This window comes from Oncorhynchus nerka, linkage group LG16 (genome assembly GCF_034236695.1).
Source record: "Oncorhynchus nerka isolate Pitt River linkage group LG16, Oner_Uvic_2.0, whole genome shotgun sequence".
Lineage (NCBI taxonomy): Eukaryota > Metazoa > Chordata > Actinopteri > Salmoniformes > Salmonidae > Oncorhynchus > Oncorhynchus nerka.
In genome coordinates this window covers 30,514,229-30,586,317 of record NC_088411.1, presented here as the reverse complement: position 1 = coordinate 30,586,317, position 72,089 = coordinate 30,514,229, and positions in this window count along the sequence as shown.

Genomic DNA, 72,089 nt, shown 5'->3' with positions numbered 1-72,089 from the left:
GGTCCTGCCGTACATACCTACACGTACGCTACGGTCACAATACGCAGGCCTCCTAATTGTCCCTAGAATTTCTAAGCAAACAGCTGGAGGCAGGGCTTTTTCCTATAGAGCTCCATTTTTATGGAATGGTCTGCCTACCCATGTGAGAGACGCAGACTCGGTCTCAACCCTTAAGTCTTTATTGAAGACTCATCTCTTCAGTAGGTCCTATGATTGATTGTAGTCTGGCCCAGGAGTGTGAAGATGAATGGAAAGGCACTGGAGCAACAAACCACCCTTGCTGTCTCTGCCTGGCCGGTTCTCTCTCTCCACTGGGATTCTCTGCCTCTAACCCTATTACAGGGGCGGAGTCACTGGCCTACTAGTGCTCTTCCATGCCGTCCCTAGGAGGGGTGCGTCACTTGAGTGGGTTGAGTCACTGACGTGGTCTTCTTGTCTGGTTTGGCGCCACCCTTGGCTTGTGCCATGGCGGAGATCTTTGTGGGCTATATTCGGCCTTGTCTCAGGATGGTAAGTTGGTGGTTGAAGATATCCCTCTAGTGGTGTGGGCTGTGCTTTGGAAAAGTGGGTGGGGTTATATCCTGCCTGTTTGGCCCTGTCTGGGGGTATCATCGGATGGGGCCACAGTGTCTCCTGACCCCTCCTGTCTCAGCCTCCAGTATTTATGCTGCAGTAGTTTGTGTCGGGGGGCTAGGGTTAGTTATACCTGGAGTATTTCTCCTGTCTTATCTGGTGTCCTGTGTGAATTTAAGTATGCTCTCTCTTATTCTCTCTTTCTCTCTTTCTCTCTCTCGGAGGACCTGAGCCCTAGGACCATGCCTCAGGACTACCTGGCATGATGACTCCTTGCTTTCCCCAGTCCACCTGGCCGTGCTGACCTGTTGCACCCTCGACAACCACTGTGATTACTATTATTTGTCCATACTGGTCATTTATGAACATTTGAACATCTTAGCCATGTTCTGTTAGAATCTCCACCCGGCACAACCAGAAGAGGACTGGCCACCCCTCATAGCCTGGTTCCTCTCTAGGTTTCTTCCTGGGTTTTCTAGGTTTCTTCCTAGGGAGTTTTGCATTGCTTGCTGTTAGAGGTGTTAGGCTGGGTTTCTGTACAGCACTTAGAGATATCAGCTGATGTAAGAAGGGCTATATAAATACATTACATTTGATATACAAATAGATGGAATGTGGTGTTGGGGGAAAATTATGAAATTCATGTACACAAACAATAATAGGGAGTTAAAATTGGCTAAACACACATTTCTTTCCACAAGGCCATGGGGTGAGACAGGGATGCAGCTTAAGCCCCACCCTTTTCAACATATATATCAAAGAATTGGCAAGGGTACTTGAACAGTCTGCAGCACGCGGCCTCACCCTACTAGAATCTGAAGTAATTGTCTACTGTTTGGTGATGATCTGGTTCTTCTGTCCCCAATCAAGGAGGGCCTACAGCAGCACCTAGATCTTCTGCACAGATTCTGTCAGACCTAGGCCCTGACAGTAAAGCTCAGTAAGACCAAAATAATGGTGTTCCAAAAAATACAAATTCCATCTAGACTCCTTTGTCCTAGAGCACACAAACTATACATACCTCAGTCTAAACATCAGCTCTACAGGTAACTTCCACAAAGCTGTGAATGATCTGAGAGACATCAAATTCGACATACCAATTAGGATCTGCCAAAAAATACTTGAACCAGTTATAGAACCCATTGCCCTTCATGGTTGTGAGGTCTGTGGTCCGCTCAGCAACCAAGAATTCACAAAATGGGACAAACACCAAATTTCTCTCCTGAGATCATGCCACAGCAGCTCAATCAGGTTTAGGTCTGTACTCTGACTGGGCCACTCCAGAAGGCATATTTTCTTCTGTTGAAGCCATTCTGTTGTTGATTTACTTCTTTGTTTTGTTGTCTTGTGGCATCACAAAACTTCTGTTGAGCTTCAATTGGTGGACATAGAACCTAACTTTCTCCTGTAAAATGTCTTGATAAACTCTGGAATTCATTTTTACTAGGAAGCTGTGGAACATCCATGTGCACTTTTGCAAACTTCAGACGTTAATATTTTTTTTGTACAGCAGTGGCTTCTTCCGTGGTGTCCTCCATGAACACCATTATTTTTTAGTGTTTTACGTATCGTAAACTCGTCAACAGAGATGTTAGCATGTTCCTGAGATTTCTGTAAGTCTTTAGCTGACACTTTAGGATTCTTCTTAACCTCATTCAGCATTCTGCGCTGTGCTCTTGCAGTCGTCTTTGCAGGACGGCCAATCCTAGGGAGAGTAGCAACAGTGCTGAAATTTCTCCATTTATAGACAATTTGTCTTACCGTGGACTGATGAACATCAAGGCTTTTAGAGATACTTTTGTAGCCCTTTCCAGCTTCATGCATGTCAGCTATTTTTAATCTTAGGTCTTCTGAGATGTCTTTTGTTCGAGGCATGGTTCACATCAGGCAATGCTTCTTGTGAATAGCAAACTCAAATTTTGTGAGTTTTGTATAGGGCAAGGCAGCTCTAACCAACATCTCCAATCTCATCTCATTGATTGGACTCCAGATTAGCTAACTCCTGACTCCCCTTCGGGGGGGGGGGCACTGATCCTGTAGAGGGTTATGAATGGTTATTTATTCATTTATAAACACATTAGGTATCATTAAATATGTGTTTGAGCGGAATCAATTGGAAACCAGATTCCTGATGTGTTCTCTCATTTCAAGATCAAATAACTTTTAAACCAATATGGTTAGAATCACCATGGAGAGGAGGGCTTAAGTGGAGGACAACAAGTCTAGAGTAAATCATGATCGTACACTTCAAGTTGTTTGAAGTGCTGCATGCTTCTACATTAGTCTGAACATTATGCAAACATAATGTACCTGTAGGCTGCATTACATTAACAGGATTATCCTTCTTCCCCCAAGAAAATTTGTTGTTGTGACATAAATAACCACATTTACAATTGACTCAAACGTGTTTCTTCAGAGGTGGTAAACTGTGTGAAGAATCTGTTGATGCTCTGCATTTTCATTTGTTTGGAACATCATGGAAATATAAATACAATGTTCTCCATTTCCCCCAAGAACATAGTGTCAGATGTTACATATAGTAAACACCCATGTTTTCAGTGGACTTCAATGTCTTGCTGCATTTGTGGTATGACACATATCATTCAATAATTTATATCTATTGCATCTAAAACATAGACCCTTGGACCCCAAGTGAGGCATCCTTCCACACACTAATCAATAGAATGTATTTTTAAACACGTTACACACACTCACACACGCGTGCACACACATTAATTAATACACGTAACACAAGAGGAGCAACGTAGGAACCCTGAGGCAGCCATGTCACTGTTACCACTGTGTTGTCTTATGTTCAAAGCCAGCCACTGTGAGACCTGGGTTCAAATCATTTTAAAAAACGTAAGCTGTGCTTCATTAATCTTGTCTGGCACAATAATACCAAAATAAACAGAAGTGCAAACCCATCTGGCACTCCAGGCTGGCTAGTACAAAGCAAAAAGTACTTTCACTGTTTCACTGCCTTTCACTGTTCTGCATGTCTAACACTGGGATGTATCATTCAATAACCTCTTGTCATGTCAATTACAGTGGCTGTAGAAAGTATTCACACCCCTTGACTTTTAACACATTTTGTTGTGTTACAGCCTTAATTTAAAACCCCTCGACAACATTCAGCTGAAAAGGCAGCATGCGAAATTCAAATATATTTTTTAGAAATATGTAACTTTCACACATTAACAAGTCCAAAACAGCAAATGAAAGATAAACATCTTGTTAATCTACCCATCGTGTCCGATTTCAAAAATGCTTTACAGCTAATGCACAACATATGATTATGTTAGGTCAGAGCCAAGTAACAAAAACACACAGCCATTTTTCCAGCCAAAGATAGGAGTCACAAACCGCAGAAATATACATCAAATTAATCACTAAACTTTGATGATCTTCATCAGATGACACTCATAGGACATCATGTTACACAATACATGTATGTTTTGTTCAATAATGTGCATATTTATATCCAACAATCTCAGTTTACATTGGCGCCTTACGTGCAGTAATGTTTTGATTCTAAAACATCCAGTGATTTTGCAGAAATACTCAGAATAAACATTGATAAAAGATACAAGTGTTATTCACAGAATTAAAGATAGACTTCTCCTTCAACCGCTGTGTCAGATTTTTTTTAACGGAAAAAGCATAATCTGAGTACGGCGCTCAGAACCCAAAACAGCCAGATGAATATCCGCCATTTTGGAATCAACAAAGTTAGAAACAACACCATAAATATTCACTTACCTTTGATGATCTTCATCAGAAGGCACTCCCAGGAATCCCAGTTTGTCACGACTTCCGCCGAGGTTGGCTCTCCTGCCCGTTCGGGCGGTGCTCGGCTGTCGTCGTCACCATCCTACTAGCCACTACCGATCCCTTTTCTTGTATCTGTTGGTTTTGTCTGATTGGTTGCACCTGTGTGTTGTTTAGTTAATTAGTGTCTGTATATAATGTAGGTTGTCCCACCCTTGTTTTGTGCGGGATTGTTTATGTTGTCATTCATTTCGTCTATCGGTGTTTTTGTGTTTCTTATTCTCCGGTTAGTCTGTTATCCTGTGTTGGATAATTTCACCCTGTGTGTGTTTGGGTTGACCGTGTTTGTTTTGTTCACCGGAGAATAAAACTTTATATCGCTATCTGCTCTCTGCGCCTGATTCCACCCACCTTGATTAGACATGACACAGTTTGACAATAAATTACTGATTTGTTCCATAAAGTTACATCATTTATGTCCAAATAGCCACTTGTTGTTATCATGTTCAGCCCAGTAATCCATCTTCATGAGGCACAGGCACTTCGTCCAGACAAAAACTCGAAAAGTTTTGTTACAGTCCTTTAGAAACATGTCAAACGATGTTTGGAATCAATCTTTAGGATGTTTTTAACATAAAACATCAATAATGTTCCAACCGGAGAATTCCTTTGTCTTCAGAAAAGCACTGGAACGAGAGGTAAACTCTGTCGGGAGCACGCGTCATGAGACCAAGGCACTCTGCCAGACCACTGACTCAAAGAGGTCTCAATAGCCCCTCCTTTATAGTAGAATCCTCAAACCAATTTCTAAAGACGGTTGACATCTAGTGGAAGTCCTAGGCAGTGCAACCTCATCCATATACCAATGTGTATTGAAAAACTACAAACCTCAGATGTCCCACTTCCTGGTTGAATTTTTCTCAGGTATTCGCCTGCCATATGTGTTCTATTATATATACTCACAGACATCATTCAAACAGTTAGAAACTTCAGAGTGTTTTCTATCCAATAATAATAATAATATGCATATATTAGCATCTGGGACAGAGTAGGAGGCAGTTCACTCTGGGCACGCTATTCATCCAAAAGTGCTGCCCCCTATCCCAAAAAGGTTAAATTTATGATTTGTTTCACTGGTTTACCCACAATACCCCATAATGTCAAAGTAGAATTTTAGTACCAGTTAAAAGTTTGGAAACACCAAGGGTTTTTCTTTATTTGTACTATTTTCTACATTGTAGAATAATAGTGAACACATCTCTGCTGCAGAGAATAAGTTCATTAGAGTTACCAGCCTCAGAAATTGCAAATAAATGCTTCACAGAGTTCAAATAACAGACACATCTCAACATCAACTGTTCAGAGGAGACTGCATGAATCAGGCCTTCATGGTCGAATTGCTGCAAAGAAACAGCTACTAAAGGACACCAATAAGAAGAATAGACTTGCTTGGTCCAAGAAACACAAGCAATCGTATTTGGTTCCAACGGCTGTGTCTTTGTGAGAAGCGGAGTAGGGGAATGGACAATGTCCGGGGGTTCCCGCCGTGAAGCATGGTTGAGGAGGTGGGATGGTGTGGGGGGTACTTTGCTGGTGACACTGTCTGTGATTTATTTCAGGATAAAAAAAGAAGAGCTAGTTACAGTTTTGACTTAAATCTACTTGAAAATCTATGGCAAGACCTGAAAATGGTTGTCTATGAAAGATTGACAAATGTTGCACAATCCAGGTATGGAAAGCTCTTAGAAATTTACCCAGAAAGACTGACAGCTGTAATTGCTGACAAAGGTGCATTTACAAAGTATTGACTCAGGTGTGTGAATACTTACGTAAATTTGACATTTCTGTATTTCATTTTCAATACATTTACAAAAAAAATTAGACAAACATGTTTTCACTTTGTCATTATGTAGTATTGTGTGTAGACGGGTGAAATAAAACATCTATTCAATTCATTTTTAATTCAGGATGTAACACAACAAAATGTGGAATTAGTCAACAGGTATGAATACTTTCTGAAGGCACTGTAAATGACAGACAGATGAGTTCATAGTAAAAACAACCTTTGATGTCATTGATGTGAATAAACTTAGCTTTTATCTAAGAAAAAATAATCCAGGAAATTATTGAATCACTTGAAAGACCTTGTAACTCAAGACTCCACCATTGAAATGAGTTTGTCTTCATATGTCAGGGTTCTATTATGGACGTTTGACAGATAAGTTGTTGTTATGGTTACAAAGTGATAATTTCAGACTTCAAAATGGTTAATAAGCAACACATGAATACCTTATAAAGGTCCATCCATCACATACCCTATGCATCAAATTACAGTAAAAATGAACTGTATTGTCAAAATATTTACAAGTTCACTCATGGATTGGATTGATGAACGTGACAATGACCCTGTCTGCACTTTTGGGACAACAAGGCATTGTGTTCCTGCCATGGCCAAGTGTAATACAGCTTTTACTGTTCAACTGTTACATCAGACATTTGCACACAACAGACAGATGAATGAGTCATTCAATTCAATGGTACATCAGATTCAAGCATTGTGAGTACATTGCGGGTGCACAGAACATCCCGTCCTAAAAAATAAGCCCCACAATCAAGCCCGTAGTGCCAGATGCTTATTCGTGATCAGTAGGCAACCAACGTCCCACCACGGGCGAGTGAAGGGCATCCCCCTTTGGATGTGCCACCTGTCAGTTAGCTAGTGGCACCTTTGTGTAGCAATTTGGATATTATTTTCTGACCTGTGGGCAATGAGACCTGAGCTGCACCAGCACCATCCTGTTTCAGATATCTTTGATCAGACCAGCTTCCCTTTGCAGGTCAGACAGGCAGGCAACGCAGCGAGGCAGAACGTCCCTTTGAACATCTCACTCATCTGTTACTGATAAGGTTATTATGTTGTCGCTTTTTCCCTTTTATGCGGTAATGAAACGCAACAGGGCACATCTCCAGTGATGCCCTTAAAGGGAGGCAGAGAGGTGGATTCTGGAACATAGGGATTTGACAGTACAGGGTTGAAGATAGGGTGCAAATTCAAATGTTTGTCTAATTCTTAGAAGATAATGAAAATAATTTGATTGCATCAGCTGATTTGATGCTATTTGCCTATATATTTATATATGAATCATATAAATAGGTCATAAATAGGTCATATGCATCTTTATTTGTAATCCCCTTGTCCTTATGAATGAAAAAGAAAGTTGCATATTCATCTCCGCTAACTGTATTATTATTATTTAGAAAGACCTTTACTCAGGGTGTGAACCCCTTTGTCCTATCAGCCATCAGTGCACAACCTGGATTTCTAATGGAGTTCCACTAGAATCTCATATTGGATCCAGACACTTTGTGGTCGCCTCTGGCAATTAATACATTAGTTGTGACCACAAAAAAGGGAGCCAGCCACCAAGGAAGTAGGTAGTGAAAAGATTTTGAAATACTGAAAAAGACATGACACATGGCTGTCACAATTATCCATAGTTTGCAATATTTAGTTCAAGGCCATCCGGATATTCCGCTCTGTTTTGCTGCTCTACTTCAGGATATGGGGACCAGCTATGCACTTTTACACAAGGACCAAAGGCTTTCTGATTCTGGTCGATATCTCACTTTACCTGGTTTGACTTTGTAATTTGAAAGGTCTATGTTTAAAACATGTGACATTACCAGCTCATGGCTCCATGTGGGATAGTTTTGGCAGGGAGGAGAAGGAGACGCCTTTGAAAACCAAACACATGAAAGACAGCCTTTGAGGCACAGAGCATTTGAGCTTCGAGGCACAGTCATCACACAGACCCTAAATACCTGAGATTGACACAGACACTCACCCCCCTCGAGCTGCCAGGTCTCATCAAACGAAATTCAAAAAGACAGATTCAACAATGGAACATACTAGACTAGAGGATGATGGAATGCGTAGCAATGTTCATAACATCAAAGATCCTCCACCATATTTACAGTAGGTATGGGGTTATTTTCTGCATACTGTATGCACCGTTCTTTCAACGCCAAACCCATCACTTGTGTGGTTGGCCAAAGAGCTATATTTTCATGCCATCTGACAATAGCATTGGTTCTAATCCAAGTGTCAATGCCATTTAGCAAACTCCATGTGTTTACATTTGTTGGATGACACGAAAATAGAGCTCTTTGGCCACGCACACCAGTGGTGGGTTTGGCGATGAAAGGACAATGCATGTACAGAAAATAACCCCATACCTACTGTAAAATATGGTGGTGGATCGTTGATGTATGGGGCTATTTTGTTTCCAATGGTTCTGGGGCCTTGATAAGGTCAACGGCATCATGAACTTTACCCATTAAAAGGATATTTTAGCAAAAATTCTGTCAGCCTCAGCCAGGAGACTGAAACTTGTCCAGTAGTGGATCTTCCAGCAAGACAATAACCCCAAGCACACATCAAATCCACAAAAAAAAGGTTAATTGACCACAAAATCAACATTTTGCAATGGGTGTCCCACTTTTTGGACTTGAAACCCACTGATGACCTGTGGTTTGAATTGAAGAGGGCAATCCGTAAGCGCAGACAAGAATATCAGGGATGGTCTAAGATCCCACCCAATGTGTTCTCCAATCTCATAAACCATGTTAGAAAAAGGCTGTGTTGTTATCCTCGCAAAGGAAGGGTGCGGGAGTTTTGAAAACAGGTGTGCCAATCATTTTGAGCTATATCTTTGAGATTTTTAAAAATAAAATATTTTTCTTTAACCAGTACTATTAGTGTAAAAGGATATAATTGTCCCATTTATTTTAGCATACAATATAGCTAAGCATTTTGTATTATTTACTTTATACAATATGTTTTGCTCATCTTTATCAAAGGTGACAATAATTTAGGTTGTGATTGTATATAAAGATTCTGTTAAATATAGATAATGATAGTCCTTCATGTTTACTTTATGATTGATACTCCCTGTTTCCCTGATCTGTCTCCCACTCCCTCAGCCTTGTAATTTTGACTGACAGTATAGTTGCATCCCAAATTGCACCCTATTCCCAATAGGGTGTAATTTGGTATGCAACATATGATACCACAACTAGTCTACAACACTTGTTATTTCCGAAGTGAATATCAAGCACAGATCTAGCAGGACAACACCAGCACAAACATGAAACAGAATTAGAGAGATCTAACACAGGCCTACCGTTCTGACTATAAGCCCATATCCCACTACAGTAAGAGAAGAATGAAGCCAAGTCAAGACAGGAAATGCCCATTTCATTATAATCATCTAAAGGTTGACAATACCTGACAATTGTTTACATTTTGTTCTTCTTTTTCTTCCTTTTCTTTGCCCCCCCCTTCATCCTCCTCCGCTAAACTAAAACTTAAACAATTTAGCTGACTCTGCAAGGCAAGATGTCTCAAATTTGAAAAAGGAAAGGAATATCAAACATGGGAATTACAAAACCATGTGTCACAAATGTCTGCCTGCACCCTATAATGTAGTAGATAACTTCTGACCAGAGCCCAATAGGCACTGGTCAAACGTTGTGCACTATAAAGGGAATAGAGTGCCATGTGGGACTCAGCCCTAATCTTCTCCATCATGCCCCCACAATCTAATGGATTAGGCCTTGATCCCCCTGGTACTCACTCCAACGGGAGGCTGCTAGCGTAAAATTGCTGTAATCACCTTTTGTTTTATTAAACCTTTCATGTCTGCGTTCTCTAGTCATTTTTCACCCCTCTCTGTCATGATTTACTGAGACACAGTCAGAGACACAGGCAGTATATTGTTAATATTGTTAAAAGGAATTGGTTTTAGTTCAGGAGATTTGAGAGTTTACATTTTATGAGAAGGAGGTTGTAATGCTTGGTTTTGAGAAACATGTCAGAAAGAGGAAATGCAAAGTATAGGCCAGCTGGTAACCCTTCATTTTACAGCCGGGTAACTACTAGGTAATAGCTAGGTAAATACCTAGTAACAAAAATACATGGTACTATTTAGTCTCAAACATATTTACTAGGAACAGAGCAAGTAAGTACTACATACTATCTTAGCAATTACAAAGTAACAAAATGTAATTATATAGTATATTTTTTGTCCCAAAGTTAGTATTGAGAACCTTATAAATACAAGGTACTTACAATGTAAATCCCTAATCAAAATGTATATGTGATATGATTTATTTATTACCATGTAGTAACCATGGCTTTATTATTCTCTCACATTGTTCCTACAGTATGTACTTTGCATTTAGTTACCATGTACAGTATGTTTGTAATAAAAGGGCTGTAAATTAAGTGGTGTCTGTTTCCAGGTAGATACAACGTAGTTACTTGTGAAATACCACTATATTGGATAACTGTCCCATAAAGACGACAGCAAATCTGGCTGTGATCTGTGAGAGCAAAATTACAAGATTATGTTAAAATACTTTTATTGCATCAAATGGTTGTTTTATGCAACATAATAGAGTGTTCTTTTAACTCTATTGTGTCTGTGTGAACTGAAAGTGGGCCTCTAGGAGATTTAACACTGACAAGAGATTTACGATGTCTTTTGGGTGATACAACCTAAAGAGACCCATTCCAGAGCATGAGGTAATGTTTCTGTTTTATATGGTACCAGGGAGAGATGACCCCAAGACCAGACCATGGTTTCTACACAATGAGAACAGTTTTTACAGCAGATACCGTCTGCTGTGAATTATAAGTATATTTCATACAAATCTTAACTTTGTGACTCATTCCATACATCTATTGTTTGTCATGTAGCCTGAAGGGGTTGTATCTTGGTTATAAAATACCTTTGTATCTTTGTCTCGGGGCTCTCAACGAATCATCTGAGGGTGATTTGTCAACCAGCCATCATTATTGTATAGCACTCAATCGATTCACTTTATATGTGTGTGTTGTATTGACCTGCTTGTCACGCCTTGGTCTTAGTATTTTGTGTTTTCTTTAATTATTTGTTCAGGCCAGGGTGTGACAGGGGTTTATTGTATTGTCGTATTGGGGTTTTTGTAGGCATTGGGATTGTGAATGATTAGGGGTGTGTCTAGTTAGGCTTGGCTGCCTGAGGCTGCCTGAGTCAGGTGATTCTCGTTGTCTCTGATTGGGAACCGTATTTAGGTAGCCTGGGTTTCACTTTGTATTTCGTGGGTGATTGTTCCTGTCTCTGTGTAGTTTCACCAGATAGGCTGTAATTAGGTTTCACGTTCCGTTTGTTGTTTTGTACTTTGTATAGTTATTTCATGTATCGCTTTTTTCTATATTAAAGACATGAGTAACCACCACGCTGCATTTCGGTCCTCTCTTTCGACAAACGAAGAATGTCGTTACACTGCTCCCTTATTAATGAGTGAAAAAAATATGTAGTTTAAGTATAACTCTGACTTATGTGATACATTTAACTCTCCTCATTTGATACTAAAGAAATGAACCACCACAGATCTTACCCCCTTCACAATTACAGGGTAGGTACAAGGTAAGAGGGCTGTAAAATGAAGCCGTTGTTAATACCATATACAGTTGAAGTCGGAAGTTTATATACACTTAGGAGTCATTAAATCTCCTTTTTCAACCATTCCACAAATGTATTGTTAACAAACTATAGTTTTGTCAAGTCGGTTAGGACATCTACTTTGTGCATGACACAAGTAATGTTTCCAATTGTAATATGACTTTTCGTCTGAACTTTCGCGCGTCGTGAGTTTGGATTGTGTACTAAACGCGCAAACAAAAAGTAGGTTTTTGGACATAAATTATGGACTTTATCAAACAAAACAAACATTTATTGTGGAACTGGGATTCCTTGGAGCGCATTCTGATGAAGATCATCAAAAGGTAAGTGAATATTTATAACGCTATTTCTGACTTCTGTGAACTCCACAACATGGCGGATATCTGTATGGCTTGTTTTGTTGTCTGAGCTCTTTACTCAGATTATTGCATGGTGTGCTTTTTCGGTAAAGTTTAAAAAAAATCTGACACAGCGGTTGCATTGAGAAGAGGTGGATCTAAAATTCCATGCATTACAGTTGTATCTTTTATCAATGTTTATTATGAGTATTTCTGTAAATTGATGTGGCTCTCTGCCAATGTAAACTGAGATTTTTGGATATAAATATGAACTTTATCGAACAAAACATGTATTGTGTAACATGATGTCCTATGAGTGTCATCTGATGAAGATCATGATTAGTGATTAATTTGATCTATATTTCTGCTTTATGTGACTCCTCTCTTTGGCTGGAAAAAAGGCTGTGTTTTTCTGTGACTAGGTACTGACCTAACATAATCGTTTGGTGTGTTTTCGTCGTAAGGCCTTTTTGAAATCGGACACTGTGGCTGGATTTACAACAAGTTTATCTTTATAATGGTGTAAAATACTTGAATGTTTGAGGAATTTTAATTATGGGATTTCTGTTGTTTTGAATTTGGCGCCCTGCAATTTCACTGGCTGTTGACATATCCCAGATAGGTTAATGAACATCCACAGCACCCAAGGAACAGTGGGTGCTGCCTTGCTCAGGGGCCTGAACAACTGATGTTTACCTTATCAGCTCTGGGATTTGATCAAGCAACCTTCCAGTTACTGGCCCAACACTCTAACCAATAGGCTACCTCCATAGTGATGGAGAATAAAGTGAAGCATAGTGGTACAAATAAAGGAGGGATTAAGAAAAAGAAAAAAAGCAGGAGAGGAAGGAAGCAAGGGTTTGAAGGGGAGCAAGAGGTCTATAGAGAGGATAGAGGAGGCAGAAAAGGAAGGTTGAGGACAGCAACAGTTTCGAACACTATCCGGCAGTTCGGAGGTACAAAGTGAAGAGGAAGGGCAAGATAAGAGGGGGGGGGGCAAGTGTTAACAACATACTTTCGTTAGTAGAATTAGTGATTTATGTCAGAATTACATTTTGACATGTATGAATTACATTTTGTGTAACGGTCGTGGTATGAAGGAGAGGACCAAAGCGCAGCGTGGTAAGTGTTCATCTTGATTTTTAATACGAATAGTGAACACTGAAACAAAAACAATAAAACGACAAACAAACAGTCCTGAACGGTGAAATAAAACACAGAACATAAACACCCACGAAACAAGTGGGAAAAGGCTACCTAAGTATGATTCTCAATCAATCTGATTGAGAACCATACCAGGCCAAACGCAAACACAGCATAGAAAACGTAACATAGACAACCCACCCAACTCACACCCTGACCATACTAAAACAAAGACATAATAAAATAACTAAGGTCAGAACGTGACAGTACCCACCCCAAAGGTGCGGACTCCGGCCACAAATCCTTAACCTATAGGGGAGGGTCTGGGTGGGTGTCTGTCTGCGGTGGCGGATCTGACACGGGACGTGGACCCCACTCCACCATAGTCCTTCTCCGCCTCTTTACCCGCCTCCGTGGCCTCTTTAACGCGGTGACCCTCGCCACCGACCTCGGACTGGGGACCCAAGCCACGGTCCCGAATGGATGGGAGATTCTGGCAGCACCGGACAGGCGGGAGACTCCGGCAGCTCCGGAGTGAAGGGCGATTCTGGCAGCTCCTGGCTGTCGGACGGCTCTGGCAGCTCCTGGCTGACTGACGGCTTTGGCAGCTCAGGACAGAAGGGAGACTATGGCAGCTCAGGACAGACGGGAGACTCTGGCAGCGCTGGGCAGGAAGAAGACTCTGGCAGCGCTGAGCAAGCGGGAGCACCTGTAGGAAGGAGACGGAGAGACAGCCTGGTGCGGGGGGCTGCCACCGGAGGGCTGGTGCGTGGACGTGGCACCGGATAGACCGGACCGTGAAGGCGCACTGGAGCTCTTGAGCACCGAGCCTGCCCAACCTTACCTGGTTGAATGCTCCCCGTAGCTAGGCCAGTGCGGCGAGGTGGAATAGCCCGCACTGGGCTGTGCTGGCAAACCGGGGACACCATGCGTAAGGCTGGTGCCATGTACCCCAGCCCGAGGAGACTGTCGTGGAAATTTCCTCTATTTACCAAATCATGGGAGCAAACCACACACACACGTCAGAGTTAGTTATAAAAGTCCATCTTTAATTATACAAGCTCTATCACAATCCTGTGACTCTCAGATAAATTCAGTGTCTCCCAGTGAATTCTCTGAGAGTCCCCTTACAATGGAACTGAGTTCCTTTAATAGCAAAGACACACATAGTCAGACAGCATAGACATAATTCATCGTTCAGCTTTGTCTCCTTTCCCAAACCCCAGAACCAAACCAAATCCTCCATATCAACAGGCATATATCAAATTGTCATTTAGATACAACCCACTCTAAATACAAACTCCTGGACAAACTCACGGAGAGGAGGATGAGGCTATAGGTTAAGATAGAAACAACATTAGAGGGAGCATAGAATTATTCCAGACACTGCAACCCTCCTTTTCCCAAAATGGGAAAGGTAGGGAGTAAAAGATATGTTTACACATGATGATACTTTGACCTCTCCCCTCTCTGTGGCCCATGCAACTTAGTCCTGACATAGAACAGATAACTGCCAATGGCCACCACTATAGTACAACAAAATACATTCTTATGAGAAATAACTTACACACATTTGATGAATATTAAACATCTTACAAATGTTACCAACAAATTCTGATCCTTCCACGACAAGACGCACTGGAGACCAGATGTACTGAGCCAGCTTCATGGCACCTGGCTCGATGCCCACTCTAGCCCGGCCGATACGAGGCTTTGCTATGTATCGCACCAGGCTATAACACGGTTCCTGCCCGGTCCCTCTCTCTCCACGGTAAGCACGGGGAGTTGGCTCAGGTCTCCTACCTGACTTAGCCACACTCCCCGTGTGACCCCCCAATAAATTTTTGGGGCTGCCTCTCGGGCTTCCAGCCGCGCTGCCCTGCTGCCTCCTCATAGAGCTGCCTCTCGGCTTTCGCTGCCTCCAGCTCTGTCATGGGGCGACAATATTCTGCCCGGCTGTACCCAGGGTCCCTTGACATCCAAGATCTCCTCCTAAGTCCAGGAGTCTTGAACCCGCTGCTCCTGGGTACCACGCTGCTTGGTCCGGTTGTGGTGGGTGTTTCTGTAACAGTCGTCGTATGAAGGAGAGGACCAAAGCGCAGCGTGGTAAGTGTTCATCTTGATTTTTAATACGAATAGTGAACGGTGACACAAAAACAATAAAACGACAAACGAACAGTCCTGAACGGTGAAATAAAACACAGAACAGAAAATAAACACCCACAAAACACAAGAGGGAAAAGGCTACCTATGTATGATTCTCAATTAGAGACAACTAACGACACCTGCCTCTGATTGAGAACCATACCAGGCCAAACGCAAACACAACATAGAAAACGTAACATAGACAACCCACCCAACTCACGCCCTGACCATACTAAAACAAAGACATAATAAAATAACTAAGGTCAGAACGTAACATTTTGACATGTATGCTTGTGGAATTTTTGTTGTTCTCAAGTGACAAGGCTAGCAATCTTCTATGCTAGCTTATGATTGGAATGTAGGCCTATGCTAGTCTTCTTTGTATGCTTCATATTCATGTACAAGAACACATTTTGTGAAAAACCTTTCACACAGAAATGTATGCAATTGACACTACACTAAGCCCCACCGCCAATGGTTACTGTTGCAACCTCTGACACAATTTTCCCGGGAAGCACAATTCCCCACTGGTGAAATCCCCTCACAATGATCTCAAATTGTGTTTTTAATACACAGTGAAATTAAACACAGACTACCCTGTTGCTTCACGTGAACTTGGTAAAAGGAAGGTTGTTGTTATGCTAGTCTAATAATACAATATACTTCTATTTACCTCAGGTTTATATATATATATATTTTTATAATTCACTGAGTTGTGTACTTGTCTTAATTGTGATTTGTTTCCACTTCGCCAAAGTGGATCACTTTGTTATATTACTGCAGTAAACTTGAAAGTATTTGGTGTTTACATGGTACTAGCAATGGCTTAATTTTACAGCTCTCCTACCCCATACCTACCCTATAAATGTGAAGTTGGTATCATGAAACAACAGGGTAAGATCAAGGACAGATTTGCTGTCCTCTTCGTGGAATCTAATTCTTTAAAACAAAGTGTTATGTAACACTACAACTATTGGGAGCTGAGCTGCCACCACCTTAAAGGAGACGAAACCATATATTTGCTGGAGTATTGAAACACATGGTTGTGAGTGTAAGATCTAGAACAGATTTCTGTCCTCTTCATGGGATCTAACTGGAATCTACCTGGAAATATAATAATAAAATATAATAATGGAAATAGAAACTACTTCATTTTACAGCCTTGTTACAACATACATGCCTAGCTAACTACAGAAAAATGAGTTGGTACATTATGTCGACACAATAATTAGACAAATTCATAAAGAGCGTCAGTTGATCTGCAAGTATCTCATATTTACATGGTATTAGCAATGGATTCATTTTACAGCCCTTTTACCTTGTACCTACCCTGTAGTATGAAGGTGGTACCGTGAAACAACAACGTAAGATTACAGCCAAATTTGCTGTGGTCTTTATAGGACAGAGTCATCCAATGTGGTGGTATTTCGCAACCGACTAAGTTCTCAAATCAAATTTCATTGGTCAAATATACATGGTTAGCAGACAGGTTAACCTGTTATGGCTGCAATCCCGATATTGGGATCGATATGACAACTACCAGTGAAAATAGAGGGCGCCAAATTCAAACCACAGAAATCTCATAATTACAATTCCTAAAATATACATGTGTCTTATATCATTTTAAAGCTATTCTTGTTGTTAATCCCACCAAAGTGTCCGATTTCAAATAGGCTTTTCAGCGAAAGCACTACAAATGATTATGTTAGGTCTCCACCAAACCACAATAAGCACAGCCATTTTCCAGCAAAATATAGCATTCACAAAAACAGAAATAAAGATAAAATTAATCACTAACCTTGAATTATCTTCATCAGATGACAGTCATAGGACTTAATTTTAGACAATACATGCATGTTTTGTTTGATAAAGTTCATATTTATATAAAAGAATCTGTGTTTACACTGGCTCGTTAGATTCACTAGTTCCAAAAACATCAAGTGATTTTGCATAGCCACATCGTTTCAACAGAAATACTCATCATAAATGTAGATGATAATACAAGTTATACACATGGAATTATAGATATACCTATCCTTAATGCAACCACTGTGTCAGATTTCATTTTTTTGTTACGGAAAAAGCAACCCATGCAATAATCTGAGATGGAGCTCAGAACATTAGCCAAATTAGCCACCATGTTGGAGTCAACAGAAACCAGAAAACACATGATAAATGTTTCCTTACCTTTGATGAACTTCATCAGAAAGCACTCCTAGAAATCCCAGGTCCACAATAAATGCTTGATTTGTTCGAAAATGTCCGTTATTTATGTCCAATTAGCTACTTTGGTTAGCGCGTTTGGTAAACAATTCCAAAGTCACAAAGCTCGTCCACTATAACGTGACGAAATGTCCAAAAGTTCCGTAACAGTCAGTAGAAACATGTCGAATGATGTACTGAATCAATCTTTAGAATGTTGTTTACATATATCTTGAATAACGTTCCAACCGGAGAATTAGAATGACTTCAGATGAGCGATGGAACGCAGGTCCTTCATCTGTGAACGCGCCTGGTGAAAGCATGGTCCACTCATGGCTGTGGTGACTATTTCCTGTGTCAATCGACCCCCCTTCACATTAGTGTCATCAGACAAAGTTCTATTGACTGCTGACATCTAGTGGAAGGCGTATGAAGTGAAAACTCATCCATATCTCGCTGTAATTTCAATGAGACCTTGGTTGAAAACCTGCCACCTCCAGAAAAAAAAACAGGAAGTGGAATTTCTCAGGTTTTGCCTGCTATATGAGTTCTGTTATACTCACATACATAATTCAAACAGTTTTAGAAACGTCAGAGTGTTTTCTATCCAATACTCATAATAATATGCTAATATTAGCAACTATGACTGAGGAGCAGGCCGTTTGATATGGACACCTTTCATCCAAGCTACTCAATACTGTCCCTGCAGCCATAAAAGTTAATGCGAGTGTAGCGAAATGTTTGTGCTTCTAGTTCCTGACAATTCCCCAACAACTACGTAATACACACAAATATAAAGGGGGGGAAATGTATGCATGAGCAATGGCTGAGCAGCATAGGCAAGGTGCAATAGATGGTATAAAATACAGTATATACATATGATATGAGTAATGTAAGATATGTAAACATGATTAAAGTGGCATTATTTAAAGTTGCATTGTTTAAAGTGACTAGAGATCCATTTATTAAAGTGGCTAATGATTGGGTCCCAATATAGGCAGCAGCCTCTCTGAGTTCATGTTAATGTTTAGCAGTCTGATGGCCTTGAGATAGAAGCTGTTTTTCAGTCTCTTGGTCCCAGCTGATTGACTTGAATTTATTTATATGGTTACTACGTGGTAGTAAATAAATTAAAATATATTGTGACTAACACAGGAGGTTGGTGGCACCTTAATTGAGGACGACAGGCTTATGGTAATGTGTTTAATGCCATTCCATTTACTCCGTTCCGGACATTATTATGAGCCGTCGTCCCCTCAGAAGCCTCCACTGGTGACTAGGGAGTTACATAGTAAGTACCTTGTACTTACATGGTTCTCAATACTACCCTTTAAGCATAAAAATATAATACACTGCTCAAAAAAATAAAGGGAACACTAAAATAACACATCCTAGATCTGAATGAATGAAATATTCTTATTAAATACTTTTTTCTTTATATAGTTGAATGTGCTGACAACAAAATCACATAAAAATTAGTCATGGAAATCAAATTTATCAACCCATGGAGGTCTGGATTTGGAGTCACACTCAAAATTAAAGTGGAAAACCACACTACAGGCTGATCCAACATTGATGTAATGTCCTTAAAATAAGTCAAAATGAGGCTCAGTAGTGTGTGTGGCCTCCATGTGCCAGTATGACCTCCCTACAATGCCTGGGCATGCTCCTGATGAGGTGGCGGATGGTCTCCTGAGGGATCTCCTCCCAGACCTGGACTAAAGCATCTGCCAACTCCTGGACAGTCTGTGGTGCAACAGACTGTTGGTGGATGGAGCGAGACGTGATGTCGCAGATGTTCTCAATTGGATTCATGTCTGGGGAACGGGCGGGCCCCCCCTCCTGCACGGTGTTGGGCTGTAAGCACAACCCCCACCTGTGGACGTCGGGCCTTCATACCACCCTCATGGAGTCTGTTTCTGACCGTTTGAGCAGACACATGCACATTTGTGGCCTGCTGGAGGTCATTTTGCAGGGCTCTGGCAGTGCTCCTCCTGCTCCTCCTTGCACAAAGGCAGAGGTAGCGGTCCTGCTGCTGGGTTGTTGCCCTCCTACGGCCTCCTCCACGTCTCCTGATGTACTGGCCTGTCTCCTGGTAGCGCCTCCATGCTCTGGACACTACGCTGACAGACACAGCAAACCTTCTTGCCACAGCTCACATTGATGTGCCATCCTGGATGAGCTGCACTACCTGAGCCACTTGTGTGGGTTGTAGACTCCGTCTCATGCTACCACTAGAGTGAAAGCACCGCCAGCATTCAAAAGTGACCAAAACATCAGCCAGGAAGCATAGGGACTGAGAAGTGGTCTGTGGTCACCACCTGCAGAACCACTCCTTTATTGGGGGTGTCTTGCTAATTGCCTATAATTTCCACCTGTTGTCTATTCCATTTGCACAACAGCATGTGACATTTATTGTCAATCAGTGTTGCTTCCTAAGTGGACAGTTTGATTTCACAGAAGTGTGATTGACTTGGAGTTACATTGTGTTGTTTAAGTATTCTCTTTTCTTTAAGCAGTGTATATCATTATACTGAACAAAAATGTGTTTCATGAGCTGAAATACACAAAAAAAATATTTCTCAAAAAAGGTGGTGCACAAATGCCTTTACATCCTTGTTGGTGATAATTTCTGTTTACCAAAATAGTCCCTCCATCTGACAGGTGTGGCATATCAAGAAGCTGATTAAACAGCATGATCATTAGACAGGTGCACCTTGTGCTGGGGACAATTAAAGGAGTACTGTAAAATGTGTAGTTTTGTCAACACAATGCCACAGATGTCTCATGTTTTGCGTGAAATTGGCATGTCCACCACAGCTGTTGCCAGATAATTCAATGTTAATTCATTTGTCTTCCATAAGCTTCCTCCAACGTAATTTTAGAGAATTTGGCAGTACGTCGACTGGCCTCACAACCACATACCACGTGTAACCATGCCAGCCCAGGACCTCCACATTTAGTTTATTCACCAGCGGAATCGTCTGAGACCAGCCACCTGGATAGATGATGAAACTGTGGGTTTGCACAACCGATTTCTGCACAAAACTTCAGAAACGGTCTTAGGGAAGCTCGTCTAGGTGCACGTTGTCCTCACTTGGGTCTTGTCCTGACTACAGTTCGACGTCGTAACCGAATTCAGTGGGTAAATGCTCACCTTCAATGGCCACTGGCATGCTGAAGAAATGTGCTCTTCACGGATTCCAGTTTCAACTGTACCGAGTAGATGGCGTTGTGTGGGCGAGCAGTTCGATGTAAATGTTGTGAACAGAGTACCCCATGATGGAGTTGGGGTTATGGTATGGGCAGGAATAAGTGACAGACAATGAAATCAATTGCATTTTATCCATGGTGTCATGACTGTCCATGAGAATCCAAATAGGTCAGATCAGGTTTGCAATGAATAACTTCAATCAGACCCCCTCTGACCCGCAGAGGGGGGGAGGAAATAACTAGTGGTGATTAACAACTCACGTTTTGTTGTAAATCAAGGGGAGAAGATTCAGGTCTCCTTCTCCCAGATTCACCAGAGGAATGTACTTTGTTTCAATATACCTTTGTTCAATACTGGAACAATATTTCTAACATAGGATGTGGGGAATGGTCAGAGACGATCTATATAACACTAATGTAATTTTGTTTATTATTTTGTGATGTCATTTAAAAATGTTATAAAGGAAATACTGTAACTTGGAAAGTATACACCCTACATATACAAAGTGTCCATACTATGTGTTGGAAGCACCCCTTTCGAACAAACTGTATAAATTATGGATAAAGAAATTAACATAGCAGACCAGAAACGCATGAAGCAGCAGCTGCACGTTTAAAGTAGTTTGAACTTTGAATCTCAACACGAGGTAGAGACGATAAAGTCCCCTCCCGGACAACCACTAGTATGGCTGATTAGTTGTCCTAAGTAAAGTATCTTCAAAAGCAAATTTAAGTAGGACCATTCTGCTACTCTGCTCAAACCATCATATTACGCTACTCTCCACCCCACAGAGGAACCATCGACTTGGCTGGCTAGCCTATCTCCAAAATAAACATACTTAAGAATGAATGGAAGGAATGTCAAATCTGTTGTTCTGTTCAGGACTACACGAAAAGTCCCCGGATACCAGACAGCTACAGAGAAGGACAACAGTAGAAGACTTGTCGGAACCATTCCGGACAATCAGAACCTTACAAGCATACAGTGAAAAGGCCGAACTCCCTTTCCAAGGCTGCCCTGTTCACCGAGAGACCCCTGCTAACCCAGGCATTTCACGTAACTACATTCATGATTTCTTACTCAAAGCAGGCGGCGGTTCATATGCAAAGTCTATGGTTACTGAAGGTGAGAGTAGTTTCTGAAAGTACAGATGTTAAGCGTCTCTGTCCCTCTCTCTCTCTCTCTACCGCTCTTTTGTAACAAGCAGCCATGTTGATGTCATTCTAATAGGGACCTGTTTTAATGTATTCATTCTCCAGTCAATAACTTGTGCAAAGTGTGTATGGTAATCCTGTGTTCCCATTTAATTAGCTACTGAACCATAAGTAAGGCTTGTATTTTTGCAGATGCAAGGAGGTTACGACTGTTCAGAATGATCATACAGTATGATACGAGCTTATGATTAATTTGACTGTTTATAGATGTGATAGGTAAAGTCCTTATAGAGTTTGGTATGGTAACGCTTTAAAGAACTGCTCATGGTACCCCAGATCCTAATGAGTTAATTTTCTCTGGAGAGATCTGAAAATAGCTGTGAAGCGATGCTCCCCATCCAACCTGACAGAGCTTGAGAGGATCTGCAGAGAACACCCCATAATGACAAAGCGAAAACAGGTTTACATTTTTTCATTGAAATGTATTACAAATAAGAAACAGATATACTTTATGGAAATACGTATTCAGACCCTTTCCTATGAGACTCAAAATTAGCTCAGGTGCATCCTGTTTCCATTGATCATCCTTGAGATGTTTCTACAACTTGATTGGAGTCCACCTTTGGTAAATTCAATTGATTGGACATGATTTGCACACGCCTGTCTAAGGTCCCACAGTTGACAGTGCATGTCAGAGCAAAAACCAAGCCATGAGGACGAAGGAATCATCCGTAGAGCTCCAAGACAGGATTGTGTCGAGGCACAGATCTGGGGAGGGTAGCAAAAAATGTCTGCAACATTGAAGGACCCCAAGAACACAGTGGCCTTCATCATTCTTAAATGGAAGAAGTTTGGAACCACAAAGACTCTTCCTAGAGCCTGCAGCCAGACCAAATTGAGAATTCGGGGATACGGGCCTTGGTCAGGGAGGTGACCAATAACCAGATGGTCACTCTGACAGAGCTCTAGAGTTCCTTTGTGGATATTGGAGAACCTTCCTGAAGGACAACCATTTCTGCAGCAATCCACCAATTATGCCTTTTTGGTAAGGTGGCTAGACAGAAGCCAGTCCTCAGTAAAGGCACATGACAGCCTGCTTGGAGTTTGCCAAAAGGCACCCAAAGAATCTCAAACCATGAGAAACAAGATTCTCTGGTCTGATGAAACCAAGGTTGAACTCTTTGGCCTGAATGACAAGTGTCACGTCTGGAGAAATCGTAGCACCATCCCTACGGTGAAGCATGGTGGTGGCAGCATCATGCTGTGGGGATGGTTTTCAGCAGCAGGGACTGGGAGACTAGTCAGGATTGAGGCAAAGATGAATGGAGCGATGTAGAGAGAGATCCTTGATGCAAACCTGCTCAGCACCTCAGACTGAAGAGAAGGTTCATCTTCCATCAGGCCAACGACTCCAAGCACACTGTGCTTGAGTGGCCCATCCAGAGCCCGGATTTGAACCTGATCGTACATCTCTGGAGAGACCTGAAAAAAGCTGTGCAGCAACGCTCCCCATCCAACCTGACAAAGCATGAGAGGAAATGCAGAGACGAATGGGAGAAACTCCTCAAATACAGGTGTGCCAAGCTTGTAGCATCATACCCAATAAGATTCGAGGCTGTAATCGCTGCCAAACATGCTTCAACAAAGTACTGAGTAGAGGGTCTGAATACTTTTGTAAATGTGACATTTCAGTTTATAAATTAGCAACAAAATGTACCTGCTTTTGCTTTGTCATTATGAGGTATAGTGTGAAGATTGATGAAGGAAAAAAAACAATTTAGAACAAGGCTGTACCATAAAAAAATGTGTAAAGTCTTTACACATACTTTCCGAATGCACTGTACATAGACAAAAAACATGAACAACTTTTACATACATATAGTACGAGTCAAAGGTTTGGACACACCTACTCATTTAAGGGTTTTTCTTATTTTTTAAAACTATTTTCTACATCGTAGAATAATAGTGAAGACATCAAAACTATGAAGTAACACTTGTGGAATCATGTAGGAACCAGAAAAGTGTTAACAAATCAAAATATATTTAATATTTAAAATTCTTCTAAGTAGTCATGCTTTTGTTTGATGACAGCACACTCTTGACATTCTCTCAACTAGCTTCACCTGGAATGTTTTTCCAACAGTCGTGATGGAGTTCCCACATATGCTAAGCACAAACCAGATGGGATGGCGTATTGCTGTAGAATGCTGTGGTAGCCATGCTGGGTATGTGTGCCTTGAATTCTAAATAAATCACCAACAGTGTCACCAGCAAAGCACCATCAAACGTCCTCCATGCTTCACGGTGGGAACCACACATGCGGAGATCATCCGTTCTCCTTCTCTGTGTTTCACAAAAACATGGCGGTTGGAACCAAAAATTTGGACTCATCAGACCAAAGGACAGATTTCCACCGGTCTAATGTCCATTGCTCGTGTTTCTTGGTGCAAGTAATTCTCTTCTTATTGGTGTCCTTTAGTTGTGGTTTCTTTGCAGCAATTCAACCATGAAGGACAGATTCACGCAGTCTCCTCTGAACAGTTGACATTCAGATGCGTCTGTTACTTGAACTCTGGGGCATTTATTTGGGCAACAATGTCTGAGGCTGGTAACTCAAATGAACTTATGCAGCAGAGGTTACTCTGGGTCTTCCTTTCCTGTGCTTGATGGTTTTCGCGACTGCACTTGAAGACTCTCTCAAAGTTCTTGACATTTTCCGCATTGACTGTGTCTTAAAGTAATGCTGAATTGTCGTTTATCTTTGCTTGTTTGAGCTGTTCTTGACAATATGGACTTGGTCTTTTACCAAATAGGGCTATCTTCTGTACACCACCCCGACCTTGTCACAACACAACTGATTGGCTCAAACGCATTAAGAAGAAAATAAATTCCACAAACTAACTTTGAAGAAGGCACACCTGTTAATTAAAATGCATTTCAGGTGATTTCCTCATAAAGCTGGTTGAGAGAATGCCAAGTGTGCAAAGCTGTCATCAAGTCAAAGGGTGGCTACTTTGAAGAATCTCAAACTTTTTACTGGTATTGTAAATACATTTCCACAAACATGAATGACATTACACTTTCTCAGACCCACATGTTCCCTCTGTATTTACATCCAATGGTGTTTCTCATACCCCATATGATTTTAAATTGTGTCTGTCTGTCAGATTTTTATTCAAATTAAAAAAGTTATATAAAAGCATTTGATTCTTCCATTCTCTTAACACCGGAGAATCAATTTACCACTAGTATTTAATTAACGTCTTCTTCAATATAAGTGACAAAAATGATTTTGTCCAACCCATTGGGTATCTCACTGGACCCCCATATGCCATGTGTTGAAATATATCGATACTGCAGATGTATTAAAAGTAAACTTACATTGTAAAACTTCTGACAGCCAGCTTTCTAAATCTGCCCATACCTTTTGGACTTTATAGCACTCCCAGAAGGCATTAATTATTCAGTCATTGTTCGTTTTACGCTTAAGACATGGCATTGCCGTTGTGCTGCAGAATTGGTGATTGTTGTCTCGTGTATAATACATTCTATCCTATTAGTTTATACTGGATTAAGCATACATTTTCTTTAACTGTAATTGTGTTAGCTTTGTTCCAATACTCCTTCCATTTTGTGGCAATATCAGTTATTTTCAAGTCTTGGTTACAATAGTTTATAAGAGATTGTCAGGTGGATAGGCTTTCTGCAAGGTGTAATATACATGTGTATATGTATATATATATATATATATATAGCCGCAAGAGCGGTAGGGGTTGCCAGGTGGAAAGTATTGCCAGCCTTAGAAAAATGCTTGAAAATTCTCACTGTAAAGTCCACAGTGTTTCCTAAAATGCAGTGGGCAGCTGGGAGGAGGTGCTGTTATTTTCAATGGACTTTACAGTGTCCCAGAACTTCTTGCCCATTGCAATTTCTGTTTGAAAATGCTGAGGCTGCCTGTGTGTATTGGTTCCTAAAGAGTTGCATATCACTGTCACCAAGAAATTTAGAACCAGGAACAGATAAATTCTCCCCAGACCTGACTGCCCTCGAACACAAAAACATCCTTTTAAGCATCGAACAGCCCCCGTGATATGCAGCTGTTCAGGAAGCTAGAAACCATTATACACAGGCAGTTAGAAAAGCCAAGGCTAGCTTTTTCAAGCAGAAATTTGCTTCCTGCAACACTAACTCCAAAAGTTATTGTAAAGTTCATGGAGAATAAGAACACCGCTGCCCACTGCACGGAGGATAGGAAACACTGTCACCACTGATAAATCCACCATAATTGAGAATTTTAATAAGCATTTTTCTGGCAACCACCTGGCTACTCCTACACTGGTCAACAGCACTGCACCCCCACAGCAACTTTCCAAGCCCCATTTCTCCTTCTCCCAAATCCAGATCAGCTGATGTTCTGAAAGAGCTGCAAAATCTGGACCCCTACAAATCAGCCGGGCTAGACAATCTGGTACCTTTCTTTCTAAAATGATCTGCCGAAATTGTTGCCACCCCTATTACTAGCCTGTTCAACCTCTTTTTCGTGTCGTCTGAGATTCCCAAAGATTGGAAAGCAGCTGCAGTCATCCCCCTCTTCAAAGGGGGGGACACTCTTGACCCAAACTGCTACAGACCTATATCTATCCTACCATGCCTTTCTAAGGTCTTCGAAAGCCAAGTCAACAAACAGATTACCGACCATTTCGAATCTCACCATACCTTCTCTGCTATGCAATCTGGTTTCAGAGCTGGTCATGGGTGCACCTCAGCCACGCTCAAGGTCCTAAACGATATCTTAACCACCATCGATAAGAAACATTACTGTGCAGCCGTATTCATTGATCTGGCCAAGGCTTTCGACTCTGTCAAGCACCACATCCTCATCGGCAGACTCAACAGCCTTGGTTTCTCAAATGATTGCCTCGCCTGGTTCACCAACTTCTTCTGTGATAGAGTTCAGTGTGTCAAATCGGAGGGTCTGCTGTCCGGACCTCTGGCAGTCTCTATGGGGGTGCCACAGGGTTCAATTCTTGGACCGACTCTCTTCTCTGTATACATCAATGAGGTCGCTCTTGCTGCTGGTGAGTCTCTGATCCACCTCTACGCAGACGACACCATTCTGTATACTTCTGGCCCTTCTTTGGACACTGTGTTAACAACCCTCCAGGCAAGCTTCAATGCCATACAACTCTCCTTCCGTGGCCTCCAATTGCTCTTAAATACAAGTAAAACTAAATGCATGCTCTTCAACCGATCACTACCTGCACCTGCCCGCCTGTCCAACATCACTACTCTGGACGGCTCTGACTTAGAATACGTGGACAACTACAAATACTTAGGTGTCTGGTTAGACTGTAAGCTCTCCTTCCAGACCCATATCAAACATCTCCAATCCAAAGTTAAATCTAGAATTGGCTTCCTATTTCGCAACAAAGCATCCTTCACTCATGCTGCCAAACATACCCTTGTAAAACTGACCATCCTACCAATCCTCGACTTTGGCGATGTCATTTACAAAATAGCCTCCAATACCCTACTCAACAAATTGGATGCAGTCTATCACAGTGCAATCCGTTTTGTCACCAAAGCCCCATATACTACCCACCATTGCGACCTGTACGCTCTCGTTGGCTGGCCCTCGCTTCATACTCGTCGCCAAACCCACTGGCTCCATGTCATCTACAAGACCTTGCTAGGTAAAGTCCCCCTTATCTTAGCTCGCTGGTCACCATAGCATCTCCCACCTGTAGCACACGCTCAGCAGGTATATCTCTCTAGTCACCCCCAAAACCAATTCTTTCTTTGGCCGCCTCTCCTTCCAGTTCTCTGCTGCCAATGACTGGAACGAACTACAAAAATCTCTGAAACTGGAAACACTTATCTCCCGCACCGACTGTCAGAGCAGCTCACAGATTACTGCACCTGTACATAGCCCACCTATAATTTAGCCCAAACAACTACCTTTTTCCCTACTGTATTTAATTAATTTATTTATTTTGCTCCTTTGCACCCCATTATTTCTACTTTGCACATTCTTCCATTGCAAATCTACCATTCCAGTGTTTTACTTGCTATATTGTATTTACTTTGCCACTATGGCCTTTTTTTGCCTTTACCTCCCTTATCTCACCTCATTTGCTCACATCGTATATAGACTTGTTTATACTGTATTATTGACTGTATGTTTGTTTTACTCCATGTGTAACTCTGTGTCGTTGTATGTGTCGAACTGCTTTGCTTTATCTTGACCAGGTCGCAATTGTAAATGAGAACTTGTTCTCAACTTGCCTACCTGGTTAAATAAAGGTGAAATAAAATATATATATATATATTTAAGATGGTGAGGAAAGCACTTCTAAAGAATAACCAGGGATCCTCTACTGACGGAATGAGGTCAATATCTTTCCAGGATACCCGGGCCAGGTCCATTAGAAAGGCCTTAGAAAGGCATGCTTGCTGAAGTGTTTTAGGGAGCGTTTGACTGTGATGAGGGGTGGTCGTTTGACTGCGGACCCATTACAGACACAGGCAATGAGGCAGTGATCGCTGAGATCCTGGTTGAAGAAAGCATAGGTGTATTTAGCGGAAAGGTTGGCCAGGATGATATCTATGAGGGTGCCTATCTTTTTCTGACTCAAATTGACTTATTTACTGAGAATAAATTAGGGCAATTGGGAGCTGTGTAGACCTTGTTGACTACATTACAGACACATCACATGTATTTCTTATTTTTTTATTTAACCTTTATTTAACTAGGCAAGTGAGAACGCATTCTTATTTATCTCACAACACTTGGATAGGTGTTTAACATATCAGCTAACTGCATCATATAGCAATCTGATGCCTGACTGTGCAAGAAGTGGCACACAACCATTGGTTAATGCAAGCTGCAATGTTGTCGGCCTGGAAGGAGACCATTATACTGTATTTAATGCAAATCCAGGGGAGGGGTAGAAACATTTCAGGCACATTCATTTTGATGAACACACACACAGGCATGCACACACACACCCTCAATCACTCACACCATTATGTAACCCTTGATTTAAAACACAAGACACCACAACAATACAAATGTGTCAGCCTGTTCCATTATTAGCGTGACAGGAAGAAATATCACTGAAGGTCAATGCTTCTTGAAATAGGAAGAAGAGAGAAGTCAGAGAAAAAGCAGAGAGCAGCTGTTTTTGTGTGCCAGCTGCTAGCAGACCTTGGTTCAGTTAGTATTTTAAATTGTTCAGATACCTTGCGTTTTCTCTAGCCTGCCTGCCCTGGAGTGCCAGATAGGCAGTATGTCATATTTGCTACTATTCCATTGGTTACATTGAGTCGGGCAAACTCAATCAGGCACAGATACAGTATTTAAAATGATTTTATTATTTGAATTCAGGCCTGCTAGCTGCTAGCTGACAGAAAGAGAGAGCGAGAGAGATCACAAAAACGAGAACCAGACAGAGAGATGTTGTGCTGGCTGCTGTGCGGTAGCTGGCTTGCCATTTAAAAGCCAATGAGCTGGGCTGCTCTAATCCCTGTAAAAGCTTTGGATCTGATCCTTCGGCTGCAGCCTCTATTGATTCCCTGTTTTATTGTTCTTTGATTTCCATTTTGGTTATTTAACGAGCGGATGATGGATTGGTGACCTTCAGCTAGAGGCTCTGCCAGCTCTGGCATTTATTTCCCTTGGCCCGTCCCAAATGACACCCTATACTGTATATAGTGCACTACTTTTGACAAGGGCTCATAGAGCTCTGGTCAAAAGTAGTGCACTATATAGGGAAATAGGGTGTCATTTGGGACACATACCACAGAGTTCTTTGTGCTCTGTTTGGCCTGGCCTCTCTGACTGGTCTAGTCTAGTAGGGATGCAGTTTGCTGCTGCACATACAACCAAAACTATTTAAAATCCTTAATACTTTAGCTGTGCTTGACAGAGCTTGCCTGGCTTTATGGAACCAATAGAATAGTCCCAACACTTAACTCCATCTTTCATTCTAGGCAGGCTAGAGCAAATGCTGAAAGTATTTGAAAGATGTAAAATAGTATTTGAACCCAGATTTATCATTTACAACCCAAGAAAGAGTGGTAGTTGGTGGTGTGCCAGGCTAGTTTATCTTTCAAATCAACAAAAAACTTATTCAGCATGCAATTAATAATGCATGTTACATTAAAATATCTTTATGTTTCATCACTTCTTTCCCAGGGAAAACTATGCAATTAATAGATGTGATATTTCATAGACAATATTTACAGTTCAACTTAACCTGTAAAGAACATTCATTTACATAATTTACTTTAGACTTCTTTTCCACACACATACCATTGCTATGAATAATGTTAAATCATATAACATTCGCATGGTTAAATTAATCACCTAAATTGATATTTAAAAGGTATTAAAAGCACCACAACAGAAAATAAATTGACAATTTTCCTCAACGTAGAAAGCTTGTTCTTTGTGATATTAACCACCCACAACTGTAACATTCTTAATTCTACGTGATTTCCCTACACTCTAGAGCATGTATTCCCAAACTGGGGTAAACCCATGGGGTAAGATCAATGCCGTCGGGTGTACGCCAAATAAAACAGTGATTGATATAAAAAAAAAAATATATATATATATATTATTCGTATATATTATTTATTTAATTAAAAAAATTCTTCACATTTTAAAACTGTCCATTTATATTGTCCAATTTTGGACAAATAAATCAAGATGAATACTTTAAAAAGATGAATCTATGCCTATTGAACGTTTTACCTCACAGAATATAATATAATATGATTAAACAAAGAGATCTGGCTAAAACAGTGTACTGTGTCAACAGGTCCTCCACGTTTAAGTGAGGACGTCTGTACTCTCAGCAAGCATTCACTTTGATTAGAGAAAACATGGACTACTTAATTGCGCTCATTGTTATGCCTTGTCACTTCACTGCAGAACACTACTGAATAGCAATGAAGTCTTGATGAATCGTGGCACCCTATTCCCTTTCCAGGGCACTTCTTTTGACCAGCGTTGTTGAGAGAAAGTAGTATACCTTATAGGGAATAGGGTACCATTTGGGACGCACACAATGATCTTATCTGAGTCACTTCAACTTGACACTTTGCTTCTTTCTTTATGAAATTATTTTGCAGTCCTACAATGCTAAGGTAATGCAGCGCGGGTTTCAAAGCTGTAATTTGGACTCCTTGAGTAACATTGGGCCAATTGCTTTTCTCTTCCAGTTAAAGTGATTGGAATGAGGCGCAATTCATCAAGGACTGAGTCCCAAATGGCACCCTATTCCCTATATAGTGCACTATTTTTGACCAGAGCCTTATGATTCCCATTCAAACCTTGTCAAAGTAATCAATCAATCAACCCTTTTATCTTCAGCAGTTGTCACAAAGTGCTTATACAGATACCCAGTTTAAAACTCCAAAGAGCAAGCAATGCAGATGTGGAAGCACAGTGGCTAGGACAAAGTCCGTAGAAAAGTAGGAACATACTGTAAGAAGAAACCTAAAGAGGAACCAGGCTCTGAGGGGTGGCCAGTCCATTTCTGGCTGTGCTGGGTGGAGACTATAGAGTACACTGCCATTAAGGCCAGATCATTCTTCAAGATGTTCAAAATGTCATAGATGGTCAGCAGGGTAAAATAATAGTCACAGTGATTATAGAGAGTGCAACAGGTCAGCACCTCAGGAGTTAATGTCAGTTGACTTTTCATAGCTGAGTGTTCAGAGGTTGAGATAGCAGGTGAGAGAGAAATATAGCCAAGGGGTGAGAGAGAGAGGGTGTCAAAACAGAGGGTCCAGGGCAAGGTAGCACGTCCGGTGAACAGGTCAGGGTTCCATAGTCGCAGGCAGAACTTCAGAAACTGGAACAGCAGCACGACCAGGTGGACTGGGGACGGGGACAGCCAGGAGTCGTTAGGCCAGGTAGTCCTGAGGCATGGTTCTATGGCTCAGGTCCTCCGGGAGGGAAGACAGAGAGAGCAAGAGAGAAAGAGACACTGACCCTAGCCCTCCTGCACATAGACTATTGCAGCATAGATACTGGGGACTGAAACAGAGGGGAGGGGAGGGGGGGAAATTCAAGGGAAATTACCTCAGACAGCGGCCAGGCAGGATATAACCACACACTTTGCCAAAGCACAGTCCCAGCACCACCAAAGTGATGTCAACAGACCATTAACTTACTACCCTGAGACTAGGCAGTATATCCCATAAACATCAGAGCTCGAGAGGCACACAATCGGACAGGAAGATCACATCCTTCACTCAACCCACTCAAGTCAGGCATGACGTGAGGCACCCTCCTAGGGATGGCATGGGAGAGCATGCGCAGGCCAGTTACACAGCCCCTGTAACAGGGTCAGAGGCGAGAATCCCAGTGGAGAGATGGGAGCCAGTCAGGCAGAGACTGCAAGGGTGGTTCTTCACTCCAGTGCCTTGCCGTTCACCTTCACACCCCTGGTCCAGACTACACTCAATCATAGGACCTACTGAAGAGATGAGTCTTATGACTTAAAAGGTTGAGACCAAGTCTGCGTCTCTCACATGGATAGGCAGACCATTCCATGGAAATATTTCTCTGTAGGAGAAAACCCACAGCTGTTTGCTTAGAAATTCTAGGAACAATAAGGAGGCCTTCATTTTGTTACCGTAGCGTACGTGAAGGTACAATATGTACGGCAGGACCAAGTCGGACAGATAAGTACTAACAAGTCTGTGTAATGCTTTGTAGGTTAACTGTAAAACCTTAATGATCCCTAGCCTTAACAGAAAGCCAGTGTCGAGAAGCTAGCACTGGAGAAATATGAGTAGGGTCCGATTTGGGACTATTTATTTTTTTAGTTGATTCATTTTGGGACTATTCTTTTTGGGACTATTCTTTTTGGGACTATTTATTTTGATATTATTCATTTTGAGACTAGTCTTTTTGGGACTATTCTTTTTGGGACTATTCATTTTGAGATTATTCATTTTGAGATTATTCATTTTGAGACTAGTCTTTTTGGGACTATTCATTTTGGGACTATTCATTTTGATATTATTCATTTTGAGACTAGTCTTTTTGGGACTATTCATTTTGGGACTATTCATTTTGATATTATTCATTTTGATATTATTCATTTTGAGACTAGTCTTTTTGGGACTATTCATTTTGATATTATTCATTTTGAGACTAGTCTTTTTGGGACTATTCTTTTTGGGACTATTCATTTTGATATTATTCATTTTGAGACTAGTCTTTTTGGGACTATTCATTTTGGGACTATTCATTTTGAGATTATTCATTTTGATATTTTCATTTTGAGACTAGTCTTTTTGTGACTATTCATTTTGATATTATTCATTTTGGGACTATTCAAGCTTGGACTGACTTGGCACAGAAATGAAAATGGACCTTGATTATAGATTCACGTGCTACCTGAAAATGTCCCCACTTTCAATGAATACTAACATATGTTAGGTATGTTTTCCTTGTTTTGGTCTGTTACAATAAACGTATTTTGCACGTGCAGAACCTCGAAACATGTACTGGCATTATACTAAGGAACTACAGTATATACAGTATATCTGTTGTAAACAAAGGTTTACATAGTATCCACCGAGCTGATTTGAGTAAAACTGACATTTATTTGATGTTAGCACTTTACCGGCAAAAGAGAGAGACTCAAAATGCTGCTTATATTAGCTGTAAACAAAGACACAAGTTAGCCTACTATAGTAGCCATGGAGCTGGCTGTTTTTAGTAAAATGGACGTATCAACATCAGATTTTAGAAGTGCATGATATATCTCAGGGGGAAAAGGAGAGTATCTCAGAGGATGGCTGGGATGCATTGTAGACAGTTCTTAGGCCAATGTTCCATAACTTCTCAAATATCCCCACAGTCTCTCTCCACAGCTCTGCAAAGACCATAGCTGTGCTACAGTACAGTGTGAGTGCTGAAAGAGAAGTCCCATAAGTCTGGCACCATGTCACACTGTGAATGTACGGTGAATGTACTAAAACAGATATACATTTAGTTGGTTACATTAGATTCCACCTATACCTGTTCGGTAGCATTAAGAACAATTTAATTTATAGTTACAATTTTTTTTTTGCAGTTCCTTTTGGTGAATAATGGTGAATGTCAAGTTAATACAAAAAAGTTCAACTACATCAGAATAAAAGGAACGGTCAATATTTCAAGACATGGCTATGGGGGTGTAGTGAAGGACCCAATGGGCTGGACGATTCTCTTCTCATCACTCATCTTGAAAAAATGTCAACTAAAAACTTGGAAATCAATCTACCATCATTAACACAATAGAAAAATCAAATGATTTATTCTTGAAATATTGAAATAGCATGGGCGACCGAGAAAAACAAACTAATTGGTACAATTTAAGGCCGTGTGGCAAACAATAATGCAGGCACTAGGGATGGGGCTGTGGCCAGGCACTAGGGATGGGGGTGTGGCCAGGCACTAGGGATGGGGGTGTGGCCAGGCACTAGGGATGGGGGTGTGGCCAGGCACTAGGGATGGGGGTGTGGCCAGGCACTTGGGATGGGGCTGTGGCCAGGCGCTAGGGATGGGGGTGTGGCCAGGCGCTAGGGATGGGGCTGTGGCCAGGCACTAGGGATGGGGCTGTGGTCAGGCACTAGGGATGGGGCTGTGGTCAGGCACTAGGGATGGGGCTGTAGGCCTGTGCACACTAGGGATGGGGGTGTGGCCAGGCACTAGGGATGGGGGTGTGGCCAGGCACTAGGGATGGGGCTGTGGCCAGGCACTAGGGATGGGGCTGTGGCCAGGCACTAGGGATGGGGGTGTAGCCAGGCACCTGGAAAGGGGGTGTGGCCAGGCACTAGGGATGGGGGTGTGGCCAGGCACTAGGGATGGGGATATGGCCAGGCACTAGGGATGGGGGTGTGGTCAGGCACTAGGGATTTGCGTGTGGCCAGGCACTAGGGATGGGGGTGTGGCCAGGCACTAGGGATGGGGCTGTGGCCAGGCACTAGGGATTTGCGTGTGGCCAGGCACTAGGGATTTGTGTGTGGCCAGGCACTAGGGATGGGGCTGTGGCCAGGCACTAGGGATGGGGGTGTAGCCAGGCACCTGGAATGGGGGTGTGGCCAGGCACTAGGGATGGGGGTGTGGCCAGGCACACCCCCAGTATGTTAGTATTTGGTGTGGAAATGTTTTTTAAATAACAAAAAATTGAATAAAAGGAAGAGTAAATATTACAACTACATCTTAAAAAATAAATAAATAAGAGTAAAGAGTATGACTATTTTAGGATGAATTTGGGCCAGTAAACTTGGCTAAATTGCCTTGAAACAAGTTTGATTAGGGTCAGGGTTATGTATCAGGTATAATGACAGACAATGATTCACAGTTGCTGTTAGAATTGGGGAGGCATTACTTTCCAAATGCTTCTGAAGGGAGGTGATTCACTGCAATTCAATCACCCACATGATGCACATTTTGATAATGCACGGTTTGAATTGTAATTTCCACTCTGTATCTCAGTAGACTTTGAAGATCCCTACTGCATGCCCTCAAAGGCTTAGCCCTAAGCCCTTCGTCTTTTCCCAAACAGAAAATAGCGCCATTAAACATTTTACATCATGACCTTGTCCATGGCTGCATGCCAAATGGCACCCTATTCCTTACTTAGTGCTCTACTTTTGACCAAGGCCCATAGGGATCTGTTCAAACGTAGTAGACTACATAGGGAATAGGGTGCCATTTGGGATGCATACCCATTACTCTGCACATTACTAATCTGTTGTGAAAGACACCGGCTTCTGTCGTCAGGCAGAATTAGAAAGGACTTGACAATGGGTGATTGCGATATAAATTACAAGTGTCATTAGCCCTAACATCCATCATTAGCACGAGGATTGCCAGACAGAATTAGTGGGGTGGTTGGGTTGCACAAATGTTATATTAATTAAAGCAACAACATCATTATGCAAATGAAAAGCAACCAGGTCTGATATGAAGAATCGTGAATAACGATGAGTGAGAAAGTTACAGACGCACAAGTATTATGCCCCCAAGACATGCTAACCTCTCACCATTAAAATAACAGAGGAGGATGGCATTTTTTTTGGGGGGGGGTATGATATTTATGCCTCAGTAACTTTCTTACTCATCATTATTCACAATGAATTCAGGGTTACCTGTAATCATGATAGCATCCACATTAATGTAGAAGTGTTTGGAAACATATTCTATTCTTATTTACATATTTATATAAGTATTCAAACCCTTTGATATGAGACTCAGGTGCATCCTGTTTCCATTGATCATCCTTGAGATATTTCTACAACTTTTATTTGATTTATTTCACCTTTATTTAACCAGGTAGGCAAGTTGAGAACAAGTTCTCATTTACAATTGCGACCTGGCCAAGATAAAGCAAAGCAGTTCGACAGATACAACGACACAGAGTTACACATGGAGTAAAACAAACATACAGTCAATAATACAGTATAAACAAGTCTATATACAATGTGAGCAAATGAGGTGAGAAGGGAGGTAAAGGCAAAAAAGGCCATGGTGGCAAAGTAAATACAATATAGCAAGTAAAAGTTGATTGGAGTCCATCTGTTGAATTGATTAAACAGGATTTGGAAAGGTACACACCTGTCTATATAAGGTCCCACAGTTGACAGTGCATGACAGACCAAAAACAAAGCCATGTGGTCGAAGGAATTGTCCATAGAGCTCCGAGACACGATTGTGTCAAGGCACAGTTCTGGGGAAAGGTGCCAAAATATTTCTGCAGCATTGAAGGTCCCCAAGAACACAGTGGCCTCCATCATTCTTAAAAGTAAGAAGTTTGGAACCACCAAGAATCTTCCGAGAGCTGACCGCCTGGCAAAACTGAGCAATCGGGGGAGAAGGGACTTGGTAAGGGAGGTAACGAAGAACCCGATGGTTACTCTGACAGAGCTCCAGAGTTCCTCTGTGGAGATGGAAGAAACTTCCAGAAGGACAACAATCTCTGCAGCACTCCACCCATCAAGCCCTTATTAAGCCATTCCTCAGTAAAGGCACATGACAGCCCGCTCGGAGTTTGCCAAAAGGCACCTGAAGGACTCAGACCATGAGAAACAAGACTCTCTGGTATGATGAAACCCAGACTGAACTCTTTAGCCTGAATGCCAAGCGTCACGTCTGGAGGAAATCTGGCACAATCTCTATGGTGAAGCATTGTGGCGGCAGCATCATGCTTTGGGGATGTTTTTCAACTGCAAGGACTGGGAGACTAGTCCGGATCGAGGCAAAGATGAAGGTTCATCTTCCAACAGGACAATGACCCAAAGCACACAGCCAAGACAACGTAGTAGTGGCTTCATGACAAGTCTCTGAATGTCTTTGAGTGGCCCAGCCAGAGCCCGGACTTGAACCCGATCGAGCATCTCTGGAGAGACCTGAAAATAGCTACGCAGCAAAACTCCCCATCCAACCTGATGGAACATGACAGTTTCTGCAGAGAAGAATGGGAGAAACTCCCCAAATACAGGTGTGCCATGCTTGTAGCGTCATACCCAAGACGACTTAAAGCTGGAAATGCTGCAAAAGGTGCTTCAACAAAGTGCTGAGTAAAGGGTCTGAATATTTATGTAAATGTCATTATTATGTTTGTTTTTTTATTTACATTTGCAAAAATGTTATTATTGGGTATTGTGTGTAGATTGATGAGGGAAAAAAACGATTTCCTATATTTTTTATAATAAATATGTAAAGTAACAAAATGTATAAAAATGGAAAGGGTCTGAATACTTTCGGAATGCACTGTATACGTGAATTTGTCCCAATACTTTTGGTCCCCTAAAATGGGGGGGAGACAAAGATTTTTTTAAAGTGCTGTAATTTCTAAATGGTTTACCTGATATGGATGAAAATACCCTCAAATTAAAGCTGACAGTCTGTGCTTTAACCTCTTTTCAAATGCGAAGTGCTGGAGTACAGAGCCAAGACAACAACAACTGTGTTTAGATTATAGTTATATAGTCCAGAACCTTTGCTAACTTCAAAAGCTGAAAACAGCTAGTTAAACACACATTGTAATGCTTCCACTTTCCTGTTAATTTCTCATTAAAACTAATCATGGAAACTTTACATCATATATTATTTACAATATGTGCATTTTGTTTTTGTGACTAATAAGTTAACTCCCTGGGATTTTTAATCAAGAGAAAAATGCTTTTCTTCCTTTCTTTTTTTCCTGTTTTTCATCAATAGCTGAGATGAAAGTGTAGATGTAGTGATAGCCACATCAAAGACCTCTGGATCACGCCCCCAGACACTGCTGCCGCCTGAAACACACTCTCACTACCACTAGCACAGATGGCAGGCCCTGCTCACAAGAACTGCATCCATACACTCATATAAACACCATGGCTCACAACTTCCTCCACACTCTGTCTGTACTAGAAACTGGAGGTTTAACAAATAGGGAATGAGAAAAAAAAGCATCAATAAAGAGCAATTATGGACTGCAGATAGATGAGTCATGCGTTGAGGGAATCCACACCGCTGGCTGCTGCTGTCCGGCACAACACAAATGCAATCAACAAGAGAAGAAGTTACGAAGTAGTGTGGTGAGGAGAGACAAATCGTTGTGTACTAAGCTTTCCACCAGAGCTAAGAGCAGTTAGTCCTCTGTCTCTGTGTCATCGGGAGAAGTAAACACAACAGGACTAGCATATTCACATCTTAACACACTTTCAAATCACAATGTGTATTTTAGAGCACTAAATATCCCTGTTCTGTTATAGTGTCTTTGAAATGGACTAAATACGGACATGTCATACAGCAATGACAATGTAGCAGATGTGAAGCTGTGAAACTCATTCCTCAGCCTGAAATGTCACCCCTTGAGCTTGTCATGACTGTCCTGATCAGGTCAGGTTACAGGAGACCACAACCCTACAGATTATCTCTCAACCTCAACAGAGGAGGAGAGATCTAGGGGTCTGAAGATGTGGGGGTTTTATGACCCCTCACGCCCCTGGTAAATCTCAGGCCACAGACAATTTCCTTTGTCCTGTTACTATGGAGAACCAGGCTCAGAACATTAAACATGAAATAAAGGGACTTTGGAACAATGGTTCCCGTCAGCCACAATGGTGGTCATGACGATAGATGGAATATGAAAATGTATTTTGTTTTGTTATTAAAGGTTAATAGTTGACGTTATTACGAAAACATTAACGTCAACAGTTTACCTAGTATATGTTTGAGGTTTATACATTGTGCGTTGTATGGAAAATGTCCAAATCAAAGAGAATGTTTTGGTAAAGATGAAATGTGAAGTTAGTTGTCTAAAATTGGATTTGAATAAAATCTAGACCTTGCCCATAACTTGCTACGCCCAGAGAAGGGCCCTAAAGGCGGTTACGCCCACTTCTGACACGAGGGTATAAAACCTGTGAGTAAAGAATTTACAGAGGAGACTGTGTGACCCAAGCTGCAGCCGAGGTCTAAAAAGTCAACGAACCCAGAACGCAAGTTTGAAGACAAAGAAATATTTTTCTACCCAAGCTACGGATGAGTAGCTGTGTCTAAGCGGGTGAATTCAAGTCGAACCACCTAGCTTCCACTTCCCATCGAATCGTGGTATCTACACTTTTTTATTCCAACGCTGTGAGCTCTGAGCTACAGAGCGGTCTGTCCTCCGAAGACAGACTCTTAAGCCAAAAGGACACTGACATCATGAGGACGACCAGAGAGGTGCACCGGAGAAGTGCGTCATTGAGCAGCCTGAACGGTCCACGCGGAGAATCCACAGAGACCTTCCCCACGTAATTACATCATTATATTCTGACCCATAAGAGTGGCAGTTTGGGGCAAGGCGAGGGTTAGAATAAGCATAGCTGACAAATTCACCCAAATGTATATTTCTCTCATGTACTTTCTCTTTTTCTCTCTCTTTTAAATCACCATTTTGGGTAACGCGCCATAGTGTGTTGGCTCGTTATACTAAGTTTTAATCAATAGCCTAGAATGTGTTTTTGTGTGTGTATGTGTATCTTTTATCATAATTGTAGCTTTTTAGTAAATAAATATTCAACTAAGATTGGTGTGGTACGAACTCATTGGTGAAACCCGGGTCCGTGCAGATTCACGGATTATATGACGTTCAGAACGAGATTGTAGAGGTAACTGATTAATTAGCGGCTGTTGTAAAATCGATATTCTGATATTCTTTGAGTTAATTTGGGAAATAGAAACTCAATAAAAACTTATTTTCCCATGGTGCCCCAGGTTTATGAGTTAATAATTGCTTGATTCAGTTAATCACGCAATTAGAAACTTTTAATCATTCGATGAGCAACAGTCGTCATATGAACTAATACAATGTCACGACAAGCTTTAGTGGCACGATGGGCTATTTGTGTTTATGAGACAGAGGTCCTGAGTTTGAGTCTTAGTACGCGCTGAAACAAATCAAATAATATTTTATTGGTCACATACACATGGTTAGCAGATGCTATTGCGAGTGTAGCAAAATGCTTGTGCTTCTAGTTCCGACAGTGCAGAAATATCTAACATCTTTCACGGCTGCTCCCGCTCCCCCTCCCTGGCGCTCGAAGGCACCAGGCTCCTCAGCATTACGCACTCCTGCCACCATCATTACGCACCCCTGCTTCCTCATCACACGCATCAGCGATCATTTGGACTCACCTGGACTCAATCACCTGTGTTATTTTCTTCCCTATATCTGTCTGTATCCCATCTCTGTTCCCAGCTTCCACATCAATTGTAGTGTTTCGTTGTGTTACCCCTGTGCTGACGTTGTTCCATGTCTGTTCCTCATTAAATGTTTGACTCCCCGTACCTGCTTCTCATCTCCAGTGTTGGTCCTTACAACATATAATCTAACAATTCCACAACAATAACCTAATACACAAATCTAAGTAAAGGAACGGAATAAGAATATATACCTATAATATATACATACCTGAGGCAGCAGGTGGCCTTGGGTGGCAGGTAGCCAAGTGGTTAGAGTGTTGGGCCAGTAACCGAAATGTTGCTAGATCAAATCCCCAAGCTGACAAGGTAAAAATCTGTTGTTCTCCCCCTGAACAAGGCAGTTAACCAACTGTTCCTAGGCTGTCATTGTAAATAAGAATTTGTTCTTAACTGACTTGCCTAGTTAAATAAATATAGGCAAGATGCAATAAATGGTATAAAATACATTATATGTGATGAGTAATTCAAGGTATTATTATTAAAGTGACTAGTGATCCATTTAATAAAGTGGCCAATGATTTCAAGTATATGTAGGCAGCAGCCTCTCTGTGTTTGGGATAGGCTAGTGGGACACCAGCCGACCACATCCTGTGAAATTGGAGGACGCGCGATTCAAATATAGAATCGTAATATTAAGCATCCATGAACATACAAGTGTCTTTTAAATATCATTTAAAAGATTCAATTCTTGTTAATCTAATTGCGTTGTCAGATTTACAACAGGCTTTACCGTGAAAGCATACCATGCGATTGTCTGAGGACGGCACCCCACATCAACATATTTTTCAACCGGCACAGGCTTCATAAAATCACAAATAGCGATTAAATAAATCACTTACCCACAGGAAGTACTAAAATCTTCCTCTGTTTGCAATCCAAAGGGTCCCAGCTACAACATGTTGTCGTTTTGTTAGATGAAATCCTTCTTTATATCCCAAAAAGTCTGTTTAGTTGGCGCCATCGATTTCAGTAATCCACTCGTTCAACATGCAGACAAAGGAGTTCAAAGAGCTACAGCTAAACTTCATCCAAACAAGTCAAACAACGTTTCTATATAATTCTAAGGTACTCTAAAATGTAAATAAACTGTACAATTTCATACGGAAAGTAGTATGTTCAATAGGAAAGCAAAATTAGTAAGCGCACGCGCCGAAAGACTGGTGTTGTTCCGGTGGCCTCCTAACCAAAACTCCAAAATCTTGCTTGTTTTTCAAAAAATAAGCCAGAAACCTTGAACAAAGACTGTTGACATCTAGTGGAAGCCAAAGGAATTGCAATCCGGGAGACGGAATTACATTATACGGTTTGCATTATAAGAGCCTTGGAACCTCAAAAAGAAATCAGGGGGGTTTTTCTTCTGATTTTCGCCTGCCATATCAATTCTGTTATAGTCTCAGACATTATCGTAACAGTTTTAGAAAATTCAAAGTGTTTTCTATCCAATGCTACCAATTATATGCATTTCCTGGTTTCTGGGCCTGAGTAACAGGCAGTTTACTTTGGGCACGTCAGTCAGGCGGAAATTCAGGAAACTAGACCCTATCCCTAATTAACAGTCTGATGGCCTTGAGATAGAAGCTGTTTTTCAGTCTCTTGGTGCCAGCTTTGATGCACCTGTACTGACCTCACCTTCTGGATGGTAACGGGGTGAACAGGCAGTGGCTCGGGTAGTTTTTGTCCTTGAATATCTTTTTGGCCTTCCTGTGACATCGGGTGCTGTAGTTTCCTGGAGGGCAGGTAGTTTGTAGACCCCACCACCCTCTGGAGAGCCTTGCGGTTGTGGGCGGTGCAGTTACCTTATCAGGCAGTGATGCAACCCGACAGGATGCGCTCGTTTGTGAGGGTTTTTGGTGACAAGCCAAATTTCTTCAGCCTACTTCAGCCGACTGTTGCACCTTCTTCACCGCACTGTCTGTGTGGGTGGACCATTTCAGTTTGTCCGTGTTGTGTATGCCAAGGAACCTATAACTCTCCATCTTCTCCACTGCTGTCCAGTCGATGTGGATAGGGGGTGCTACTTTGAAGAATCTCAAACATGACATATATTTTGATTTGTTTTACACTTTTTTGGTTACTACATGATTCCATATGTGTTATTTTATAGTTTTGATGTCTTCACTATTATTCTACAATATAGAAAATAGTCAAAATAAAGAAAAACCCTTGAATGAGTAGGTGTGTCAAAACATTTGACTGGTACAGTACACGGGACATAGAATAATGGCAGGGTGAAATGGACCAGAACTTGACACCTGGAAGATAGCGAGGAGAGGCTCCCTCATGGTCTGAGCAGCAGAGAGAGAGGGTAGACTTGCTGGGTCACTCTTGGATAATGTAGCAACGATTAACTTCCCATGTTCAAGCAACGGGATGTTTTCCAGAGAAGACATGATAGTGTATGTGCATGATATTATTTTCCTCTTGTGGTTATCTGTTATGTTGAGTGCCACCACATATCACATTGGCTGAACACGTGTCTCTGGCTTCACTGATAGCTGTAACATATAACATTCTCACCTAAGAAGGGCCCTAGTTCGTCCAGATAGCGGTGTTTATTTACATATCCCCATGTTTTACAAGGCTGACATTTGAGATGTAATTGCTGGGCCAGATAGTAGGAGGATGATGTTGTATTTATTCTGACTGTGAAATGGACTGCAGGCCGTTCCAACCAATTTGTTGTTTTAATTACCCTCTGTAGGCATTTTAGGTGTCTGAAAATTCATAACTAAACCATCAAAATCACACATATGATCTGATAAGACAGGAGTTTCACCGAACAAATTTGCTTTGCAACTACAGTGATGGTCTGAGGTTAATAACACAGGTTTTAGTTGCAGCTGACTAGTAGGTTCACATCAGTAACTGACATCAGAAAGTTGAAGCTGTAATATTTGCTGCAGAGTTCACGTGTAGCTAACACAGCTCATTTTCTCAATTTGTGCACACTGTCGAAGTCAACAATTCGTTTACTTAACTTAGAATTATAATCAGATTCAAAGTGCAGAAAGTTTTGAGATTCCTCTGTAAAATAGATATAATTAGAGATTATGTTTGTGTTTGTTGAAGGCATTTGTACTGATTGTCCTATTATACATTATACAATCTGATCTCCTAGTCTTTGGAAATGCATTTTAACATTGTTCTTGTTTTATGCCATCTGTTTTGGTTATCAGCAACATTCCAACCATCTTAAACTTACACTTGTTTCTTGGTGACTGTCTTGAGAAGGTGGGGATGGTTGTCAATGTCTTGAGAAGGGGATGAGTGTGGGGACTGTCTTAAAAAGGGGGTGAGGTTGGTGACTGTCGTGAAGGAAGGGGGTGAGGTTGGGGACTGTCTTAAAAAGGGGGTGAGGTTGGTGACTGTCTTAAAAGGGGGTGAGGTTGGGGACTGTCTTAAAAAGGGGGTGAGGTTGGTGACTGTCTTAAAAAGGGGGTGAGGTTGGGGACTGTCTTAAAAAGGGGGTGAGGTTGGGGACTGTCTTAAAAAGGGGGTGAGGTTGGTGACTGTCTTGAAGGAAGCGGTTGTGGGTGGTGACTGCCTTGAAGGAAGGGATCGTGGGCGGTGGCTGTCTTTAAGGAAGGGGCTGTGGGGTGATGACTGCCTTGAAGGAAGGGGCTGTGGGTGGTGACTGCCTTGAAGGAAGGGATAGTGGGTGGTGACTGCCTTGAAGGAAGGGGGTGTGGGTGGTGGCTGCCTTGAAGGAAGGGGTCGTGGGTGGTGACTGCCTTGAAGGAAGGGGATGTGGGTGGTGACTGTCTTAAGCAGGGGGTGAGGGTGGTGGATGTCTTAAGCAGGGGGTGAGGGTGGTGGATGTCTTAAGCAGGGGTGAGGGTGGTGGATGTCTTAAGCAGGGGTGAGGGTGGTGACTGTCTTAAGCAGGGGGTGAGGGTGGTGGATGTCTTAAGCAGGGGGTGAGGGTGGTGGATGTCTTAAGCAGGGGGTGAGGGTGGTGGATGTCTTAAGCAGGGGGTGAGGGTGGTGGATGTCTTAAGCAGGGGGTGAGGGTCGTGACTGTCTTAAGCAGGGGGTGAGGGTCGTGACTACCTTGAAGGACGGGGCTGTGGGTGGTGACTGCCTTGAAGGAAGGGGCTGTGGGTGGTGCCTGCCTTGAAGGAAGGGGCTGTGGGTGGTGATTGCCTTGAAGGAAGGGATTGTGGGTGGTGCCTGCCTTGAAGGAAGGGGATGTGGGTGGTCACTGACATGAAGGAAGGGGCTGTGGGTGGTGACTGCCTTGAAGGAAGGGGCTGTGGGTGGTGACTGACATGAAGGAAGGGGCTGTGGGTGGTGACTGCCTTGAAGGGAGTGAGGGTGTTAAGAGCACAGTCTTTTTCTAAAGACATTACCCACTTGACTTCCTGTGGGTAAGTTATTGCTGACAGCCTACATGTCTCAGCTGGCACTCAGCTCATCATATGACTTAAACATGTCCCATGAGGTCCTACTAGGCCAAACTGGACAGATCCTAATGGGAAGGATTGCTGAGGTTACTAGGCACTAATCACTCAGCCTCCAGATGGTCTTAGTGAGTCAATGGATTAGTTCCAAATGGCATGCTTTCCCTATTAACTGCACTACTTTTGACCAGGGCCCATAGTGCTCTGGTCAAAAGAAGTGCACTATGTAGGGAATAAGGTGCCATTTGGGATGCAACAAATGACCAAGAGTGACATCACTACCCCTCAGGAACCGATTACTCCAGCAGAAATCTCATCTGATTCTCCTAAATGGAGGAGCCTGTTGTCTGGAAGAGGTATGAAAAGAGATGGAGTCTCCACATGGCTTTGAAGCAATGAGAGAGAGAGAGAGAGAAAGTGAGAGAGATATTTAATTCTCACCAAACAGCACTATGCGGTAGCAGCTATAATTGAGATGTTTTTACACTCCCAGTAATGACTACTGGGGACACAAATCCACATACTGTGTTTGAAGGTACTTCAAAACTAGTGTACCAATACAAGCTTAAAATGTCACAGAGAACCACCATAACTACTTTTTTGTAGGTCCTCTGTAGCTCCCTGACTAGAACCACCCATATTCATTTTCTGAGTGCCAAGATCAAGTGGCTGATGACTTGAATATGTATAAGAATCAACATGGTTTTGGAGATATTCAATATTCTGCACAGAGAAACTACTCAAGTGGGCAAAGCTAGTTGCAATGAAGTCATTATAGTTTTTAGCTGTAAAGATGTCGTTGCAAACAGTTTTGCCCACTGGAGCAGCTATACTTCTTCCAGAGAACTACTATAGTTTAATGGCTCTCGTCGGTGGAAGGAAGAGTGGACCAAAGCGCAGCGTGGAAAGTGTTGATGATATTTATTTTCAAGAAACACTCAAACAAAATGAACACATCCAAAAAGGACCGCGAACAGTTCTGTTAGGCACAGACACTAAACAGAAAATAACACCCCACAAACGGTAAATCACAAATGATATATGATCCCCAATCAGAGACAACGATAGACGGCTGCCTCTGATTGGGAACCACACTGGCAAAACAACAAAGAAATAGAAAACATAGATTCTCCCACCCGAGTCACACCCTGACCTAACCAAACATAGAGAATAAATAAGGATCTCTAAGGGCAGGGCATGACATATAGATTTTATTTTCTGAAGTTGGTTGGCCTTTTTCCCTTTGCTGAGTGCACAATTCAAATGTGGAGTGGGATAAAAAAAAACACTAAACTGTAATAAAATAATGTATTTTCAGACTTTTATTTAACTAGGCAAGTCAGTTAAGAACAAATTCTTATTTACAATGACCTCGTCCAAACCCTAACGAGGCTGGGCCAATTGTGCATTGCCCAATGGGATTCCCAATCACTGCCAGTTGTGATACAGCCTGGAATCAAACAAAGGTCTTTAGTGATGCCACTAGCACTGAGATGCAGTGCCTTAGACCGCTGCGCCACCCGGGACCCCCAAGAAAGAGGAAAGAGGGAGAATTTAGGAACTGATTATGCTTTACAGACTTTAGGAACTGATAATGCCTTACAGATCTTAGGAACTGATAATGCCTTACAGAATGTCATTTTCAATAAGGCTTTCTTTCTCTCCCTGACCATCAGGGTGAAAAAGGTTTGGTTAAGATGATAGCCCAGGGCTTTTTCTTTGACCAATGACTGACCATCAGGGTGAAACAAGTTTGTTTAAAGATGATAGCCCAGGGCTATATCCCTGACCAATGACTGAGCATCAGGGGAAAGCAGCATTGGTTGACCCTCAGGGTATGTAGCTGCATCTGGAATTTCACCCTACTCCCTACATAGTGCATTACTTTTGACCAGAACCTTATGGGCCCTGATAAAAAGTATAGGTGATAGGGTGACATTTCAGACACAGTTACATACCCTGAGGGTCAACCAATATATATAGCCATCTGTGATCGTACATATAATTACTTTTTAGTAAGGCATGACACAAAGCATACAAATGGAGCATGCGTCATTAGACCCCATGTGATAATTCATGGATTATAGGTCAACATATTTCTCGATGAACAACTTTGCTAAGGTACACTGGCTGGGCAAATTGCTCTGGGCCTAAGAATAAATCACAGGAATTGGCCTACGTTTGTTGCTTGGTTGTACGTGAGGCTGTGTGTGTGCTTCCTTTTCACATTTCACAATTCTCCAAATGAGGGAAATTGTCACAAAATGTAACTTTTAAATAAAACATGACAAACATTAAACAATTATATAATACAAATGTTTGATAGTTGCAGAGTGTGGAAATAGAGCTTATGGTAATGTTGATGCAATTATTTCTGAACTGTAACCAAATCATCTCTCTGTATGTGTTTTGCTACAATCCACCCACCCATTACTGTCTTTGGGTGCCTAGCCTGCCTTCCTTCCATTCCATCATCTGTGTGTGTGTGTTTTAATTTCAACCCACCCACTACTTTCTGTGCCTGCCTGCCATTCCATGGAGCTTCAGTATTGCATTAGGAACTCCATGAACAGATGGTCTCAAAACCTACCAGGATAGAAATAGCGTTTTTACGCTACAGCGCAATTCCCTTTTTAATCTCTCAATTCATCTAATGTATCCCTTTTAATCAGTGAAGTATTTAGTCATTTTTGTGTGTGTAATGTTTGGAAGTAAAACAATAGGCCCACACACAAAACTAGAATATGATTTTCTGGCTGAAATGTGTAATAGCCATTTTTCTTCTTCTATGAACCAATATTGAGATTAATTTAGCCAGAATGTTGGCAGACACAATAAAAAAAGTTTTCTTTTTTAAATTATTGATGAAGAACAGGGTATAAATACATAGCATGTATTTCCAGTGAGTCAACATGATGGAAATACCCTGACTTCTAGAATGAATTAATAGAACACTCCATTATGCATAAAAACTACACTCATATAAGGAAAACTTTCAGGCCAAACGACAGAACAACAGGCCATGACGGAGACAAAAATAGCTGCCTGCTGTAGCTTTGTTGTGATGAGCTTTAGCACATTGAAGAGAGTTACTGTGTTGATGTTTTCTCTGACAGGAAACAACAGATCCTGCAGGTAGCTATATAAGAGCTCTACAGCTAGGCCCCTGGCATTGAGGGCATGCACACACACACACACACACACACACACACACACACACACACACACACACACACACACACACACACACACACACACACACACACACACACACACACACACACACACACACACTGTCTGAGGGAGTAACATTCCCACGCTCACAGGATCCCAACCTCACAGCTATCATTTTGTCTTTCTCCTCATCTCGCTGTCTCTACCTCTGCCCCCCATCAAGCACTCAATATACAGTGCATTCGGAAAGTATTCAGACCCCTTGACTTTTTCCAAATGTGGTTATATTCCAGGCACATTCTAAAATTCATGAAATAAAAAATGTTCCTCATCAATCTAAAAACCTGTTTTTACTTTGTCATTATGGGGTATAGTGTGTAGATTGATGAGAGAAACAATACATGTAATCAATGTTAGAATAAGGTTATAATGTAGCAAAATGTGGAAAAAGTCAAGGGGTCTGAATAATTTTGGAATACACTATATATCCTCCTTTACCGTTAAAGCTGGAATCCTTAAAGGAGAAATTCGCTTTTTTTTACTACCAAATCTTTATTGTTGATGTAAATCGCATGTTTTAAAAGGGTCCAGACACATTTTTTGCTATTTCACTAGTTTTTGAGAAACTTACCCCAAACAGTGATTTACTTCTTCATCGTGATTGTACAGTATGGGGGCTCTGAAAAATAATGAACAAATTCTCTTACATGGGGGAAGAAAAAAAAAGTAAATAAGAAAAAAAAATATTCAAGGTCTACAGCAATCATTTAAGATGACCACAACAAATATGAAATACTTACGATGCTTAATAACTGGCAACAAACAACAAATAGGAAAACCAAAATTACAAAGCTTGGGCCTAATATACTGTATAAGAAGTTATACAAAAAGTTTTGTAGTGATTCCTATATCGATGATGTAAAGAATATTTGCTGGTCTGTGGTGTGTAATGAGGAGCAAATGACAAACTCAGCTCCATAATTAATTTAATCAGATGGCTCATTCATCACCAAAGCCACTAATATTGCCAACTACTTTATTTTTTTTTTTAATTGGTAAGATTAGCAAATTTATGCATAACATGCCAGCAACAAATACTGACACTACACATCCAAGTATAACTGACCAAATTATGAAAGACAAGCACTGTAATTTTTTATTCTGTGAATTGAGTGTTAAGAGGTGAAAAATATATTTTTGTCTATCAACAATGAGAAGTCACCTGGGTCTGACAACTTGGGATGGAAAATTACTGAGGCGGCACTGGGGCAGCAGGGTAGCCTAGTGGTTAGAGCGTTGGACTAGTAACCGGAAGGTTGCGAGTTCAAACCCCCGAGCTGACAAGGTACAAATCTGTCGTTCTGCCCCTGAACAGGCAGTTAACCCACTGTTCCCAGGCCGTCATTGAAAATAAGAATTTGTTCTTAACTGACTTGCCTGGTTAAATAAAGGTAAAATAAAAAATAAAAAAATAAAATAATAGCGGATGATATTGCCACTCCTATTTGCCATATCTTCAAGCTACACCTACAAGAAAGTGTATGCCTCAGGCCAGAAGGGAAGCAAAAGTCATTCCGCTACCCAAGAATTGCAAGCTAGTAAGGTGACAATGGCTCCCGCTTCACCTAGAATAGCTAACGAATATTTCCAGCTCTGTAGAAGCAGTGTTTGTTATGCTCTTCTCCGGAGCAATATTGACAATCCGAAATTCCAATATGGCAATTGTTCGCTTGCGGAGAATTACAGGAATGACGTGGCTATCCTTACCAAGCAAATTGCAATTATGCGCAAACTTATGGGAAAAATGCAAATTGGAACGTTCTCGTTCTCAACTCCTGTAGCTGGTCACAGATGGATGTATCCCCACCTTGTGATATGTCCCTATCCAAAGGGCCTGCGCTACCTGGAACTTGCCTGCCAAGGAAGTCATCTCCATCTGCTTCTCCTCCATCTTGTAGTGGAGTAGATGGAGAACAGCAAGAGGATTGTTCCAATCAGCGTTGGTCAAATGTCACAAGTTGTGGAAAACGTAGGCAGCGGCATGCTGCTAATCGGACTGGAGTGTCTGCTAGAGGTTCAGAGCAGATTGACATAATGGTGAGAAATGTCTCTGGAGTCCCTGGAGCAAAACGTTGTGCTATCCAGAAGCACAAGTACAGGACATCAATAAAATGCTCCCAAACATTTTAAACAGGCACCAGGAAATTGAGTCTATCATAGTCGTTGTGGGATTCAATGACATTATGAAGGGCAGCTTAGAACAGATGAAGATTGGGTCTCTGCTTGACACCAACACATGCCCCTTAACATCTGTCCCTCTGCCCTCCTTAAATCATGGCATTGAACGTTTCAGCAGACTTTTATCCCTCCATAACTGGCTACGAGACAATTGCAGCTGTGTGGGTGTAACATTTATTGACAACTTTGATACCTTCTTGAAACAAAGCTTGTTTAAAAACCTCTTGGAACTCTAGGGGCAGTATTGTCATTTTTTGAAAAAAAAGAAAACGTTCCCATTTTAAACAGGATATTTTGTCAGGAAAAGATGCTAGAATATGCATATAATTGACAGTTTTCGATAGAAAACACTCTAACGTTTTCAAAACTGCAAAGATATTGTCTGTGAGTATAACAGAACTGATGTTGCAAGCGAAAGCCTGAGAAAAATTCAATCCGGAAGTGCCCCAGGTTTTGAAAGCGCTGCGTTCCAATGACTCCCTATACGGCTGTGAATGTACCATCAACGAGCTTACGCTTTCTACGTATTCCCCAAGGTGTCTACAGCACTGTGACGTAGTTTTACACATTGTTGAAGAATAGCCATATGGGGGGGCACATTGCGTAAGTGGTCACATGGTGGCTCCGAGAGAGATTCTCGCGTAAAGTACAGAGGTAGCCATTACTCCAATCGGTCCTAGAGAAAAAGGAATTGTCCCGACGGATATATCATCGAATAGATATTAGAAAAACACCTTGAGGATGGATTCTAAACAACGTTTGCCATGTTTCTGTCGATATTATGGAGCTAATTTAGAAGAAAATTTGCTGTTGAGGTGACCGCAATTTCCGGGCAATTTCTCAGCCAAACGTGAAGAGCAAACGGAGCTGTTTCGCCTACAAAAATAATCTTTTGGGAAAAAATGAACTTTGGCTATCTACCTGTGAGTCTCGTGAGTGAAAACTCCCGAAGTTCATCAAAGGTAAACGATTTAATTTGATTGCTTTTCTGATTTCCGTGACAAGGTTGCTTGCTGCTAGCAAGGCATAATGCTATGCTAGGCTATTATAAACTTACACAAATTCTTGTCTAGCGTTGGCTGTAAAGCATATTTTGAAAATCTGAGATGACAGGGTGATTAACAAAAGGCTAAGCTGTGTCTCAATATATTTCATGCAACCTAGTTACATTCATGAATAGGAATATTTTCTAGGGATATTTATGTCTGCTGCGTTATGCTAATTAGTTTCAGGCGATGATTACGCTCCCGGATCTGGGATGGATAGTATCAAGAGGTTTTAATAAGGAGGATGGGATCCACCCAAATAATTTGGGTTCCATCATTATCAGGCTGTGTTGAGACAACGATTTATACATGACCCAACCCTAGCTCAGTTGATCCTTACCAGGGGCATTAGAAGACCCAATGTAAGTAACCAAATGTACAGTTGAAGTTGGAAGTTTACATACACCTTAGCCAAATACATTTAAACTCAGTTTTTCACAATTCCTGACATTTAATCCAAATAAATATTCTCTGTTTAGGTCAATTAGGATTACCACTTTATTTTAAGAATGTGAAATGTCAGAATAATAGTAGAGAGAATGATTTATTTCAGGTTTATTTCAGGATTCATCACATTCCCAGTTTGAGGCCTCCTTGCTCGCACACACTTTTTCAGTTCTGCCCACAACTTTTCTAAGGGATTGAGGTCAGGGCTTTGTGATGGCCACTCCAATACCTTGACTTTATTGTCCTTAAGCCACTTTGCCACAATTTTGAAGTATGCTTGGGGTCATTGTCCATTTGGAAGACCCATTTGTGACCAAGCTTTAACTTCCTGACTGATGTCTTGAGATGTTTCTTCAATATATCCACATATTTTCGTGCCTCATGATGCCATGTATATTGTGAAGTGCATCAGTCCCTCCTGCAGCAAAGCACCCCCACAACATGATGGTGGGATGGTGTTCTTCGGCTTGCAAGCCTCCCCCTGTTTCCTCCAAACATAACGATGGTCATTATGACCAAACAGTTCTATTTTTGTTTCATCAGACCAGGGAAATTTCTTCAAAAAGTACGATCTTTGTCCCCATGTGCAGTTGCAAACCGTAGTCTGGCTTTTTATGGTGGTTTTGGAGCAGTGGCTTCTTTCTTGCTGAGCGGCCTTTCAGGTTATGTCAATATAGGACTCGTTTTACTGTGGATATAGATACTTTTGTACCTGTTTCCTCCAGCATATTCACAAGGTCATTTGCTGTTGTTCTGGGATTGATTTGCACTTTTCGCACCAAAGTACATTCATCTCTAGTAGACAGAACGCGTCTCCTTCCTGAGCGGTATGATGGCTGCGTGGTCCCATGGTGTTTATACTTGCATACTATTGTTTGTACAGATGAACGTGGTACCTTCAGGTGTTTGGAAATTGCTCCAAATGATGAACCAGACTTGTGGAAGTCTGCAATTGTTTTCCTGAGGTCTTGGCTGATTTATTTAGATTTCCCCATGATGTCAAGCAAAGAGGCAATGAGTTTGAAGGTAGGTCTTGAAATACATCCACAGGTACACCTCCAATTGACTCAAATTATGTCAATTAGCCTATCGGAAGCTTCTAAAGACATGACATCATTTTCTGGAATTTTCCAAGCTGTTTAAGGCACAGTCAACTTAGTGTATGTAAACTTCTGACGCACTGGAATTGTGATACAGTGAATTATAAGTGAAATAATCTGTCTGTAAAATTACTTGCTTCATGCACAAAGTAGATGTCCTAACCGACTTGCCAAAACTATAGTTTGTTAACAAGAGATTTGTGGAGTGTTTGAAAGACGAGTTTTAATGACTCCATCCTAAGTGTATGTAAACTTCCGACTTCAACTGTTTGTCCCTGTCAACTGTCCTGAATGCCTGTGCTGATGCTGATTCTGATCCTCCAGCTTTTGTAAAACAGTAATCATGTGACTAGGAATCATAGTTACACTGTTAGCACTGAGGCAGAGTGACCTAGTAGGATTTCCACTGGATTTCCACTGTGTGACAATGTCTACTTCTGCTAAGCTTCCCAGTAAAGCAATGTAAACTTTCAAGCATCCTTGAAAAGTGATAAGTATCCCACATCAACATATGTATCTTAAGAAACAAGGTTCATGAAATTAATCATTTGCTAGTTACAGATGACATTCACATTCTGACTATCTCTGAAACTCACTTAGATAATACCTTTGATGATAAAATGGTATCAATACATAGTTATAATATCTACAAAAAGACAGAAATGCCAAAGTTGCAGGTGTTGCTATTTATATTCAGATCCACATTCATGTAAAGAAAGGATCTCTTACTTTTGAAGTAATATGGCTACAGGTTAATTTGCCTCACCTAAAGCCCATTCTGGTGGTAAACTGCTATAGACCACCACATGCTAACAGTCAGTATCTGGATAATATGTGTGAAATGTTTGTGAGCTATATTTTCTGGATTATTTAAATATCGAATGGCTCTCATCAAGCTGCCCACTCAAAAAAAAGGCTTCAAACTGTAACTAGTGCCTGCAACCTGGTTCAGATTACAAGTCAACCTACCAGGATAGTTACAAACAGCACAGGAATGAAATCAGCAACATGTATTGATCACATCTTACTAATGCTGCAGAAATGTCCTTTAAAGCAGTATCCAAATCCATCTGATTAGGTGATCACAATATCGTAGCCATATCTAGGAAAACCAAAGTTCCAAAGGCTGGGCCTAATATAGTGTATAAGAGGTCATAGAATACGTTATGTAGTGATTCCTATGTTGTTGATGTAACAAATATTTGTTGGTCTGTGGTGTGTAATGATTAACCAGACGTTGCACTTGACAAATAAAATTGCTTATTCCAGTTACTAATAAGCACGCATCCATTAATTAAGAAAAGGACTGTAAAAAAACATTTAACTCCCCATGGATTCATGAGGAATTGGACAATTGTATGGTTGAGAGGGATGAGGCAAAAGGAATGGCAAATAAGTCTGGCTGTACAACCATTGGCTAACGCACTGTAAATGGAGAAATTATGTGACTAAACTGAATAAAATAAAGAAGAAGAAACTATACTATGAAACAAAGATACATGACATAAATAATGATCGTAAAACCTTTGGAGCACCTTAAATGAAATATTCGGCAAATGGCAAACTCACTGATATTGGCAATTACTTAAAAACATTTTTTTTCATTGGCAAGCTTAGCAAATTTAGGCATGACATGCCAGCAACAAACGCAGACAATTCACATCCAAGTATAACTGATCAAATTCTGAAAGACAAGCATTGTCATTTTGAATTCCATAAAGTGAGTGTGAAAGAGGTGAAAAAAGTATTGTTTTCTATCAACAATGACAAGCCACCGGGTTCTGACAACTTGGATGGAAATTACTGACAATAATAGCAGACAATATTCCCACCTCTTTTTGCCATATCTTCAATTCAAGTCTGCAAGTAACTGTGTGCCCTCAGGCCTGGAGGGGAGCAAAAGTAATTCCGCTATGCAATAATAGTAAAGCCCCCTTTAAAGAGCCGACAAATAAGCCTGTTTTCAACCCTTAGTAAACTTTTTGAAAAACAATTTTGGACCAGATACAATGCCATTTTACTGTAAACAAATTAACAACAGACATTCCGGATGCTTATAGGGAGGGACTTTCAAAAAGCACAGCACTTACACAAATAACTGATAATTGGCTGAGAGAAAATTAAGATAAAAATATTGTGGGAGCTGTTTTGTTAGACTTCAGGTAGATCAGGAATTCCCCAGGGCAGCTGTCTAGGACCCTTTCTTTTTTCAATCTTTACTAATGGCATGCCATTGGCCTTGAGTAAAGCCAGTGTATCTATGTATGCAGATGTCTCAACACTATACACGTCAGCTATTACAGTGAGTGAAATCACTGCAACACTAAACAAAGAGTATTTTCTAACTGATGCAAGCAGTAGAATCATATTTAAAAAACAGATGGAACAGCGGGGACTGTGAAGAAACACAAACACATGCACAGACAGGCATACACATACAATGCTTTATGAATGTATTCAGACCCGTTTACTTTTCCCACATTTTGTTGTTACAGCCTTATTTTAAAATGTATTACATTGTTTTTTTCCCAGACCCTTTACTCAGTAGTGGCTTCCATCTCTGCCATAAAGGCCTGATTGGCGGAGAGCTGTAGAGATGGCTGTCCTTCTGGAAGGTTCTTCCATCTCCACAGTGGAACTCTAAAGTACTGTCAGAGTGACCATTGGGTTCTTGGTCACCTCCCTGACCAAGGCCCTTCTTCCCCGATTGCTCAGTTTGGCCGGGCGGCCAGCTCTAGGAAGTGTCTTGGGGGTTCCAAACTTCTTTTATTTAAGAATGATGGAGGCAGCTGTGTTATTGGGGACCTTCAATGATGCAGAAATATTTTGGTACCCTTCTATAGATCTGTGCTTCGACACAATCCTGTCTCGGAGCTCTATGGACCATTCCTTCAACCTCACGGCTTGGTTTTTGGTCTGACATGCACTGTCAACTATGGGACCTTATATAGACAGGTGTGTGCCTTTCCAAATCATGGCCAATCAATTGAATCTACCACAGGTGGACTCTAATCAAGTTGTAGAAACATCTCAAGGATGATCAATGGAAACAGGATGCACCTGAGCTCAATTTCAAGTCTCATAGCAAAGGGCATGATACTTATGTAAATAATGTATTTCAGTATTTTTGTAAATTTGCAAACATTTCTAAAAACCTGTATTGGCTTTGTCATTATGGACATTGTGTGTAGATTGATGAGGAAAGGCTGTAAATGTAACAAAATATGGAAAAAGTCAAGGGGCCTGAAAACTTTCTGAATGCACTCTACACGTGATAACACATGCACTCTACACACGTGTGTATTGTAGATATGTGATAGTAGAGTAGTGTCCTTAGGCCACACACTTAATTTGTTGTGAAAAGTGTTAGGAAATGTAATGTCATGTAATATTTTTTATTGTACATAACTGCATTAATTATGCTGGACCTCAGGAAGAGTAGCTGCTGCCTTTTCAGAATGGCATGGCTCCCAAAGTTTAAAAATGTATTTTCAGTAATTCCAATTACCCTACCGCAGACATATTAAAAAAGTATACTTGGCCATAACAGACTTAATATGGGCAAATAAAACTCAGAATAAATAGGAATGTTTTATATGTCCATAAATCTGAGGGTGGTTTTAACATGCTCACCACATTGCTCACGTAACGTGCGTGAGTTTTGCAAAATAAATGTACACATACATGTTATTCAATCATTGCACCCACACTGCTTGCGCACGTCAATGAGCATCTGCATAGGCAGGAGCTAAAATATAACTTCTATTTGTGATGCTCGACGCACTGCAAGACCCGCCTCTCCCATCTTGTCATTGGTTTTTAGGAGCATATACCAGCGTGTGTGATTGAAAGATGAACTGAGGTCCATACTCCAGTCCAGTTGGTAGTGGTAATGCACCTTAAAGTTGGTTGCTAACCTCCACATAAAGTCCAAAGAAGAAGAATAAACCTAAAGAAGGAGAGATTACTAGAAAAAAAGTTGGTTTACACTTTTATCTGTGGATTAATTGTCGGAGTAGAGAACCTTGTGCATTTCAAGTAAAATAACAACTCAATGTTTTTATCCCAGGACAAATGAACTAGCAAAAGTAAGCTAGCAAGCAAAATTTCCATAAATGTGTAATGCTTTTTTGACCTGTCCCCAAGTTAATATAGTTGGTTCAGAGTTTGTTTTGATATTTGTCATGTCTGCTCCCCCCCTCTTCCCCCTGGCGCTCGAGGGCGCCAGGCTCCCCAGCATTGCACACTCCTGCCATCATCATGTCTTCCCCCTGTCACAAGCATCAGCGATGATTGTACTCACCTGGACTCAATCACCTCTGTCATTACCTTCCCTATTACCTCCCCTATATCTGTCTGGTTCCCCACTCTGTTCCCTGCTTCTGCATTCATGTTCATATGTCCTTGTATACCCGTGTGCTGACAATGTTTCTGTACTGTTATCTATCTGTTCCTATTAAATGTTTGACTGCCCGGAGATGCTTCTCATCCCCGGCGTCGGTCCTTACAATATTTGAACCTGTGTGTCTTGATCGCATCTGGTGCGGGTGGACAAAATGTACATGCGTGTGATGGCCCACGCGGACGCACACATGAGAGCGACCGGTATGGTATAGCATGTAACAGTCGTCTCGCGCTGAACTTCGCATGTACAGGCCGTCAAATCAAAGGCAATATAAAGTCAATATAAAGTTGTATTTGACAAAAATGTTAACTTATCAGTTTGTCACTTTCACGAGGTTGGAGTAATAACATGTTCAACTACTTAAGACACTCGCTTGAATCTAGGCTGTACCTTTAGAAAATCAACAACTAAGTAAGAATTTTTCACTTCTCTCATTGACTTCTTAAACCCCAAGTCCCTGCCTGCTCTGAGGCAAAAAAAGGTTGATCAAATAGGAATTAAGGCGGAATCTGTATTGAATAGCAATGGGGAGTGGGCATTCATTTCCTGATGCCGGTTTGTTAATGACAGTAGGCTGTTCGAGATTGCACAGATTGAAAATGTGCCAATTTGACTGCACACGATGCGCTGTTCCAAGTTGTCAAATGAGGGTTTGTATAAGGTCATGAAAAGTCATGGACATTTATTTCATAATTTTTGTTAATGTAATTCATGAAGGCACACTTTGAATATGATCAATCACTTAAAAATCTACATATCAGCAATTATAGGAATGACCTTTCAGTGCATGTCTGTTTGTGCTGGGTGTGTGACATTGCGAGTGGGCCTTTGCCCAAGGATAGAAAGCAGAACATTTCAGCAGCAGGTATAAAATAATGACAGACAACAGACTAACTAGATGGCCAATTTAAAACATAATGTGTAGCAGTTATCTCGCTAGTTAACTATAGCTAACTAAGCATTCATGTGGTTGTCACCTTTCCCCTCTATTAAAAATTAGCCCTGTACTGTAATTGCGACAAAGCAAAAAATATTCTAATAGCCTAAATTACAAATAACTTGCTGTGTGTAGATCTCCCCTGAAATAGGAATATTTCATCCTTATGTGTAAACATGTGTAGTTAGATACCTTGCTTTAAAGTAGCCTACCTTATCCATTTGATCCCTGATGCATTGAATGAGGGAATCATTTTATAAAGTGTAAAAGTATTTGGTTGTAATGTTACAATATTTTATATCAAGGGTGTCAACCATCTTCCAGGATAGCTACTGCTTGCAGGCTTTTGTTCAAACCCTGGTCTAACCACATTGTAGCTTAAACATCAGCTGCTCAACAGGACTGGATCAAAAGCCTGCACACCCAGGAGTTCTCCAGATGGAGGATTGACCACATGTTGACAACATGTGACTAACAGCACAGTTCTACTTTGTGGGGGGTTAAGTGCCTTGATCAAGGGCACAACGGCTAGGAAATGTGTATAAACCCTTAACAGTGAATAATCCGAAGTCTCTATAACATAATGTAATTTGTGAATTTTGGTGAACATAGTCTAATGGCCCGACTTGGAAAAGGACAGCTCCTGCACTTCTTTCAAGTCAAGCACTGCTTATGACATATAGTAAATGCACTAAAGAGGAACAATGGGTACATATTGAAGATGCGATTGCTCATCCCCATAATCTTTTACTCAGCTTGGTCTCATAGATTAGACATAACATAGTAAATGTAAATCCAGGACACTCAAATTAGTGTGATATGTTACTTTTGTATAGTTACATGAGACAGATGAATTGTTTTCAAATAAAACAAACATTTTATTTGTCATATGTGCCGAGTACAATCTTACTGTGAAATAGTTAATTATAAGCCCTTAGCCAATAATTCAGTTCAAGAAATAGAGTTAAGAAAATAAACTCAAGTTAAAAAAAAAGAATTAACATAAGAAAATTACCTAACAATAAGGATACTATATACAGAGGGTACCGGTGCCGAGTCAATGTGCGGGGGTACAGGTTAGTCAAGGTAATTTGTACAGTGACTATGCATAGATAATAAACAGCGAGTAGCAGCAGTGTAAAAACAAAGGGGCAGGGGGTGTCAATGTAAATAGTCTGGGTGGCCATTTGATTCATTGTTCAGCAGTTGTAAAGGTCGTTGTATGAAGAAGGTGTGGACCAAAGCGCAGCGTCGTATGTGTTCATGATTTTTATTTGACTGAACACTAAAACACAAAACAACAACGTGAATAAACGAAACCGAAACAGTCCTGTAAGGTGCAGAAAACACTAAACAGAAAACAACTACCCACAAGACACAGGTGGGAAAAGGCTACCTAAGTATGGTTCTCAATCAGAGACAACGATAGACAGCTGCCTCTGATTGAGAACCACACCCAGCCAAACACACAGAAATAGAAAACATAGAACACAAAAACATAGAATGCCTACCCCAACTCACGCCCTGACAATCACAAAGACAGGTGAAACAGATCAGGGTGTGACACAAACTGACAATATATACATTTTTGGTCGGACCAGCATTGAACAGACATGAGCACGGGCGTTTCCTGTTTTAGTTTCTGTGTATAGGCTAAGAGCAACAAAATGGAGTCATGGTCAGATTTGCCGAAAGGAGGACGAGGGAGGGCTTTATATGCTTTGCGGAAGTTAGAGTAAGAATGATCCAGAATTTTGTCAGTCTGGGTCGCACATTCGATATGCTGATAAAATTTAGGGAGCCTTGTTTTCAATTTAGCCCCAGCTACAATAAATGCAGCCTCAGAATATGTGGTTCCAGTTTACATAGAGTGAAATTAAGTTCTTTCAGGGCTGTCAAGGTGTCTGCTTGGGGTTGATATACTTGACTGTGATTTTAATCGAAGAGAATTCTCTTGGTAGATAATGCGGTCGGCATTGGATTGTAAGAGCTGCAAAACCTGGGCTTGACAATCTGGACCCTCTATTTCTGAAACTATCCGCCGCCATTGTCGCAACCCCTATTACCAGCCTGTTCAACCTCTCTTTCATATCGTCTGAGATCCCCAAGGATTGGAAAGCTGCCGCAGTCATCCCCCTCTTCAAAGGGGGAGACACCCTGGACCCAAACTGTTACAGACCTATATCCATTCTGCCCTGCCTATCTAAGGTCTTCGAAAGCCAAGTCAACAAACAGGTCACTGACCATCTCGAATCCCACCGTACCTTCTCCGCTATGCAATCTGGTTTCCGAGCCGGTCACGGGTGCACCTCAGCCACACTCAAGGTACTAAACGACATCATAACCGCCATCGATAAAAGACAGTACTGTGCAGCCGTCTTCATCGACCTTGCCAAGGCTTTCGACTCTGTCAATCACCATATTCTTATCGGCAGACTCAGTAGCCTCGGCTTTTCGGATGACTGCCTTGCCTGGTTCACCAATTACTTTGCAGACAGAGTTCAGTGTGTCAAATCGGAGGGCATGTTGTCCGGTCCTCTGGCAGTCTCTATGGGGGTGCCACAGGGTTCAATTCTCGGGCCGACTCTTTTCTCTGTGTATATCAATGATGTTGCTATTGCTGCGGGTGATTCCCTGATCCACCTCTACGCAGACGACACCATTCTATACACTTTCGGCCCGTCATTGGACACTGTGCTATCTAACCTCCAATCGAGCTTCAATGCCATACAACACTCCTTCCGTGGCCTCCAACTGCTCTTAAACGCTAGTAAAACCAAATGCATGCTTTTCAACCGATCGCTGCCTGCACCCGCTTGCCCGACTAGCATCACCACACTGGATGGTTCCGACCTTGAATATGTGGACACCTATAAGTACCTAGGTGTCTGGCTAGACTGCAAACTCTCCTTCCAGACCCATATCAAACATCTCCAATCGAAAATCAAATCAAGAGTCGGCTTTCTATTCCGCAACAAAGCCTCCTTCACTCACGCTGCCAAGCTTACCCTAGTAAAACTGACTATCCTACCGATCCTCGACTTCGGCGATGTCATCTACAAAATGGCTTCCAACACTCTTCTCAGCAAACTGGATGCAGTTTATCACAGTGCCATCCGTTTTGTCACTAAAGCACCTTATACTACCCACCACTGCGACTTGTATGCTCTAGTCGGCTGGCCCTCGCTACATATTCGTCGCCAGACCCACTGGCTCCAGGTCATCTACAAGGCCATGCTAGGCAAAGCTCCGCCTTATCTCAGCTCACTGGTCACGATGGCAACACCCATCCGTAGCACGCGCTCCAGCAGGTGTATCTCATTGAGCATCCCCAAAGCCAACACCTCATTCAGCCGCCTTTCGTTCCAGTACTCTGCTGCCTGTGACTGGAACGATTTGCAAAAATCGCTGAAGTTGGAGACTTTTATCTCCCTCACCAACTTCAAACATCAGCTATCTGAGCAGCTAACCGATCGCTGCAGCTGTACATAATCTATTGGTAAATAGCCCACCCATTTTCACCTACCTCATCCCCACAGTTTTTATTTATTTACCTTTCTGCTCTTTTGCACACAAATATCTCTAATATCTCTTCCGGGAGTGCTACAAAGTCCAAAAGTTATGGGCAGAGTTAGAAAACTGTTTGATGTCACAATTTGAGGTCATATGGGGTAGAGTCTTAGAACTATTAGAAACATTGGGTGTGGATACGGTGGGAACATGTGGGTCTGAGCAAATGTGATGTCATTAATGTTTGTGGAAATGTATGTATGTTATTTATTGTTTTTGCTATGTATGTTTTTTGTATTTTGTAAAAATAAAATTAAAAATAAGTAAAATAAAATATCACAAAAGATAATAGTGGTATCGCTCGACTCTCAATAAAATGGAATATAACTTTGTGGATAAAGTTTGGAACACAATTTCATGTCGACAACATCTAAAGACCTGCATCACTATACTCAGCCTGATCTCATAGACCAGACATAACATAGTAAATGTAAATCCGAGACGGTCAAATTAGTATGATATGTTACGTTTGAAATGGTTACATAAGAGAGTGGGTACTTCAGGAAAAAGTGAAAGTGGAGTGGGCGTATAATGCGAACATCTAGTAATCCAAAAGTTGCAAGTTCAAATCTCATCGTGGTTAACTTTAGGGTTTTAGCTAATTAGCAACTTTTCAACTACTTACTACTTTTTAACTACTTTGCAACTTCTTAGCATATCAACTAACCTTACACCTGACCCTAACCTGAACTATTTAAGCTAACCCTAACCCTAATCCTTTTAGTTAACCTTAACCATAACCCTTTAACCTAACTCCTAAACTTAACCCTAACCTTATCCCAACTCCTAACATTAACCCATAGTTTAGCTAATGTTAGCCAGCTAGCCAATGTTTACCACCCAGTCTATGGCGCTGTTTTTCAGTACTGCGGATTCCATCTTTAACCTCTGAACCTCTATCTCTCTTGCTCCCCCTTCTTTCCCTCCTCTCCCTCCTTCTCTTCCGCCCTCCCTCTCGCCGTCCCTTCCCCCATGTCTCACCCCTAGCTGAGAGGTTCCAGTAAAACACTCAACCCCCCCTCCCTCGCTCGCCCCCTCCCTGGGTCTGCTGTGCGTAAGGAAGCCCCTGCAGATATCAGGTGTCAGATTTGATTGTTAGGGAAGAGTAGAGGTCTCTGTCTCACTGTGAGCCTGCAGTGATCGCTGTAGTGCATTCTGCATCCCAAATGGCACCCTCTTCCCTATTTAGTGCACTACATTTGCCCATGGCCCAGGTAAAAAGTAGTGCACTATAAAGGTAATAGATTGCAATTTGGGACTCAGCCTGCCAGTCCCCTCAAAGCCACCCTAATGTTCAGACACAGTACACAGTATGTTCCCCTCCCTCCTGCCTCCGGGGGAATCCTCTAAAAATACAAACTCCTTTCCTCCTCCACATCACACCATCACCTCTCCTGTCCTCTCCCAGCAGGATTCTACATCTTTTAGATCTCTCTTTCTTTCTCTCTCACCGCTCTCGCTCTTTCCATCTCTCTCTTCCTTCCTCCCCTACCTCTAGCACTTTTTTAATCTACGATCCAACAGCAGCATACGTTTGAGAGAGACTGAGAGCTCACTGACTGTACATTGGAAGGCATGTTCATGTTATGTCTCTTACGATGACTGTACCATGTGAAAGTAACCCCTTTCTGCTTTACATCAATATCATGTCCCCTACTCTTTTGAACGGGATTGACCGTTATTATCAAATTCGTCAGAACACTGTCATTTAATATGTATATATACAGTAGAATTCGGAAGTTTACATACACTTAGGTTGGAGTCATTAAAACTTGTTTTTCAAACACTCCACAATTTTCTCGATAGCAACTATAGTTTTAGCAAATTGGTTAGGACATCTACTTTGTGCATAACACAAGTAATTTTTCCAACAATTGTTTACAGACATTATTTAACTTATAATTCACTGTTTCACAATTCCAGTGGGTCAGACGTTTATGTACGAAGTTGATGGATGTTTAGATGTAGAAACATTTGAATGAATGATAAAGCAGATAGATAAGACGTGTGTAGATAGTCAACGGAAACAGCAGGTTGAGGGTTAGATCTGGTCAGGGTGTGGCTGTCTGACACCCGGAAAAGAAAGCAAGAAGGCAAGTGTAGAGAAAGAGAGAGAAAAAGTTTTAAGAAGGAGCAATTTCCAAATGCCTGAAGATACCACTTTCACCTGTACAAACAATAGAACGCAAGTATAAACACCATGGGACCATGCAGCCGTTATACCGCCCAGGAAGGAGACGCGTTCTGTCTCCTAGAGATGAACGTACTTTGGTGCGAAAAGTGCAAATCAATCCCAGAACAACAGCAAAGGACCTTGTGAAGATGCTGGAGGAAACAGGTACAAAAGTATCTATATCCACAGTAAAACAAGTCCTATATCGACATAACCTGAAAGGCCGCTCAGCAAGGAAGAAGCCACTGCTCCAAAACCGCCATAAAAAAAGCCAGGCTAGGGCTTTGGAGAAATGTCCTCTGGTCTGATGAAACAAAAATAGAACTGTTTGGTCATAATGACCATCGTTATGTTTCGAGGAAACAGGGGAAGGCTTGCAAGCCGAAGAACACCATCCCAACTGTGAAGCACAGGGGTGGCAGCATCATGTTGTCAGGGTGCTTTGCTGCAGAAGGAATTGGTGCACTTCACAAAATAGATGGCATCATGAGGGAGGAAAATATGTGGATATATTGAAGCAACATCTCAAGACATCAGTCAAGATGTTAAATGAGTCTTCCAAATGGACAATGACCCCAAGCATACTTCCAAAGCTGTGGAAAAATGGCTTAAGGACAACAAAGTCAAGGTATTGGAGTGGCCATCACAAAGCCCTGACCTCAATCCTATAAAAAATGTGTGGGCAGAACTGAAAAAGCGTGTGCGAGCAAGGAGGCCTACAAACCTGACTCAGTTACACCAGCTCTGTCAGGAGGAATGGGTCAAAATTCACCCAACTTATTGTGGGAAGCTTGTGGAAGGCTACCCAAAATGTTTGACCCAAGTTCAACAATTTAAAGGCAATGCTACCAAATACTAATTGAGTGTATGTAAACTTCTGACCCACTGGGAATGTGATGTAATAAATAAAAGCTTAAATCATTCTCTCTACTATTATTCTGACATTTCAAATTCTTAAAATAAAGTGGTGATCTTAACTGACCTAAGACAGGGAATTTTTACTAGGATTAAATGTCAGGGATTGTGAAAAACTGAGTTTAAATGTATTTGGCTAAGGTAAACATCTTACTTCAACTGTATATATCTATATTTGTGTGTGTGGATACATTTTCTGTACTTCTGCGTAGATGCCTTTTATGATGTTTTTGTGCTGAATACCACTCAAATAGCCTACAAAAGTAAAAACAATAAACAACAAGCTACTTCCTGGAAAACAACACAACACTTGCATGTTGATCATCATATTGACATTTAATGAGTTTGGGGTTTGCTCAATTGTTTTCAATGGCATAAAAACAATAAACATGATATATTTTTTTTAACTAGGCAAGTCAATTAATAACAAATACTTAATTAAAATGACCGCCTACCAAAAGGCGAAAGGCCTCCTGCAGGGGACAGGGGCAAGAAAAACTAAAGTAGGATAAAACACACACCACGACAAGTGAGACACCACAACTGTCACGGTCGTTGTAAGGAGGAGACCAAGGCTCGGCGTGATAAGCATACATTCTTCTTTAATTAAGAAAGAAAACTGAACAAACTAACAAAATAACTAAACCAACCGTGAAGCTAAATATGAGAAGTGCAGACAGGAAACTAAACATAGAATAAGAACCCACAAATACCCTATGGAAAATGGCTACCTAAATATGGCCCCCAATCAGAGACAACGATAAACAGCTGCCTCTGATTGGGAACTAATTCAGGCCACCATAGACCTACATATACCTAGACTTATAAAACCCCTAGATATACCAAAAAAACCTAGACAATACAAAAACTAACATACCCACCCTAGTCAAACCCTGACCTGACCAAAATATAAAGAAAACAGAGATAACTAAGGTCAGAGCGTGACAGTACCCACCCTCCCAAAGGTGCGGACTCCCGACCGCAAACCTGAACTGATAGGGGAGGGTCCGGGTGGGCATCTACACTCGGTGGCAGCTCTGGTTCTGGATGCCGCCCCACTTCTTTACACGGATCCCTCCGCCTTTGTAGAGCTGAACCATGGCTCATCCAGACCCCGGGCTGGGGACCGTCACCGAGGCTCCGGGCTGGGGATCGACGCCGGAGGTTCCGGACTCTGGACCGTCGTCGGAGGATCCGGACTGTGGCCCGTCGCCGGAGGTTCCGGACTGTGGCCCGTCGCCGGAGGTTCCGGACTGTGGCCTGTCGCCGGAGGTTCCGGACTGTGGCCCATTGCCGGAAGCTCTGGATTGGGTACTGGTCGCCGGAAGCTCTGGACTGGGTACTGTCGCCGGAAGCTCTGGACTGGGTACTGTCGCCGGAAGCTCTGGACTGGGTACTGTCGCCGGAAGCTCTGGACTGGGTATTGTTGCCGGAAGCTCTGGACTGCCAAGTCGCACTGGATAACTGGTGCATGGTGCCGGTACTGGTGGTACCGGGCTGGAGACACGCACCTCATGGCGAGTGTGAGTAGCAGGCAAAGGACATACTGGACTCTGGAGGCACACTGGAGGCCTGGTGCGTGGTGCCGGCACTGGTGGTACTAGGCTGGTGACACGCACCTCAGGGCGAGTGTGGGAAGCAGGCACAGGATACACTGGGCCGTGGAGAAACATTGGAGATCTGGGACGTAGAGCTGGCTCAATGCGTCCTGGGTCCTGGCTGGATGCCCATTCTAGCCCGGCAAATGCGAGGAGCTGGAATAGAGCTCACCCAATCTCCTCATGCGCCCCCACCCAAAAAGATTATTGGGGCTGCCTCTCGGGCTTCCGTGCTAGCCGTGTCCCCTCATATCGTCGCCGTTCCTCCTGAGCTGTTTCTACCTGCTTCCATGGCAGAGTCCTGTCCCCTCGTAGTATCCGTTCCGCTTTCGCTGCCTCTATCTCCTCCTTAGAAAGGCGATACTCCCCCGGCTGCATCCAGGGTCCTGCTCCATCCAGTATTTCTTCCCATGTCCATACTGACTGCTCCTCCTGAACATGCTGCTTGGTTCTTTTATGGTGGGTTCTTCTGTCACGGTCATCGTAAGGAGGAGACCAAGGCGCAGTGTGAAAAGCATACATTCTTCTTTAATTAAGAACGAACACTGAACAAACTAACAAACCGTGAAGCTAAATATGAGAAGTGCAGACAGGCAACTTAACATATAATAAGAACCCACAAATACCCTATGGCAAATGGCTACCTAAATATGGTCCCCAATCAGAGACAACGATAAACAGCTGCCTCTGATTGGGAACCAATTCAGGCCACTATAGACCTACATATACCTAGACTTACAAAATCCCCTAGATATACCAAAAAAAACCTAGACAATACAAAAACTAACATACCCACCCTAGTCACACCCTGACCTGACCAAATAATAAAGAAAACAAAGATAACTATGGTCAGGGCGTGACAACAACACTACATAAAGAGAGACCTAAGACAACAACATAGCATGGCAGCAACACATGACAAAACAGCATGGTAGCAACACAACATGACAACAACACGGTAGCAAAACAACCTGGCAGAAGTACAACATGGTAGCAGCACAAACATGGATCAAACATTGTTAGGCATACACAAACAGCGCAATGGGCAAAAAGGTAGAGACAACAATACATCACGGGAAGCAGCCACAATTGGCCTTGATTGGGTCTTTGAATGTAGAGATAGAGAGTAGAGATAGAGAAGAGTGAACATTTTGCCCTGTCTTTTGGTGTATTATTGCCCCTGTCACTATTAACCTCTGAAAGACGGACTATTACACACTTGAACACCATGTAGAGTGCTTCTGATTACAGCCTCTGGGAAGGTTATATGAACCTGCTACTTTCAGGTTGGTCTATTGTACTTGTGTCAATGCAGTTTTAAGTGTTCCAATTAAGTGATAATGCCAGAGAAGCCGGTGTTTGAAGGATATATTGTCACGATAACCCGTGCCAGTATATCCTCCAAACACCAGCATCGAGGGCATTATCACTTTCATACAACGGGTTACCAACATATTCAAATAATGGTTGACATATTTTAATAAAAAAAAATATATATTGATGAATTGACTATTTCATGCTAGTTCTGACACAAGTCTAGGGTTGCTACCCAAGCTGGCTGGTCATTTGATCTATCGGTTTGGTTGCCAGAGAGGCGACCCAGTCGTTCAGTCTTTTTATTCTGTATCTATAGACGCGACCCAGTCGTTCAGTCTTTTTGTTCTCTATCTATAGACGCGACCCAGTCATTCAGTCTTTTTGTTCTGTATCTATGGACGCGACCCAGTCACTTCAAACTGAACCTGGAAAGACTGCAAACTAACTGCACTTTGTTTCGTTTGACCTTTTAAAAATGATAAAAATGATGCCAACTGATTAATGATTTTGACTGGCTGAGAAACTCTGCCTGCCTGTCTGTCTCGTTCCGACAAGTTCATTACTATGGGACAGCTGGAGATCGAATTTGAATATTGAAACAATGTTGCAAATGTCGGAGAGACAGACAGCAAGGTTTATCTGCTGAAAGCACTCAAAGTATCTCGAATGATTTCATATAGTATTTTAACCCAGGTTTGTCAGTTTTTTTCTCCTCTCTTATATGTCAGGATATTAATTAAAAAGCTTTGGGTTTTTAAATTGGAACAACAATGACTTAATTAGCCCAGGAAAATAAATAGAGAAACAGACCGCTTCTTCTTTCCTCCTCTCCTTCATTTCTTCCCTCTTTTCTTCTCTCTCTTTATTACAAATTAAAATAAAGGAAATAGCAGGTTCAAAGCAGAGAGATAATGTGTTGAGAAGTCGTTTCTGAAAGCAAGGGGAGACTGGAATTGAATTTGTCGCTGAATTTATTAGAGCCTGTTTGTATGAGAAATGACTGCTGCTTTCTGTTATTGCAATGTTTATACTTTTGTTCCAAACCGTTTCACGGAGTATACTGAATTCTAATCTTTCAATGGTATGAGAGTTTTATGGGTAGATGTCCGGAGTTTTGGTGTTGGGAACACAAAACTCTTTGTGACAACATCTCTGCTGTGCATTATACCAGGATGATATACACTGCATTCATCAAAACCCCGCTTTATCTGGTCTCGGGAAAACCCCACTGTTAAAACTATTCAGTAAATAAGATTCTCGACATATTCTGAAATACCTTCTGTAATAAAAAAAGTTAATACATGTAACAGAAATGTAGAAGGGGATTCAAACGGTGATCAATACATCTATTCTATGTGCACTATTTCAGGCAAAAGAGTGGAAGCTCGGGATTTGACAAGGTGCTGTGCCGAAGAAGCTTGTATCAAGCAAGCAGTCACACCAGGAGAGTTGGAAAGGCTGATCTACATGGGCAGTGGAATGTGGTTTGTCCCTTCAGGCTGTGCCTGTAAACGCCAATGTGCAGTGATCTCATTTGTGATGACCCTGTTCTCACTTTTAGCAGCACAATTCTCAGTATGAGGCTCAATGGGGTTTGTGGCATCACACCATGTTGTGGTCCTGTTTACTTTGACTCAATGGAAGAGGAAAGAGAAAGTTTTGCCAATCAGGATGTGTATGGAGTCCATAAGCCTTGTATGTGTGGTGTGTATAGTGTCCATTTTAGGACCTTCTCAGTCCACTGCTGAAAATCACCTTGAGTTTGGTACTAATTGGGTTGCTTTTCTATGTTGATAGATGTTGATTTGTGTTTGATAGCAATACGCTTCAACATCCTTCAAATCGAATTACAGTGAAATAACCCTGTCTACATTTTATATCAGTAAATTCATATTATATATAATGTACCTTGATCATTAGGTAATTAGGTATCTATGGTAACATTTAATAGCAACACACTTTATTGTGTGTTTATGAGCCTTGTGAATGTTACTGTCTCTGGCGGCTCCGAGACAAGTTGGGACATAAATGGACCTTAATTCAAAGAATGGAGAAGTGAGGTGTGAAAAATAGACAGGGATCCTCAAGGGATCGTTTTTATGAGAGCTCAGGCATTTGTCAGTCCTAAATGGTACCCTATTCCTTACATAGTGCACTACTTATGACCCTGGTAGGGAATAGGATGCCATTTGGAATCGCCATCATTATTCCTCTATTATTTTATAGGGCTTAAAGGATGCTAGCTCCCGGCGGATATTTCTGGTGAAGATATTTTGTTTTAATCACAAAGGCTTGCTGTTAAAATTGATGAGGGAGGGAATATGAATAATTAACATTTAAATGCACTGACGGGCTAAGCTCTTCTTTTATTGGGCCTTTCCTTCACATTTACAGACACATCTTTCTGCTATGCCAGGGTCAGTGATGTCATGCTACAAGAGCAGACCTGCCTGACTCACCTGCAGCTTGACTCACCTGCTTGTATGGCTGGTTGGTGGGTGTCCATTTTAGGACATCTTGAGTGAGTCTGAAAATAACAAGTAGACCTAGATGATACATTTTTTAAACCTACTGTATAGTCAGGGCTTGAAATAGCACATTATACATGCTGAAAACACAAGACACATTACTAGCTCCAATACATTATACATAAGGCTATGTGAAGCATGTGCTGTTTTACTGTATTAGGGTCAGATGGGCACTTATCACATTAAATTAGAAACGGAACATGTTGATGTCCATCACCTGCCAACCACTAGGTGTCACAATATTAACATCCAGAGATGTCTGAATGCGCACGCACGCACGCACGCACGCACGCACGCACGCACGCACGCACGCACGCACGCACGCACGCACGCACGCACGCACGCACACACACACACACACACACACACACACACACACACACACACACACACACACACACACACACCATTATAGCCTGAATAACCAGTGATATTATTAAATGCTAAAAGATGGTCTCTGCTGCTCACGATCTTTCATCATGCCATATCTCTCTCTCTCTCTCTCTCTCTCTCTCTCTCTCTCTCTTTATCTCTCTCTCTCTTTATATCTCTCTCTCTCTCTTTATCTCTCTTTCTCTCTCTCTCTCTCAACATTTTATTTCAATTTCTCTCGCTTATACCCCCCTCTTTCTTATGTATCAGAAGGGTTCCTTTAATGCTGGCTTTGGCAGGAACTGTGGTTGCCTGACCTTTCTGAGAATGTGAGAGAAGGTGAATGTTTTCCCTACTGTGCTTTTAATGTCATTAAACAACTGTAGTAGTGTGGTGACTGGCAGGAGAGACCTGAAGCTGTAGCAATAGTACCACTATCGCTGGGATGTTGAATGCCTGATGAATTGAATTCATTCCTATTTTACAGGTTTTTTTTCTCCCGGTAACACTATGCTATTTCAAATAAGTTACTATGTAACTACATGTTAGTACAATGTTGATACTACAGTTATTACTGTATTACAGTAATAGTAGTATTGTGTATTGATTTACTTTCACAGAATTGAGTGATTGTACCAGCTACAATAATTCAGATAAGCTGAATAGACAAATCTCTTATGATTTCCCAACCTAGCAGGATCCTGAAATTACAAAATGACATGCTGTGGCTGAAATTAATATTGAGCTCACATTGACTCATTCACAGTTCTAATTATCTACAGTTTCATGTAGAGCATGTGGGCAGATTTAGCTCCCCATGAGCGCGTCCCAAATGGCACATTATTTCCTGCATAATGCACTGCGGGTGTAGGATCTTAATTTGATCACTTGTTTGTTGCTGATAATTTTCATTGAAAATCTGCACTAAAACATGGTTATAAAAACAGCAATGCACTTTTCATGTAGCTTAATTCATGCCAGCTAATAGCCTAACCATTAATCAAGCAACAAACATTTCAAATCCTGTTGATGCAGGGATATTTTGCTGAGACAATACTGGTCAAATGAAGATC